The sequence below is a fragment of the Gopherus evgoodei genome, chromosome 3, assembly GCF_007399415.2.
Source record: "Gopherus evgoodei ecotype Sinaloan lineage chromosome 3, rGopEvg1_v1.p, whole genome shotgun sequence".
Lineage (NCBI taxonomy): Eukaryota > Metazoa > Chordata > Testudines > Testudinidae > Gopherus > Gopherus evgoodei.
In genome coordinates, this window is record NC_044324.1 from 172,761,404 (window position 1) to 172,819,699 (window position 58,296).

At 45.0% G+C, this 58,296-nt stretch overlaps 1 protein-coding gene across 3 annotated transcripts; it reads left to right on the plus strand.

Annotated features, from left to right (window-relative positions):
- The first annotated feature begins 924 nt into the window (after window positions 1–924).
- On the plus strand, window positions 925–41,084 carry TLR5 (toll like receptor 5). 3 transcript variants are annotated; one of them, XM_030557440.1, is made up of 3 exons: window positions 925–1,012; window positions 33,804–33,885; window positions 38,068–41,084. In XM_030557440.1, the coding sequence occupies exon 3, from the start codon at window positions 38,075–38,077 to the stop codon at window positions 40,652–40,654; it is 2,580 nt and encodes an 859-aa protein (XP_030413300.1). In that variant the 5' UTR covers window positions 925–1,012; window positions 33,804–33,885; window positions 38,068–38,074; the 3' UTR covers window positions 40,655–41,084. The 3 variants fall into 3 exon arrangements, with proteins under 3 accessions (XP_030413300.1, XP_030413298.1, XP_030413297.1); XM_030557438.1 differs by lacking the exon at window positions 33,804–33,885 and having other exon boundaries at window positions 930–1,012; XM_030557437.1 differs by lacking the exon at window positions 925–1,012 and having other exon boundaries at window positions 33,808–33,889.
- Window positions 41,085–58,296: the final 17,212 nt, after the last annotated feature.

Here is a 58,296-nt window from a genome sequence, read left to right on the forward strand (position 1 = left end):
GTTGGTCCAATAAAAGATATTACTGCTCGGTCCACACACCCACCTTGTCTCCTTTTAATATCCTGGGCCCAACAACACTGCACACAGGCAGTATGGTATCTGCTTGTGTACATTGACACGGCTGAGTTACCAAACCTTTGGCTTGTAACCAAGACTGAAATAGCTACAAAGTGGCCAAACTTTTCCAAAGTGGCCACTAATATTGTGTGCCCTTGTTCAAATGGCCAGATGGCCCCATTTTGGGGGTCTTTTTCTTAGATAGGAACCTATTACCGCCCACCTCCCTCCCCCCCATTTTTCACATTTGCGGTCTGGTTACTCTACTGACACCTCCGCCCCCCCCCCCCCCCCGCAAAAAGGAGACCCCTAAAATGAAGGGCCCCTGGAAAGGCAGGGGTTAAATGGCAGGGGTGAAGGGGGATGCAAGGGCCTCGTAGGCCTGTCAGCCCCAGGATCTTAGCCAGCCAAGGTCGGTGAGGCACTACCCTGTAGCGGCCCAGCTTCCGCTGGGGAGCGAGACAGCTCTGGAGCCACACGGAGCCTCTTCCTCGCTGGAAGCGTGTCTCGCACCCGCCGCCGCCGGGCCCGTACAGGCTTGTATCGCTCCTAGCACTGGGTTAAGGGCGCGCGGGGTGGGGCTGCCCTGAGCTTCGCTTGATGGACGTGACTTCGTAACTGGGTTTTCTTTGGTACCGGCCCAGCCCCCGCCGGCTGATGGCCGCGGTGCTTTCCCGCCGCAGGCACCAGCGAGGCAGGTGGCACAGGGCTCAGGCTGGGCTAGGCGAGCCCGGCGGAATGTGCTCCCCTCCCTCCTCCCGTGCCAGTCGGGGCGGAGCAGGCCCGGGGAGGCGCGGGGAACCCGGGCATGGAGGTTCCAGGCGGGGTCGGGGGTGGAGCCATGGCCGGGGGTGGGGGCGGCACGGAGCTGCGGGGACATGCCGCCGTCTGCAGCGCAGCCCTTTTCCAGGGGCTGCATTGGCTGAGCTGCCCGCGGAGCAGGACCCGGGCGGAGGTAAGAGGCGCTGGCAGGGGGCAGGCTGGGCGCGGGGATGCCTGGGCTCTGTGCCAGCCCCGCCACGGACCCCCCGGCGGCAGGCAAGCGGCTCCACCCACGCGAATGGGGGCTGGGACGGGGCGGCTCTGCGCCCACAGGGGAGCTGGGGGCTCCCCGCGCTCTTGCAGCACCGCTGCTCCCCTGCCAGGTGTTGGCCCCGCGGGGGGACACTACACCGCGCCTGGCAGGCGGGCAGCGGGAGCCGCATGCGGTTGGTCTGGGCGCCAGCTCTGCTCGCTTGGCAGGGACAAGTGCAGCTTGGCTCTGGCTGAAGCTGACAGGTCCTGGGAAGTCAGCGGAACGTATTTTGGCACCTTCCAGCCACAGCACCTTTAAATGGGGCAGCCTGGGGTTTTCAAACATGCTCTGTCTGGACAGATTGTTCACCTGATCTCAAGGGTCAGCCCCATTCCTTGCCAGGGGAGCAGAGGGACTCTAACACTACTTGCTTTTGGAAATCCCAGCAGAATTATTTAGTCCTTACAATACCCCTGTGAAGTAGTTTAGTCCCATGTTATAAATGGAAAAACCGAGGCACACAAGGCTCATTGGAGGCGGGGGACTTAAAGTGATTTGCCAAGGTCACACAGCCAGTCATGAATAGAGCCTAGGATTCCGGAGTCTACATTGTAATTAAAAACTCTGACCTGTGCCAGCTGACACAGGGCTTGGGCGAACAGGCTGTTTAATTGCACTGTAAACCTTCTAAAAGTCTATCCCACAAGTAAACAACCACATAGCCGGAGCTCCATGAGTCCAAGTCAGCTGGCATAGCCCAGCTGCAGGCGTCTAATTGCAGTATAGACATATCCCCAGTTTGCTCTTTCACAACATTCACACTGCACAACACTCCGAGCAACTATAACATTTGTAAACTTCGAATTCAAGCTGTGAGCTGTGTTGTTCATAATATATGGATTTAGCACTGATTTTAGTTGCAAATTGTCACATGGTGATTAATAGATATCAGATGGCATGAGAGTCCATAAAAACCCACTGAGGTAGCTGTCCACATTGCACAAAGCAATTGTTTTAGAATGACATTGTCTAAGATTTCTGGACATTGGCCTGCCTGGCACAAAATCAATCAAAGCAAATATGGAATGAGTGATTTTGAGTTGTTTTAAGACCCTGCTGCAGGGGAGATAACACAGATCCCATGTCACTACTGTCCTATCTCAGTTCAGCAACAAGCAGTGACTAAGACCTGTGTGCTGAGCACCATAGTGGATACAGAGGGAGATCAGCAGCCTGAATTTCAAAGAGGTGGAGCATTGACCTTGGGGAAGTGAGGATGTTCAGCCCTTCTAAAAACCAGGCCAAATCAGTGCTGTAACAAGGGCAAGGCAAGTGAGGCACTTGCATGGAGCACAGAAAAAAGCCTTCCCTGCCAGAAGGAAAGCTGCGGCTCTCCCAGCTGCTGCCTCTATGGCAACAAGAGACATTGGCCGGCAGAGGGCTGAGGGTTTTGGACCGGTTCTGTTCAATATCTTCATCAACGATTTAGATGTTGGCATAGAAAGTACGCTTATTAAGTTTGCGGACGATACCAAACTGGGAGGGATTGCAACTGCTCTGGAGGACAGGGTCAAAATTCAAAATGATCTGGACAAATTGGAGAAATGGTCTGAGGTAAACAAGATGAAGTTCAATAAAGATAAATGTAAAGTGCTCCACTTAGGAAGGAACAATCAGTTTCACACATACAGAATGGGAAGAGACTGTCTAGGAAGGAGTATGGCAGAAAGAGATCTAGGGGTCATAGTGGACCACAAGCTTAATATGAGTCAACAGTGTGATACTGTTGCAAAAAAAGCAAACATGATTCTGGGATTCATTAACAGGTGTGTTGTAAACAAGACACGAGAAGTCATTCTTCCGCTTTACTCTGCGCTGGTTAGGCCTCAACTGGAGTACTGTGTCCAGTTCTGGGCACCGCATTTCAAGAAAGATGTGGAGAAATTGGAGAGGGTCCAGAGAAGAGCAACAAGAATGATTAAAGGTCTTGAGAACATGACCTATGAAGGAAGGCTGAAGGAATTGGGTTTGTTTAGTTTGGAAAAGAGAAGACTGAGAGGGGACATGATAGCAGTTTTCAGGTATCTAAAAGGGTGTCATCAGGAGGAGGGAGAAAACTTGTTCACCTTAGCCTCCAATGATAGAACAAGAAGCAATGGGCTTAAACTGCAGCAAGGGAGATTTAGGTTGGACATTAGGAAAAAGTTCCTAACTGTCAGGGTAGTTAAACACTGGAATAGATTGCCTAGGGAAGTTGTGGAATCTCCATCGCTGGAGATATTTAAGAGTAGGTTAGATAAATGTCTATCAGGGATGGTCTAGACAGTATTTGGTCCTGCCATAAGGGCAGGGGACTGGACTCGATGACCTCTTGAGGTCCCTTCCAGTCCTAGAGTCTATGAGTCTATGAGGGTGAGCAGCCAGCTGCAGCATGTTGGCGGGGGGGGGGGGGGGGGCCACACACGTGCTTTGCAGCCCTCCCCTCCCCCATCACCCACCTGGAGGAGACGCTGTGGGGGCTTCTGGTGGGAAACAGGATCATCAGCAGTGGGCCTCACTCACCTGAGCAGCTGCTGGGGCTTCCAGTGAGTGTTTATCCTGTGATCCACTCCTCCCCCCACCACTCCTGCAAACTGGGCAAGGGGCAGCCCCATCCCCCACTCCCAGTGAAGTTATGGCAAGGGGCAGCAGGGGAGGAAGGAAGCCACATGTGATGGCAGTCCCCTTCCCCCCTAGCATCCACCACCATCTCTCTGGCCCCCAAACTCTGTCCCAGAGCCTGCACCCAGCCCTCCACACTCCCTCCTAGAGCCTGCACCCCTCCACCCATCCTGCACTCCACCCTGTGCCCGCAGGGCTGGTGCAAGGACGTTGCACCCTAGGCGAAAGTTCCACCTTGCACTTCCCACCCCCACCCCTCCCCCTGAAGCATCGCTTATTATGAACTTTCAAAAATGAATACTGCATAATGTGGCATTGTTCATTAGAATTAATTCACGTTCGTCTTGAAGATTTATTAATTTCATTATTTAGGCTACATATTTAATGAAAATAAATGAATAACCTGACAGGGTGTGGGACAGGCTGGCTTCGGGCAGGAGGTTGCGGCAGGGGCTGGCTGGAGACAGGGGGTGTGGGGTTGGCTGTGGGCAGGACAGGGGGTGCAGCAGAGGCTAGCTGGAGACAGAGAGTGTGGGGCTGGCTTCAGGCAGGGGGGGTGCGGCAGGGGCTGGCTGGAGACAGGGGGCGTGGGGCTGGCTTCAGGCAGGGATGTGTGGCAGGGTTGGCTGGAGACGGGGTGTGGGGCTGGCCGGAGGCAGGGCGGGGGGGGGTGCGGCAGGGGTTGGCTGGAGGCAGGGCAGAAGGTACGGGGCTGGCTGGAGGCAGGGCAGGGGGTGCAGCAGAGGCTGGCTGGAGATGGGGTGTGGGGCTGGCTGGAGGCAGGGCAGGGGGTGTGGCAGGGGCTGGCTGGAGATGGGGTGTGGAGCTGACTGGAGGCGAGGCAGGGCAGGGGAGGGAGGAGGTGAAAGGAGGCAAGTGGTGAGTGGGGGACTGACTAGGAAGGGCGCAGCAAGCCAGCAGGGGGTTGGGGTGAAGAGGGCTGTGATGGTGGGGCCGAGTGGAGAGAGGGTGGGGCCTATTTTATTGCTGTGATCTGGTCACCCTATGTGTGCCGTTTCTCCCCCTCCCACCTTCCTGTTTGGCCCACATGTTTGGGGGGGGTGTCGCTGGGGAAGGAGGGTTTGTTTCTATGGGGCAGGCAGCACTGGGGGTGGGGGATAGTTTCCATGGGGCCAGGCGGGTATGTGTGTGTTTCAGGGGGACTGGGGAGGGGGCACAATTTTCTCTTCTTGTCTCAGGCGCAAAAATAGCTAGTTACGGCTCTGGGCCAAATATCTGAGAGCTTTCCTCTTTTCTGTGTATAGCTCAGCAAAGGAAGGTTACCCCTTCTTAATCTACACCCAAGCTGATAAGAGAAAAGAAGCACTGACATCTGGCATGGTGGATTTGATTTAAATCATGATTTAAATCACTAGTCAGGAAGACTCGATTTACTCATGGTTTTTCTCCATAAAAGTGCATTCTTGTTGGTTGCTATAACCTTAATACATATTCTTCACAACTCAGAGATAGATGTAGGTTTCATTTTTAGAAGGTACACACTATACATTTTTAAACCTGATTTATTTTGAAAACTTTTCAGATTAGTTTTACAGCTATATCAGAAAATGAATGCTTGTTTGGTTATTTCATTTACCAAAGGTAATTGAAGCAGATATTTATGAAGTCATTGGGAGGTGAACTAGCTCCAATTCAACAGGTTAATCATTAATATTTGGAGGATTTTCTTATCATGCTGTATTAGGAGGTGATCATCACCAGACAGACATTTAAATTGTTTTATTTAACTAAACCAACAACGTTAAGTATTCTGGATTTTTTTTCTTCAACAGCAAACATATAATATTTTAACAAAATAAGTGCATGTCCCTCACTTTTCACATTTATCTCCAAACTTCTTCTCCTTGTCCAGATTTATTCTGCCCCCAAAAATCTTCTATTCTTTAAACTTTTTGAAACTTTATACTTTTAGAGAGAGGTAAGGGATTAACTCTTTGTACACAAATTTGCAGAGGGACAATAGAGTTGAGGTCTGTTATTTCTTTCTTCTGTATATTTATTTAAAAACATTTTTGCTGTTAACAAGCATGTTACCTCTGGAGACACAATCCACAGTTTGAGACCTGCAAAACTAAGCAGCTCTGACAGTATCTTCTAGACTGAGCACTGAGTTCTTTGGGTAGATAGAAAGATTAACCTAAATAATCTATACAGAAGCCTGTGGAACCCCATAAAATTGGGCCCCTAATCCATGAACTACTGGAACTATAGAATTACAATTTATAATCCCTATTCCATGATGAGATATCTTTGAGCTATAATGTATCTTAATTAAAACTATCGTTAGATAATTTTTTCCTCAAAAAGCATTTTTTTAAATGATTTTTATCCATCCTGGCATCTGGACATGTAAGAATTCTGGACACTCTGCTAGCTCTTTACTAAATAATGCTCATACATTGCTTTGAAAAATGTAATCACTCCTTCCACCACCATTGTAAGTATTATTATTCCCCTTTTACAGAGGGGCAAACCAAAACCCAGAGTGCCAGTGCTGGAAATCAAACCCAGGTGTTCCTATGTCTTCATCTTGCTCTTAGTCTACCACTATGCCTTTTTAACTTTTTGTTTGTTTATCCCATTTTTAATCTAGTAAATAAAGCCAGTTAGACTATATGATTTAGCTAAGAAAGGCATGGCAAACAGTTATTCACATTATAAACACTTAGGGAAGCATTCTTAAAAGCACTCAGCATTGATCAACTCCTGCTTCCACTAACACTAATGCTAAATCTCTCATTATTTTAATGGGAGCGGTCAAGCCATCACTTCATGCTTTCAAAAATTCCACTCTTAATTTACTTTTTCTTTATTTACAGACTGGGAACAGTTAGGTGAACCTTTCTCCTCTCTGCCCCTACTCCCAGGAATGCTGGGGCATTATGTAAAATGGGGTCTGGTTTGGAACCAGCTCAAGTATGAGCATTATAGAGAGGGGTCCAAACTAAAATCATTCAGCCATTGATTAACCTTTAATTGGATTAAAGATGATATCTATTTGGCTCCTTTTCGTATGCAAAGCTGACTTTCATCCTGGTTATTCAACTATCATCTACAGCACCTGCCTGCTATAGTAAAAGCAAGTAAGTTACATGTACGTAAACAATTGATACTATAAATTCTGTAGATAATTGGGAGTGGGAAGATTTTAAATCTAGACAAAAGCCTCATTGTTTTAGTAAATTGATTATGATGTTTAGTGGAAGCTAGAAAGTATAATGAATACAGAATGAAACATGCAGATAATCCTGAGAAGCTTGTCCATCAACTCACTGGGGAGATAATTCAGGGGAATGCATACTTTTAATTCTAGGAGCTTAATTTTCAGTTATATATTAATTACAGCCTCTAACTGCACCTTTTTATTTGATGAAGAAACTATAATAAACTTATTTTTATAGACAGCCATTTTCCAAGCCATCATTGCTGAGGTGTAAGTGAAGGATTTCTTGTAAAAAAGATGTATTGATCCAAAGTCATCTTCAGGGTACATTGGCTATCTCTGAGGCAGAAGATGTTGAACCTGAGTTTTCTACATGCAGTCTTATTCAAGGGCTGAGAAGAGAGTTAGGGAGGTTATCTGGTGCTGGCTTTTTGCTCTAAAGCAGGGGTTCTCAAACTGGGGGTCGGGACCTCTCAGGGAGTCACGAGATTATTATGTGGGGGGTTGCAGGCTTTCAGTCTCCACCTCAAACCCCACTTTGCCTCCAGCATTTATAGTGATGTTAAATATGTAAAGAAGCATTTTTAATTTAAAAGGGGAGTTGCACACAGAGGCTTGCTGTGTGAATAGGGTGACCAGTATAATCTTTTGAAAACCACAGCTTTAGAGAGCAACTACATGAGGGACAGGCTCAAGTGGTCATAAGTGGATGATAAACAATAACAGTCTGTCTCCAGTGAATGAAGGCATGGCCTATAAAAAGGAACTTAATGTCAACATCAGTAAGTGTTCAGGCAATATTGCTCTGAAAGAGAATTAGTTGGTTTTGAGGATAGGCTCAGTTACACAATTGATATATCCCTAAATAAGATTATGAGTTAGAATGGCCTTGCACGTGTAGTCCTGGTTCTCAGTGAACTCAGGTTAAAGCAGGAACATGCATGTGAGTCTGGGCATGCCCTGTGTTGTGGCAGATGAAGAGTGCCAGATAGCTTCCAGCTGCTGGAGTGAGTACTGGGGAGCCTTCTGCGGCCACCACCACCTCCCCAGACTCAAAACATTTTGTCTTGGTCAGGGGCAGCAGTTTTGACAGAGGCTTAAGGTTTGGCCAGGGTTTTCTGTGAATTGACTGGAACCTAGTGGCCCTATTTGTAATTTGGTGTGAGACTTTGGAACCTATAGAAAATTGGCTACTCCCCAAGCCTATTGCGCGCCTTCATTTCTTTTGTTTGCATCTTCCTTATATTGGTTAGTTGACTTTCTTGCAGTGAGTCTATACTGCCACAGATATCTTTTTATACCATGTGAGTTGACTTCCCTTTGCATAGGGTGAGTAGATGCATGTTTATCTGTCTCTGTAGTTAAGATTTATAAACTGCGATTGGCTTAAAAATCATGAAATTTTTTAAAATAATACCTTTGGGGTCTTTTTATTTGAATTATAGAGTTGAACCTTTGGGTGGGGGGAAGTCCCAGTTCTTTGAGTGCTGGTCCCTATGTGTATCCCACACGTGGCGGTGCATGCTCATCATGCGCCCGAGTCTGGAAATTCTTCAGAGCAGTGTCCATTGACCTGCACATGTGCAGTAGCTTCCCTTGTGCTCTTGACCAGGGGCATACACAAAGCAGTGCAGGTCAGCACCTCTCCAGTTCCTTCTGACTGCTGCATGGCCTGAGTCGGAATTGTGTCCTTCTGTGCATAACCTGCAAACACAACTCCTTGTAAGTAGCTTTATATCTAGTTTAGTAGTTATAGTTAGTTAGTATAGGATAAGTCCTCCTTACCCCTCAAATCGGGGGACTGTGCCCAGAGTCCCAGGATTTAAGAATTATGTCTCCTGCTCTTGCTTCTTCTCCATCAGTGATGGGCATCAAGATTCAATGGTGCCTGTACTGCCTGGGTAAAGCATATATATCTGCAAAGTGCTGTATCTGCTAATCTTTTCCACCCAGAACTAGCGAGGCATGAGAGCTCTGTCTTAGGAAGTTTCTGATGGAGGAGGCTAAAAGGCCTCGCTCCAACCTGGGCCTGTGAGACATCCCTGTACGGTGGCCTCAACTGACTAACAGCTCGCCTCCAAGCATGGGCCTCAGAGCAAAGCCCAAAGATGACTCTTACTGGCCTTTGCATGAAAGGTGCATTCTCATGGGCACAAGGATAGATCCCCACAGAGGACTGTCCATAAGAAATGCATTTCCTCCCCAGTCAGTCTAGGTCAGGTGAGATTTCGTAGATGGAACCCATGGAACCCGCTCCACCAAAGACCCCCTCAGGTTGGAGAGTGAGGCGTGAAAGAAAAGGGATCCAGGTAGTTCAGGTAGTGACGGCAGGACCGAAGCAAAAAGACAGATACTTGCCAGTTCATCAATGAATGTAAATCAAGACCTATCATCAGTGCAGAGCCATTTATCCAAAGACTGAACAATAGCAACAGATGAGCCAGGTTCTTCAAGCATCCCAGCTGGAACTCCCTGGACTCTGGGCCCTACAGAGACCTTCGTAACCCCGAAGAAAATATATGTGTGTTATCCACAGTCTCCACTCTTCGTGGGCCCTGCCTTCCTGAGAGAAATCCTTAAGCCTGGTGGAGGAATCGTTACTGATGTCTCAAGAGCAGTTACATCCCCCAGGCAGGAGCACTGCAGTACCAACAGTGCCACCGCTACCAATGGAATTGGAATCGGAAGAGCTAGAGGAGATGGAGGCGCCAGTATCTCCGAGAAAGCACAGGAGTCCTGACAGGCATTCAAGAGGCTACCTACTAGCACTCTGGATGCAAACCTCTAAAGAGACTCTGTACAGATTGGGACTACCTAGGCTGATGGACCCCTCTTTCTTACCTTATTGGGGTCTTGGGACCTTATGGCAGACACCCAGACCCCTCTCACATGTCATACCACTCTTCTTCCTCTCGGCAGCTGGCTCCATTGGTGTATGAAAAGAGAGAGCTGGAACTGGTTCCGACAGTACCAACAGTTCCAGTGGGGACTTCCTTATCATCCCTGGATGATGCTGTCACTCCTTTGTTGTCCTCTCTGCTGGATAACCATCAGCAATACCAGGAGCTGTTGCAAAGGGTAGCTAATGATCTACAGATCCCATTGGAAGACTCAACACTGGCTCTTGGACATTTTACAACCACAAGGCCTGACCAGAATAGCTCTTCCAATTAATGAGCCGATATTAGATCTGACCAGCGCAGTTTGGCACATACTTGCATCTTGTGCCTCATGCCAAAAAGACGCTACTTTGTTCCTGCCAAGGGAACTGACTTTATATTTTCCCATCCTACCCCTAACCTGCTGTTGGTACAGGTGGATGTGGAAAGAACTAGGTCACAGAAATCCATTCTGGCAGAGCAGGGCCCAAAGACACTGGACCTCCTAGTAGGAAGGTCTTCTCTGCAGATCTGCAATTTCTTATAGCTAATTACCAAGCCTTATTAGCAAAATATGGTTTCAACACCTACATCTGACCTGCAGATTTCAGAAACCACCTCCCAGTGGAAGACTGAGCCCAATTCCAGTCTTTTCTGGATGAATGAAAACTAGTGACAAACTTGGCTCTCCAAGTTGTGGTGTATGCTGCAAATACTGTGGAGATTATATGAGCATCTCCCAACCATCACCCCCAAGTTCCTAGTTTAAAGCTCTTTTAATCAGTTGTGCCAACCTCCATCTCAGAAGTCTTTCCCTCCCTCCACAGGTGGAGTCCATCCCATGAGAACAGTCCTCTGCCTATGAATGCCTCCCAATGGTCAAACATCCGAAAACCCTCCTTATAGCACTGATCATCATAATCTTGTCTTGCCCTCATTCTCCTCCCCTAGGGACAGACAGAATACCACTGAAGATCACCAGAGCTTCCATTTCCTTAAGCATCTTCCCCAGTCTGGCGTAGCTTCCCATGATGTATTTTGACAAGAATCTAGCTGTGTCATTTGTTCTCACATGAATGACAATCATTGGATTCTTGCCTGCTCCTCTTAGGATCCTCTTCAGTCTCAGGGTATGTCTACAGTACGGGATTATTCCGATTTTACATAAATCGATTTTGTAAAACAGATTGTATAAAGTCGAGTGCACGCGGCCACACTAAGCACATTAATTCAGCGGTGTGCGTCCATGTACCGAGGCTAGCGTCGATTTTCAGAACGTTGCACTGTGGGTAGCTGTCCCGTAGCTATCCCATAGTTCCCGCAGTCTCCTCCACCCCTTGGAATTCTGGGTTGAGATCCCAGTGCCTGATGGGGCAAAAAACATTGTCATGGGTGGTTCTGAGTACAGCCTCACCCCTCCCTCCGTGAAAGCAGCAGACAACTGTTTTGCACCTTTTTTCCTGGGTGAACTGTGCAAACGCCATAGCACAGCAAGCATGGACCCTGCTCAGATCAAGACCGCAATCGTGGATGTTGTAAACACCTCACGCATTCTCGTGCAGTCTATGCTGAACCAGGACCTGCAAAGCCAGGCGAGGAGGAGGCGGCTACGGCAGAGCGTTAACGAGAGTGATGAGGACATGGACACAGAATTCTCTCAAACCACAGGCCCCTGCACTTTGGAGATCCTACTGGTAATGGGGCAGGTTCTAGCCATTGAACGCCGATTTTGGGCCTGGGAAACAAGCACAGACTGGTGGGACTGCATAGTTTTGCAGGTTTGGGACGATTCGCAGTGGCTGCGAAACTTTCGCATGCGTAAGGGCACTTTCATGGAACTTTGTGACTTGCTTTCCCCTGCCCTGAACCACAAGAATACCAAGATGAGAGCAGCCCTCACAGCTGAGAAGCGAGTGGCAATAGCCCTCTGGAAGCTTGCAACGCCAGACAGCTACCGGTCAGTCGGGAATCAAATTGGAGTGGGAAAATCTACTGTGGGGGCTGCTGTGATGCAAGTAGCCAAAGCAATCATTAAGCTGCTGCTACGAAAGGTTGTGACTCTGGGAAATGTGCAGGTCATAGTGGATGGCTTTGCTGCAATGGGATTCCCTAACTGGAGGGGCGATAGATGGAACCCATATCCCTATCTTGGCACCGGAGCACCAGGGCACCCAGTACGTAAACCGCAAGGGGTACTTTTCAATGGTGCTGCAAGCACTGGTGGATCACAAGGGATGTTTCACCAACATCCACGTGGGTTGGCCGGGAAGGGTTCATGACGCTCATGTTTTCAGGAACACTACTCTGTTTAAACGGCTGCAGCAAGGGAATTACTTCCCAGACCAGAAAATAACAGTTAGGGATGTTGAAATGCCTGTAGTTATCCTGGGGGACCCAGCCTACCCCTTGATGCCGTGGCTCATGAAGCCATACAAAGGCAGCCTGGACAGTAGTCAGGAGCTGTTCAACTACAGGCTGAGCAAGTGCAGAATGGTGGTAGAATGTGCATTTGGCCATTTAAAGGCGCGCTGGTGCACATTACTGACTCGCTCAGACCTCAGCCAAACCAATGTCCCCATTGTTATTGCTGCTTGCTGTGTGCTCCACAATCTCTGTGAGAGTAAGGGGGAGACCTTTATGGCGGGGTGGGAGGCTGAGGCGCAGCCAGACACCAGGGCGATTAGAAGAGCACACCACGAAGCGTTGCGCATCAGAGAAGCTTTGAAAACGAGTTTCATCATGGGCCAGAGTGCAGTGTGACTGTTGTGTTTGTTTCCCCTTGATGACCCTCATTCCCTGTAAGCAACCCACCCTCCCCTTTCGATTACAGCTTGCTTAAGGAAATAAAGTCACTATCGTTTAAAAATCATGTATTCTTTATTAAAAAGTCATTATAAAAAGAGGGAGAGAACTGACAAGGTATCCCGGGTGTGGTTTGGGAGGAGGATAGGAGGGAAGGAAAAGGCCACTAAAAATATTTCAAAGTAATGACAGCCTTTTGGTTGGGCTGTCCACGGAGGGTGGAGTGGGTGGGTGTACGAAGCCTTCCCCTGCGCGTTCTTACACATCTGGGTGAGGAAGATATGGAACATGGTGAGTGGTGAGGGTGGTTACACAGGGGCTGCAGCAGCACTCTGTGACCCTGCTGCTCTCCCTGAAGCTCCACCAGACGTTGGAGGATGTCAGTTTGATCACGCAGCAGCCCCAGCGTTGCATCCCACCCCTGCTGATCTTCCTGCCTACACCTCTGATCTTCCTGCTTCCACCTCTCATCTCGAGCATCTCTGCTCTCCTCACGTTGGTCCCTCCTGTCCTCACGGTCACTGGCATCTTTCCTGTAATTTGATACCACGTCCTTCCACTCATTCAGATGAGCTCTTTCATTGCGGGTTACTTCCATGATTTCCGAGAACGTTTTGTCTCGCGTCTTTTTTTTCCTCCGCCTTATCTGAGATAGACTTCGGGATGAAGTAGGGAGGCTTGAAAAATTTGCATCTGCATGAGGGAGGCAAAAAAGACAGGGAACTATTTAAAAAGGTACATTTTACAGAACAATGGTTATACTCTTTCACAGTGAACAACACAATTCACCTTACATAGCACATGTGATTTCAATACAAGGTCGCATTTTGCATCTTAATATTGAGTGCCTGCGGCTCTGGTGTTAGAGATCTCACAGACGCAGGTCCGGGCAGCAGAATTCAGCTTGCAAGCGTCCATGGTAAGCCATTGTCTTTGGCTTCTGCAGCCTTCATATACACAGTGCCCTCCTTTCCCAAATACCAAGCAAATCCCATTCAGTGCTGCTTCTTTCCTGTTAACATGCAGCAGCAGAAACCACCCCCCATCCAATTCTCTGGGGTGATCGCTTTACCCCTTCCCCCACCACATGGCTGGTATCTTGGAAGATCATGCTAATCACCCCCCTTCTCCCCCCCTCCCCCAACCCCGTGGCTGGTAGCAGGGAAGATCCCTGCTAGCCAGACGCGAAAAAGCTCGGCACCATTACCCCCTCTCCACTCCCCCTGCTTGGCTACCTTCAAGGAAGGATTTCTTTTAAGCAACAGGCAAACAGCCCAGTAGGAATGGCCATCTCTGTCCCCTTAATTAAATTCCTGAATTTCAACCAGGTTACCATGAACGATATCACTCTCCTGAGGATAACACAGTGAGATAAAGAATGGATGTTGCTTGAATGCCAGCAATCACCGGGACCATACGCAGCTAGGCTTTGTCATGCAATGATACCAGATTACTTGCTACATGCATGGCGTGGTTAAGTGTCCTACCATGGTGGACGGAATAAGGCTGCCTTGCCCAGAAACCTTCTGCAAAGGCTTTTGGAGTACCTCCAGGAGAGCTTCATGGAGATGTCTCTGGAGGATTTCCGCTCCATCCCCAGGCATGTTAACAAACTTTTCCAATAACTGTACTGGCCGCGAATGCATCCCAAGTCCTCAGGGCAAATCAATCATTTAAAAAAAGCTTGCTTTTAAACCATGTTTTATATTTACAAAGGTACACTCACCAGAGGTCACTTCCATGGCTTCCTTGTCTGGGCTACTGGCTTGGGAGGGCTGGGAGGGTAATTCCATCTGGGTGAGAAAAAGTTCCTGGCTGTTGGGGAGAATGGAGTGCTGTGTGCTCTCTGCAAGCTCGTCCTCCTCTTCCTCCTCCTCCTCTTCCCCGTCCGCAGAATCCTCAGCCATGGCTGAGATTACCACCGCCACCTCGGAATCCATGGACGGGGGTGGGGTAGTGGTGGCGGACCCCCCTAGAATTGCATGCAGCTCAGCGTAGAAGCGGCATGTTTTCGGTCCTGCCCCGGACCTTCCGTTTGCTTCTTTGGTTTTCTGGTAGGCTTGTCTGAGCTCCCTAACTTTCACTCGGTACTGCACTGAGTCCCTGGTGTGGCCTTTCTCCATCATAGCCTTGGAAATTTTTTCAAATGTTTTTTCATTTTGTCTTTTGGAATGGAGTTCTGTTAGCACAGAATCCTCACCCCATATAGTGATCAGATCCAGTACCTCCCGTGCGGTCCATGCTGGAGCTCTTTTTCAATTCTCAGGAGACTGCATTGTTACCTGTGCTGATGAGCTCTGTGTGGTCACCTGTGCTGGTGAGCTCTCCACGCTGGCCAGACAGGAAATGAAATTCAAAAGTTCAAGGGGCTTTTCCTGTCTACCTGGCCAGTGCATCCAAGTTCAGATTGCTGTCCAGAGCAGTCACAGTGCTGCACTGTGGGATACCGCCTGGAGGCCAATACCATCGATTTGCGGCCACACTAACCCTCATCCGATATGGTAATACTGATTTCAGCGCTACTCCTCTCATCGGGAAGGAGTACAGAAACCAGTTTAAAGAGCCCTTTATATCGATATAAAGGGACTCGTTGTGTGGACGGGTGCAGCGTTAAATCGGTTTAACTCTGCTAAAATCGGTATAAACGCGTTGTGTAGACCAGGCCTCAGGTCCACATCCCCTATCTTAGCTCCTGTCAGACAGCACATTCTTCTGTTCTCCAGATCAGCTCTGGTGACTGGCCTGTCTGTTCTTCTTAGTAGGAAGTCACCAGTCATGTAGACCTACCTCTTCCTGGTGCATTTCTACAGGTTTCCTCCTGTTCTTTCTGACTGCAAGTCCTCTTGTCTTTCATTCTCATTTTCAATCTCTGCAAGTCATCCTGCATCCCTCTGGGGCTTCGAACTTTCCCTTTTCTTATAAGACTAGACATTCTTCTCTTCTTCCCTGTCCTCCCACCTTCTGTTACGGCCTGCTATGCCCCTTCTTCATTTTCCAGCTCCGCAAACCTATTCCTGAGCTCTATTTCTCCTTCCGTAGCTGGTCTTTTCCTCGACCTGGTTCTTATAGTCATATGCTTCCACTGGCCACTTCCTCACCCAGTAGTCTGTCTCCCTGTGGAGTTCTTCAGTCTCCTCTCGCCTTCCCTCCGTCATCTGTTCAAATCCCCTTTGAAACTCAACCAGAATTTCCACCTGCATCTCCAGACCTCGGATCTTCTCTTCCATCAGCTCTATCAGGCACTTCATACAAACGAAGCTATCACAAGGTAAAAATACAGCTAGTTTTGTCAGTGAAGACCAGACACTGCTTTGAAGAATTTTCGCACTTGGGCACGTGGTATGCATGTGTACCATGTGTGGAATACAGATAGGGATCACACATCTTGAAGAATCTTCAGTTACACTAAGTCACCTCTCATTTCAAGTTTTTCTCTGTAAGCATAAGAGAGCAAAATTTAGTGTGGTGGGGTTTTCCCCCTTATACTCACATGAATTCAGGCTTTAAGAAAAAGAACACTTATTGCAAGGGGTGACCACACTATCGCTTAATGTATAGCAAGACACAAAAGCACTGCTTTTCCGCCAATGGGTGAAGTGATTCTTAGCTTCTGAGATCTCATCTTTAGTTGCCCCCTCTGCGTGTCCCAAGCTCTACCACTTGGTGTTTCTTATCTCTCCTTCTGACAAGTAACTCCTTCCATTTTCTCATGCCTAGAACAGCCTTCCTGGCCCAGTACATCCTGTACCTCCACATAGCTCCTCAGAACTCACCAGTCAGCTTTCTATGGGTCACTGCTTCCTCACCCCCCTTTGGACAGTGCACCTAACTGCTACTCCGTTTTTTTTAAATTCAGAGGAACTAATGAGATGCTCTACACAATAATAGACCTCTCATGAGCTTTCTCACTCCCTCTATTTCTGCTTTTCACCCTATATTCCTTATGTTTCAACAGAAAGTTCTGTAGTGCAACAACATGAACAGAAAGTTCTGTAGTGCAACAACATGTCACTTGTAGATGTCTGTACAATTCCAGTCCCATTTATGATGCTGTATGAACAAGATACAGCGAGTTTCAAGTGTGTTCTGTTCTAGGACTTACTTCAGAAGAAAGCCAGTGTCTCTCAAAATCTGACTTTTCTCTATCTTTTCTCTATCTTCTCTATCTCTATCTTCGTTCCAGGAGAAAATGGAGCTATGCACATGGCTTTGCCACAGACACTCTTTTGTAAGTTGTAAATTGTAAGTTCCTACACAGTTGCTCCCAAACGTAGTTCTAGCCAGAATTCCAGAGATACCATACCCCAAACACAGGTCTGTCTGCTCTTTGACCCTACCAGAGAAACAGAACCTTTTAATTTTCTGAGGTAGGAAGAGGAGCATGCACATCTTTAGTCTTTGTGGATGGTGTAGATCCCATGACATGATTTTTTTTAATGTGAGTAAGAGATTACATCAATGGGCTGTGCCAAAATGTTCCCTCTTCTTCTCTCCTTCTTCTGTGTGCTGTGCGTCTAGGCCAAAATGTTCAAACTTGGGCATCTAAAGTTAGAGACCTAAATAAATTACCCGATTTTTCCAATAGCAACTCCCATTGGTTACATCATAAGGTTTTGTCAGCTGGATCCAAGGACAATAGGGTCTTTGAGAAGCTAAGAAGGCATCAGAGATGGTTTGGGATTGTGAGGTAAGCCTATTTAGCTGGATATTTCTTAAAACAATCAGCAGTGAAATGGTTAACAATGTTAACATTTAAATGCAGCAAAGAATCCTGTGGCACCTTATAGACTAACACACATTTTGGAGCATGAGCTTTCGTGGGTGCAAACCCACTTCGTCACATGCATCTGAGATCTCATCTTTAGTTGCCCCCTCTGCGTGTCCCAAGCTCTACCACTTGGTGTTTCTTATCTCTCCTTCTGACAAGTAACTCCTTCCATTTTCTCATGCCTAGAACAGTCTTCCTGGCCCAGTTCATGCTCCAAAATGTGTGTTAGTCTATAAGGTGCCACAGGATTCTTTGCTGCTTTTACAGATCCAGACTAACACGGCTATCCCTCTGATACTTAACATTTAAATGGTCATCTTTAGGTTTCAGAGTTAAAACTCCATTGAGCTGTTCGTAGCTCTCAAAGCTAGTGTTTCAGGCTGGCTGCAGACTCAGGCAAACTTCACTGCATTGTTTTACACTCAGTTCATGTTTTTAAAGATCTCTTAACATGATATCTAGCGCCCTGGAGAGCTTTTTTCACCTTTGTTACCCTTTTCTGTACTCTCAGTATTTCTTAGCCTCACAATTGAACACCATATTCCAGGGGTCATTGTATCAGCTTCTTGTGCTCTTTTTCTGCGAGTGATACAAACCTCTGTTCTCTTTGCACTCTTAACTCCTCCCAGACATTGAGAATATGGGGTTTTAGCATCTCTTCTCATCAGTCCCCTGCCTTTTTTTCATCAGGGTCTTGCAATCTCTTATCACCTTGAATATGTTCTTTTGTTGTTTGTCCAGTCTTCTCCTAGTTGCTTCGCATTAAGTTGCATGAGCCTCCTCAACCCCATTTTTCCTAATTACCTGTAGAAGTAGATATCAGCTGTCACTCTTAGTTCTAGTAGGCCTGCCTATTCCTTTTGCCAGTTCCTTGATGTATAGCATAAACAAGTTAAGCATAAAGGAGTGAGTGTTGGTCCTAACATGTCACTCACCGCCTACCTGATCTGTAGCCATTCAGTGCTGGTCTTCCCTGACAAAACGACGTGTGTTTTTGTGGTAGCTAATGCACATTAGCTATCCTACTGTAAAAACACAGAGGAGACCGGTCACTTTCATTTTATTGAGGTAAACTAGGCAAGGTCATCCATGGTTCAGATGGATGCCTTGTTTCCATTTAGGCTTTTACAGCAAATTAGCTGTTGCGTTTGTTAGCTTGCTGTAAAACATCACTTTGTTAAGTAGTGAAGACAAAGCCTTAGCCAATGTTCTCAGCCTTCTGTTACAAAGCCAAGTTGGTTAGGGTATTTTTTTTTTTTTTAGTCAACTCATTTCACCATTATACTTGTGCTTGTTAACTTTATACAAACTTTAACCTTGAAGACAGTACTCTATTGAAATTCTGCTTGAAGCTCTAGAGGACATTCTGTACATTACTCACCATCTACTCTTCATTGCCATTCCCTCAAAGATTTTAATCAGTTTTGTCAACCCTGACCTCCCTTTTGTAAATAAGGGCTGTCTCTAGCCAGCCTATAACTGCCCAAGTTCTTTCCTGTTACCTTTCTGATCCTTCCAGGTCAGAGTTTTGGTCTTGGCTGCATTTCTAATTAACTTGTGAGAGTACCTAAGGATCCCTCATCTCTATTCTAAATGCTACTTTGTTTGAGACATGGTTCAGCGTAACTACTAATCTTCTTGGTTGCTCAATGACTAGATAAGAAAACATATTTAAAAACACATAGACTCTTCCCTGTGGCACTTCCTATTCTAATCAGAGCAATTAAAATTCTTCTCGTGGGAGTTTTCAAGGAATATTGATGTAACCCTTCTGCCCCTTTGAGTTGGCAGCAACAAGGGCCGGGTTCAGTATCCAGGGGTTCCTTTTCAGTAACACAATGCATAACTGGCTCGAGCCCCCACCCAGTGACCTGGGACACTTACATACCACACCCCCCTGGGCGCCTCTAGGAGGCAATACTTCCCCTCTCACAAGCACGGAGTCTGAGTGTAGCAAAATCTTTTTAATAAAAGAAGGAATTAATGCGGCATCCCATTGGAGAAACACCACAAACAGGGTTATAACACAAACCATAAGCAAAAACCCACCTTCAAGTACGTTTGGCACTGTCCTTTTTCCCCTTAGGGTTTTAAGTCCAATTACCCCAAAGGCCAACAACCCAAAAGTCTTTGGTCAATACCACCCCAGAGTTCGAGAGTTTATCTGTAGAGGTCCCTCCCCCCAGCCTGGGTAGAAAGGGGCACCTTATGTGGTCCAGGGTCAACTGCCCTGCCTCTCCGGGGGTTCTGCTTCCTCCTTCTCCACGAACTGCTCCGCTTCACCAGCCGCTCCACGCTGCTCCTCCAGCCGTCCTCAGAAACTGCTCCGCTCCACCAGCTGCTCTGCTCCATGAGCTGCTCCAGTTCTCCCTGCAAACTGCTCAGGTCTGCTCACTTTGCAAGCCACTCCACCCGTCCCACAGCCATGCCGCTCTGCCAGCTGCTCTGCTGCCACCAGCTATCCCGTGATCCGCTCCAGCCGTCCCCACAACTGCTCCACTCCGCCAGCTGCTCTGTTCCACAGTATATCTTCAGGCTCCCCCACTAGTTAGCACAGTACTCAGTGCTCTCAGCTCAGTAATTTCAGCTCTTTAGTGATTTCAACTCTTAGTGATCTCAGCTCTTAGTAGGGGAGCCCCAGTGCTAGTGCACCATTAGCCCAAAGTGAGTTCAGCTCAGTCACCTGTATTTAGATTCATGAGGGAATAAAAAAAATCAACTCTGACATTCCACAGTGCAGAGAGGAGGGAGTAGAACTGGTGCTTCTGGCTCCCCAAGGCAACTGCACCACCAGGCACAGATACCTGTCCCCAACCTCTCTCAATTCACTGGGTTTTGGAACCCATGTCCCTTGTCTAGCAAGTACCACCCAACTGAGGGTGAGTCATTTGTCACCAAGCAGTCCCACAGCTCGGCAGTCTGGGATAGGGTAGGCGTGCCTATGCAAATACACTCTCTGAAATTCTTTCCACCAGATGTCAGGGTAGAGCTTATCCTGACTCTGCTTACATTGAGAGTCAACACAGACTAAGTTTGGGTTTGTGAGGCAGGAGCAACTGAGCTCTAATCCTGGTTCTGTGGCTCTGGGAAACTCCTTTAACATCTCTTCCTCAGTTTCTCCAGAGGTAAAATGAGGGTAATACTTGTCCCCACAGGAGTGTTGTAGAGATCAATTAGTTGTCTTAATTGTTTGTCTTAAAGTGTTTCAAATGAATCGCATTGATACTATTAGCCCTTTTCAAAAAGGCCAGAGTCTCTCCAACTTCACTGCTGCTTTGAGAGACACTAACCACGCAAAGGGACGGAAACTGACCCATCTGGCCTGCTGAGAAATTTCCCCACTGTGGCAGAATCTTCAGCTGGAATAACCAGCAGAACCAGCTCCTTTGTCCAGTAGAGGGGACATGCCAGTGAGGGGGAAGGGATGGTTAGTGGTTGGAACACTCAGACTATGTTCAGATAGCGGATAGCTCATCGGGAGCTGTAAACATGGCTTAGGGCAGTAGTTCTCAACCTTTTTGGGCTCAGGACACAAATGTTTATGACATGTTGTGACCCAGTAAATAGTCAGGGGGTTGAGGCCCTGGGGTGGTTTCAAGCAGGTCCTGCCCCACCTGGAGGGGTTGGGGCCTGCCCAGAGGTGAAAGTAAGCTGGTACGGTCCAGTATGGCATACCAGCAAGAGCCAGTATGCCATTCCGGACCGCACCGGCTTCCGCGGTGGGGATTTAAAGGGCTCTGGGCTCCCCAACGCAGTGGGCAACCCAGAACCCTTTGAATCCTGCCCGTAGCTCCGGTGGCTGGGCTAGGGATGGATTTAAAGGGCTCAGAGATTCCCGCAGCGGCAGGAGCTCCAGGCCCTTTAAACCCTGGCCCCAGCCTGGCAAGGCTCGAGGCTCCCCACCGCCGCGGGAGCTCTGGGCCCTTTAATTTGCCCCATAGCCCTGGGGGCTCCCAGCCACCTCTGCAGCTGAGAGCCCCAGATTGATTTAAAGGCCCTGGGGCTCCCAGCCACAGCCGGTGCACCAGGGCCTTTAAATCTTGAGAGGCCCCGCCTCTTCCAGATGAGGCCCCGCCTCTTCTGGATGAGGCTATGCCCCCCTCAGGACTCCAGCAGTACCGGTAAGTCCTGTAAGTTACTTTCACCCCTGGGCCTGCCCTGCACTCACCCCACAGTGGCAGCTCTGGGGCTGGCTGGGGTTGACTCTCCACTCTCCCGGTTTCCAGCACTGCTCAAATTTGGCCTCACCCCCACCCACCCCTCAGACTGGACCAAATTTGTGTGAGTGGAGTTGTGACTTGGCTCATGGGGTTTCAGTGCCACTCACTCAAATTTGGCCTACTTAGACTCACATCATGAAAGCTGGGCCAAACCTGAGTGGCGCTGGGACCCCAGACGTTGCAGTATCTGGAGCAGGGAGGCAAGCCCAACTGGCTGCGTGGGACAGGAGACACAGGAGCTGCCATGGAACTGTTTGAAACATTCTGATGACCCAATTTTGGGTGACCCAACAGTTGAGAAACCCTGGTTTAGACCATCCACCAGTCTGGGGCAAGCCTGAGAATCAGGGATCCAGGACCAGCTGTCTTATGCCCATTCCCAGCGGAAACTGGGCACAGCAGAGCCTTAGTGCCATTGTGCCTGTGTTGGGTCACCCCCATTCAAGATACCACCTGGTGTGCTGAGATACCACTGACCTTGCCTGTTCTGCCTGCATGGGCCCCCTTAAACCTGTTTTGCTTACCCAGGCTCTTAAGCCTCCTGTAGCACACACATAGGCAAGGTCACACCCCGCTGCAGAATGACACAGACTGAGATCGGCTCTAGGAAGAATCAGCACTCTGGTGTCCACCTCCCTTGAAGTGCAGGCCCAAAAGTATGCTGTCTTGGGCTGTAGAGAAATCTACACAACTTAAGCTCATAAATTCTTCCACCCCCTCACTGTGGAGGAAGATACGCACAACTTCTTGCCCTCCCCCTAGTTAGAAATTACATAAACTGGGTTTAATAATAAACAAAACAAATATTAACTATAAAAGGCAGAGTTTAAGTGGTTACAGTGATAGCAAACCGATTGCGTGTTTTGTTTTATTTGCTTAGTAATCTGTTTTGTTCTAAGTTTTATTCATTAAAGAAATTGTCTACAAATAGTAATTTCTCACTCTAAATATGGTCACAGGTAGATTACAGGAAGTCTTGAAAGGCAGCTGCAGTTGACTGCAGTTTGAGTTCAACCCTTCTCCGCTCAGTTCAGTTCTTGCTTCCAGGTGGTCTTCAGTGCCCCTTGGGTGGGGAGGCAGAGGAGAACCTTGGTGATGTCATTCCCCTGCCTTATATAGCTTTTGTATATGGCGGGAACCCTTTGTCTTCCAGTGGTAAAACACTGGCATTCCAAAGGGTGGGTCCAGTACCACATGACTCAGACGCATATCTCTGCAGGGCTGTGGCAGCCATTACTCGTAGGCTGTCTGGACGGTCCACAGAAAGGCTAAGCTCTTTCACAGTCCATTGTCTTTGTTAATGGGGCATTAGCTCTGTCTGGCTTTTCCATTGCTGTATCTGAAGGACTAGTTGTGGGTGACATCCAGAGTAGCATATTTGAAATACAGATACATGGTCAAGATTCTTAACTTCAGATACAGAAATGATACAGGGATTCAGATTTGATAATTACATTCAGTAAATCATAACCTTTCCAATGATATATTACATGAGCCATCTAGCATAAAGTAGATCTGTTATGTCATCTCCATATTATAAACATATTTTCATACAGAATATGGAGTGAAACATCACACCTTTTCCCTGAGTTTACTGCCAAAGGGTTGTCACTGACCAATGCGGAGGCAGTATATCTAAAATCCCTTTTTGGCTTTGGCTATGCAACCTCCAAGTGTTACCAAACATGGTAATGTTATCCATAGGCATTTTTGCAAAGTTCTGGGTATCTGTTCCCAGGTTGCCTGGAAACATTGTGGTCTATAGCATTGTGTACATAATGCAGTTATCAATATCTTTTAAAATGTAGGTGTAAAATGTAGCCATTAATGCCATGAGGTGATGTGCCTCAGTTTCCCCTTCCACCCAGCAGTCAAGATTGGTTATACTTTCTCTGCTGTTCCAGGCTGTAAGCCCATTTACAGATGCTAGCTGAGAAGCAGTGTTCTTATAGGACTTTTTTGTTACCACTCCTAGTTTGTACCAAAGCTTTTCCCAAAAATCATGCATAAAGAATATGGAGTAAAATGTCACAGTGCCCTTGTAAGTAACCCAGTAATAGAATTAGACTTTGAAAATACACTTTAAACTTTATTTCTCCTACCTGGGACCACTGCTTTATTTTAAATAGCTGTAGGGGTATAGAAAAGGGTGATGGAGAACTTTGGCTGCCTTTGAAGCATGTATGCATCTCATTATACAGAGGGATCCAGGGAATTAGAATGGAAGGTTGTCATGAACTTTTTAAAAAGTGCTAATAATGTAGACAGAAGAAAATAGACAACCTACGTGACTTCTTTTCACTCCAGTTCATTGTGCTGTGTATCTGCTATGTGATCTAGGTGAAGTAACTGCTCTGTGCCTCAGTTTTCCCAGCTATAGAATGCGGATCACGTTGCCTACGTAGCTGTATAAAGTGCTTTGCGAGCTCTGCATTGCAAATGCTACAGTAGAACCTCAGAGTTATGAACACTTTAGGAAAGGAGGTTGTTCGGAACTCTGAAATGTTCGGAACTCTGAACAAAACGTTACTGTTCCTTCAAAAGTTTACACCTGAATGTCAACTTAATACAGCTTTGAAACTTTACTATGCAGAAGAAAAATGCTGCTTTTAACTATCTTAATTTAAATGAAACAAACACAGAAACCATTTCCTTATCTTGACTGAGTTTTTTTTTAATTTTAATGTTTTGTAGTTCACGTTTAACACAGTACAGTACTGTATTTACTTCCCCCCAACCCCTGCCGTTGCCTGATTGTGTACTTCCAGTTCCAAATGAGGTGTGTGATTGTCCGATCAGTTCATAACTCTGGTGTTTATAGGGTTCTACTGTATATTAGCGCTAAACTCAGTATTATGAAGCCCATTTAAGGAGAGAGTAAGGAATCACATTCAGTACATAGCCCAAAACACTGTTAACGCCAATATTTTTTTTCAGATTGTAATTACTGGGATGAAATTCAGCTCCAGAATATTCAAAGCAATTTAACAATATTAATGCACAGGTGACAGCTCAGAGGCGGGGGGAAAATCTTAGCACTTTATTTTTGTTAATAAATAATTGAATCTGGTCTAATCAGAGGAGAGCAGCAATGCAATTAGTCATGAGGGCAAAGATGTTGACAACCAGGCTTTTCTTATCAGGCCAGTATAACAACCACGTAAAAGCAATTTTACTGTACATTGTACCTTATTTTCAAGAGATTTACTGTGGCTTAGGTCAACATAATAAACAAGCCCCTTGTTAATAGCCTTACTAACTAGTTAAAAAAGAGAGATTAGGTTGGTCTCGCATGGTCTGTTCTCTTAGAAGCGTTGCAGAGTTCCCTATTACATATAATGCCTTTATCAGCTTCTGTCATCAATATTTTATCATGTTCTCTAGAATTTTATTTGGGAGTGGAGTTAGATTAATTATATTATAATTTCCTGCTTCTCCATTTTCTCTCTCTTTTCCAGTCCCATACCTAACAGCAAGACGAGGTTGACTATATAATGGTAGCAGAAGGGGGAGAGCCTTTAATATTCTGGGAAATAAAGCGGAGAGGATTAGGGACTGAGTCAGATTCAAGTTTTATGAGCACAGTGGTGGTGAGGATGCTATCACCACCTTCTCCCGGTACATTTGTGACACTGATTTGGAGACATTCACCATCTGGTCACTGCATCACAGAATTTGAGAACTTTATTTAATTCCCCTCAGTTTTCCCTCCTTCCAAAGTCCACTCTTGATTTGCCTCATAGCTTCTTTGATTCACTAGCCTCAGAGGTTGCATGACTTGGTCTCACCAGAGCTGTTCAGTTCTCAAAGTAACTCACCAGCACGGCAATGAATCTGTCCCTCTGTTTTAGGTACTTTTAGGGTGATCATCATGGTAGTATTAAGTAACTCAGTTTTGCATAGGGTTGTCCAGTGTGAACTCAGCTCTTCAACTCTTCTAGCTTTTGCAGCTCTGCTTCAATGTTTTTGGGTTTGTCCACTTGGACTCAATGGAGAGAGAAGAGGGAGCAGGAGTGGTTTGAGAAGTAAGCATGGGATGGGGTGGGGGCTGACAGGGAGGAAGAACAATGCAGACTGAGTTTATTTATCTTCCATCTCAGTCTCAGTTTAGGAGCTCAAAGGTGAGAATACATGGCCTAAGATGTGTATGAACTCATGCAACATATTCCTGGATCACTTCTGAGTTTGTCTGTCAGCATTCGTTGCCCGTCACAGCTTAGCAGTATGGGAATTTTTTATTTCAAAAGGGCTAACTTTAAAAATTAAGGAAATTAGTTAGGGGAGTGGATTGAACTGAAGAACTTGTGGATCTAAAGGCAAAGGAGGCCTGGAATTACTTCAAGTCAAAGCTGCAGAAACTATCAGAAACCTGCATCCCAAGAAAGAGGAAAAAATTAATAGGCAGGAGTTGTAGACCAAGCATCTCAGAGAGGTGATTAAGAAAAAACAGAAAGCCTACAAGGAGTGGAAGATGGGAGGGATCAGCAAGAAAAGCTACCTTATTGAGGTCAGAACATGTACGGATAAAGTGAGAAAGGCCAAAAGCCACGTAGAGTTGGACCTTGCAAAGGGAATTAAAACCAATAGTAAAAAGTTCTATAACCATATAAAACAAAGGGCTTGTCTACATCACAAAGTTGCAGCGCTGGTGAGGGGGTTACAGCGCTGCAACTTAGGAGGTGTACACATCTGCAGGGCATCACCAGCGCTGCAACTCCCTGTTTGCAGCGCTGGCCGTACTCCCGTTTTGTCTCGGGTGTAGAGGATCCAGCGCTGGTGATCCAGCGCTGGTAATCAAGTGTAGACACTTACCAGCGCTTTTCTTGACCTCCGTGGAATAAGCAGGTATCCCAGGATACCTGAGGAAGCCTCTGGTAATCAAGCAGGTCTCCTTCCCCGGTTTGCTCTCGCGTTCCCCGAACCCCCGAGCAAGCAGGTCTCCTTCCCTGCGGTTTGCAGGGGGGTTCGGGGAACGCGAGAGCAAACCGCGGCGAAGCTGGTTTCCTTCCCCGGTTTGCTCTCGCGTTCCCCGAACCCCCGTGCAAGCAGGTCTCCTTCCCTGCGGTTTGCTCTCGCGTTCCCCGAATCCCCGAGCAAGCAGGTCTCCTTCCCTGCGGTTTGCTCTCGCGTTCCCCGAATCCCCGAGCAAGCAGGTCTCCTTCCCTGCGGTTTGCAGGGGGGTTCGGGGAACGCGAGAGCAAACCGCGGCGAAGCTGGTCTCCTTCCCCGGTTTGCTCTCGCATTCTCCGAACCCCCCTTGAAGCTGCCCAACAGCGCTGCAGTGTGGCCACATCTAACACCACTTGCAGTGCTGGTTGCTGTAAGTATGGCCACTCTGCAGCGCTGGCCCTATACAGCTGTACTAATACAGCTGTAACAACCAGCGCTGCAAAATTGTAGATGTAGACATACCCAAAGAAAGAAGAAGTGGGACCACTAAACACAGGATGGAGTGGAGGTTAAGGATAATCTAGGCATGGCCCAATATCTAAACAATACTATACTTTCCCTCAGTCTTTAATGAGGCTAATGAGGAGCTTAGGGATAATGGTGGAATGACCAATGGGAATGAGGATTATGTACGTAGATATTACCACATCAAAGGTAGAAGCCAAAATCAAACAGCTTAATGGGACTAAATCAGGGGGCCTAGATATTCTTCATCCAAGAATATTAAAGGAACTGGCATATGAAATTGCAAGTCCATTAGCAAGAATTTTTAATGAATCAGTAAACTCAGAGGTTGTACCGTACAACTGGAGAATTGCTAACATAGTTCCTATTTTTTTTAAGGAAGGGAAAAAAAGTGATCTGGGTAACTAAAGGCCTGTTAGTTTGACATCTGTAGTATGCGAGGTCTTGGAAAAAATGTTGAAGGAGAAAGTAGTTAAGGACATTGAGGTCAATGGTAATTGGGACAAAATACAACGTGGTTTTACAAAAGGTAGATCGTGCCAAACTAACCTGATCTCCTTCTTTGAGACGGTAACAGATTTTTTAGACAAAGGAAACACAGTGGATCTAATTTACCTTGATTTCAGTAAGGCATTTGACGCGGTTCCACATGGGGAATTATTAGCTAAATTGGAAAAGATGGGACTCAATATGCAAATTGAAAGCTGGATAAGGAACTTGTTAAAGGGGAGACTACAACGGGTCATACTGAAAGGTGAACTGTCAGGCTGAAGGGAGGTTACTAGTGGAGTTCCTCAGGGATCGGTTTTGGGACCAATCTTATTTAATCTTTTTATTACTGACCTTGGCACAAAAAGAGGGAATGTGCTAATAAAGTCTGCGGATGACACAAAGCAGGGAGGCATTGCCAATACAGAGAAGGCCCAGGAGATGATACAGGAAGAGCTGGATGGCCTTGTAAACTGGAGTAAAAGTAGTAGGATTAAATTTAATAGTGAAAAGTGCAGTGTCATGCATTTAGGGATTAATAACAAGAATTTTTGTTATAAGCTGGGGACGCATCAGTTGGAAGTAACAGAGGAGGAGAAGGACCTTGGAGCATTGGTTGATCACAGGATGACTATGAGTCGCCAGTGTGATATGGCTGTTAAAAAAGCTAATGTGGTCTTGGGATGCATCAGGTGAGGTATTTCCAGTAGAGATAAGAAGGTATTAGTACCGTTATACAAGGCACTAGTGAGACCTCATCTGGACTACTGTGTGCAGTCCTGGTCTCCCATGTTTAAGAAGGATGAATTCAAGCTGGAACAGATTCAGAGAAGGGCTACTAGGATGATCCGAGGAATGGAAAATCTGTCATATGAAAGGAGGCTCAAAGAGCTTGGCTTGTTTAGCCTAACCAAAAGAAGTCTAAGGGGAGATATGCTTGCTCTGTATAAATATATCAGAGGGCTAAATACCAGGGAGGCAGAGGAATTATTTAATCTCAGTACCAATGTGGACACAAGAACAAATGAATATAAACTGTCCATCAGGAATTTTAGACTTGAAATTAGACAAAGTTTTCTAACCATCAGAGGAGTGAAATTCTGGAACAGCCTTCCAAGGGGAGCAGTGGAGGCAAAAGACATATCTGGCTTCAAGACTAAACTTTGTAAGTTTATAGAGGGAATGGTATGATGTGATAGCCTAATTTTGGCAATTAATTGATCTTTGACTATTAGTGGTAAATATGCCTAATGGCCTGTGATGGGATGTTAGATGGGGGTGGGATCTGAGTTACTACAGAGAATTCTTTCCTGGGTGAGTCTTGCCCACATGTTCAGGATTTAGCTGATCGCCATATTTGGGGTCAGGAAGGAATTTTCCTCCAGGGCAAATTGGCAGAGGCCCTGGGGAGGGTTTGACTTCCTCTCTAGGATGGGGCACGGGTCACTTGCTGGAGGATTCTCTGCACCTTGAAGTCTTTAAACTATGATTTGAGGACTTCAATAGCTCAGACATAGGCTAGGGCAGAGGTGGGCAAACTATGGCAGCCCTTGGGACTGTCCTGCCTGGTCCCTGAGCTCCTGGCCTGGGAGGCTCACCCCCAGCCCATCCCCTGCTGTCCCCCCTCCCCCACAGCCTCAGTTTGCTCACTCTGCCGCGGGCGCAATGCTCTGGGTGGTGGGGCTGTGAGCTCCTGGGGCAATGCAGCTGCAGAGCCCAGCCTGAGCCAGTGCTCTGTGCTGCACGGTGATAGCGGCAGCGTGGCTTGGCTCCAGCCGGGCGGCGTGGCTGTAGTGCCGCCAGCCACCAGTGCTCCAGGCAGCACGATAAGGGGGCAGCAGGCAGGAGGGTTGGAGAGAGAGCAGGAGCATTTGGGGTGGTGATCGGGGGTAGAGGTGTAGATAGGGGTTGGGGTGGTTGGGGTGGAATAGGGGGTTGAATGGTGGCAGCGGTCCTGGGGGGTGGCAGTCAGGCAGGAGGTGGGGTTGGATGGGGTTGCAGGGCACAGTCAGGGGCAGAGGTTCTGGGGGCAGTCAGGGGACAGGGAGAAGAGGTAGTTGGATGGGGCATGGGTCCCAGGGGGGCAGTCAGGAATGAGAGGAGAGGTTTGATGGGGCAGCAGGGGTCCAGGGGCTGTCAAGGGACAGGGAGCCAGGGGTAGTGGATGGGATAGGGGTCCCAGAGGGGCCTTCAGGGAAGGGGGGTTGGATGGAGCAGGAGTCCCGGGGGGGGGAGATAGGAGGTGGGGGCTGGACCACGACCTGCTCCCCTAACCGGCCCTCCATATAATTTATGAAACTTGATGCGGCCCTCAGGCCAAAAAGTTTGCCCGCCCCTGGGTTAGAGGTTTGTTACAGGAGTGGGTGGGTGAGATTCTGTGGCCTACGTTGTACAGGTGGTCAGACTAGGCCATCATAATGATCCCTTCTGACCTTAAAGTCTATAATTCTATGATTTTTAACCATTTCTAATGTACAGCACAATGCCAGTCATTGTTACTGATCTAGCACAGTGCATGAATTGTTTCTTACTTCATGTGTTATTGTCCAAGTGTTGCAAGTTACCACAGCCCCTGCCAGTCCGCTGCATCTGACCTTCCTTCCTTCAGCTCGTACATCCTCCTAGCAATTTTAAGTTCCTTATACCCAAGTTAGCCAAATATGTTAAAGATGAAAAAAACACCTGAAACACCTTCCCCTGTCTTCCCCTTTACCTATAAAAATCTGGGATCTTTTTCATACACATGCCCCAGTTACATCAGCATTCATACAGCCCCAGGGCAAACTCACAATGTGTCTATCTTTGGAACTAAAGAAAAATCTTCCAAGCTGACAGTAGGGCGAGGGAATATCTTTTATTGGACCTACTGGTGTTGGTGATGTTTTTTGATGTACACAGAGCTCTTCTTCAGGTCTGCGAAAGGTACTGAGAGTGTCGCAACTAAATACAAGATTGAACAGATAGTTTAGCATAAGTAGTTAGGGACCATTCAAGGCAAAGGGGCCCATTAACAACCCCTACATAGGACAAAAAAGGGGGTTAGAGGGTTACAGATTGTTATAGTAAGTTAGGGGTCAGCAACCTTTCAGAAGTGCCGAGTTTTCATTTATTCACTCTAATTAAGGTTTCGCGTGCCAGTAATACATTTTAATGTTTTTAGGTCTCTTTCTATAAGTCTATAATATATAACTAAACTATTGTTGTATGTAAAGTAAATAAGGTTTTTAAAATGTTAAAATTCAATTAAAATGCAGCGCCCCCCCAGGCTGGTGGCCAGGACCTGGGCAATGTGAGTGCCCCTGAAAATCAGCTCGTATGCCGCCTTCGGCATGCGTGCCATAGGTTGCCTACTCCTGTAGTAAGCCATAACACCAGTGGCTTTATTAAGACCATGCTATTTAGTGTTTAGCAAAATTACAGATTTCAGCTCCCAGGCTTGTCTTTTGAAAGTGTTGTGATAAGTCTGACCTGTCGGTTCTCATCCTCAGAGAAAACCTGCCCAATATGCAGAGAATAAACATGCTGATGAATGCTGAAGCTGCACAAAAGACTTGCCAGTATTTGCAGGCTCTGGGAGATATGCAAAATTTACCCGACACTTCAGACAGCAAATGTGTTTCTCTTCCTGTCTAAAAAAGTGAGCAAACATTCTCAAGTATTGGCAGGGACAATATGAATCCAAACAGGATGACAACATCCTTCCCTGATCTAATTAGCTTTATTGGCAACACTTGGCAAAAGCCGTCAGGTCTGCACTGCTTAAAAAACAAAACAAACTGTTGAACAAATGCTTTGGTTATAAATAAGCTGCTTTTTTAAAAGAGGGGAATGGTGAGTGCTTTGCTTCAATGGATCTAAATGGTTCTTTAGATTAGCTAGTGCTCCTTTCAGTGTCCCTCCCCTTCTCCCACCAATGGGATTTCTTCATTCACCAGATGTTCTTAGGAGAACACTGAGGTTCCACAAAGGCAGGGCTGTCCTTAGGATTTATGGGGCCCTACGCAGTATTATTAAGCTGGTGCCCCTATGCCGGATGGCAGCCCAAGCTCACAGCCTGGTGGGGGAGGGGAAGGAGGGACTTGACAGCAAAGGTTAATGAGATGCCCAGCCTGCCTCATGGTGGCGGAGAGTCACAGTTCCCCGCAGAGACTTCCATGCACTCTCCCTCATGCAGAATGGACATGAAGAAAGTACCTAATTAAAAGCACTAAAATTTGGGAATAAAAAATGTCAGTCACAGGTTTTTTGATATGCCCTGAAGTTTGTCAGAGATTTATTTGCAAAAACTTCATAGTAAGGGTGAGTCAGCTGTCCATGATGCAGCTCTTCTCTGTTTTACATTTTCTTCATCAGTATTTCTAAGTTGAATTTATATTTTAAATGTACTCAAATCTTAAGCCAGCATTCCAGATTACTACATATTTAACTCACTGAAACAAAGACATTCTTTTAAATTAATCAGAGAGGTTTAGTGTATTCATAACAATGTTCATTGCTTTTAGAAAAAAGGAACAGTAATTTACTTTGTGTGATCTCCATAACAAGAGACATGGTTATGAAATTTCACCAACTTTAAAAAAATATGTTTCCAAAGATTTTAGCTATAACAAGGATTTTGTCTTACTAAGGTACTGATTTTGCTGGAGGGTTCTTTTAAAACTAGTTTGTCGGATAGTCAGAAGTAAAGAAAGGGAACTCTTTGTCCAGCTATCTGGAAGGGAAGGACTGTTGTCCCTTTAAGGGCTCTCTTCAGTGGGGAGTTGGGGGAGAGGTGGTGAAGGGATGGACAGAAAGGACAGGAAGACTTGGAAGCACTTTTTTTTTAACTATAGTAATTAAAATGTGTATTTTAGATAAGGGAGGTCTTTTGAAGGATTTATTTAAAAAACTATGTCTGAAGATCCACACATTTAAGGCTAAAGATGATTGTGCATCTAAAACTCTATGCAAGCATTTTTTAGAAATGTGATTTTATAATCTTCACCAGCTCACTAATGAAATATTTTTAAAGCAAATTTTAAACTAAGGTCCTGTAGACTGACATGTTCTGTGTAAATATTACATTAATGCACAACTGTTTTTGTCAGTAAAGTCAGAAACTGACAGTATAAAAATTTATTTGGGCATAAGCTTTCGTGGACATCTGATGAAATGGGTTCTAGTCCACAAAAGCTTATGCCCAAATAATTTGTTAGTCTTTGAGGAGACGCAAGGACTCGTCCTTGTTTTTGCTGATACAGACTAACAGGACTACCACTCTGAAACCTGTCAGTATGTACCTTGGAGTTGGCAAATGCCTGTTAAATGGCTTTATTACCCCTTGAATGTCTCTTTAACAGTTTCAATGTTGTGCTAATAGGTCTGGCAGGCTGGAGGTTTTTTTCACTTTTAACTACTAGATTCCCTCCTAAGGAAGACTCACCAGGCTAGAGCAGCCATCTGTGGGAGCCTGCAGGGTCAGAACAGGGATAGGAAAACAAGCGGTGCCCCAAATTTTCAGGTGCCCTACGCAGCTGTCTATGTTGCCTATGCCTAAGGACGGCCCTGCACAAAGGGCCCGGCCTACTGCAAAATTCACCCTAAAACTACAGTCAGCAAGAGTGCTTCCTTCCATCTACACTGGGAAATCTTTTAACCAGTTCACCTCAAAGGAGTTCTAAAAACTGCTTAGAGCTGTAGAGTAGGCCAGTTTTAGGCTAAGGAAACCTGATCTGTTTTTACTGAGACAGTTTAACCCCTGCTGAGAGGGAATTCAGAGCCTGGAACTGGAATACTGAGATGGAGTCTCAACATACACACTAACTGGTTGGTCATAGGGGCAGATGAAGCTCCACTTCTCATTATAGACATTCCCTTCCTGCTACACTGAGAGCTGTATGGTGGGAGGATCCATCTGTTATAATTAAGGGTACATTACTCACTAGAGCAAGGCCTGGGAGTCTTGTGAGCCTTCCCAACTCCCTCGGTCACTGGTTTTTTGTTTTTTTTGTTTGTTTGTTTATTTTTTAATTTCCTTCTGATGCCTAGGCAGGAAAATTCTAAATCCTACAGCCATGAATCTGGAACTTTCAAATGCCATGGTTCTCAATAACATTTTAACCAGTTACCTAATCCCCCTTCTCAACAAGGCTGGTGTGGATACAGTCCAAGTGACTGGGTAGTGTAGTTAGGATTTCTGCAAGATTATTTTGGCACAGGAATGTGTTTGCCCAAAACATCTTAGGTGCTCAGCTGCTACCCTAATGCGGCCATATAAGTGCCCAAACAGATTTTTTTAGGTTAAAATGCCATCTGTTTTCATATCTCACTCTAGAGACACGATGGGTCCCTGGCTGCCTTCTCGCTCTACACGTCTGTGTACCCAGAAGAGAAATCCTGATTATATGCATTGGTCTGTCAGTAAGTTCTGCATACACTAAATCTTTGGTCAGATCACATTGCACCAGTAAAGGGCAAAGAATAGATTCTTGTTTATGCTTCAACAAGAGAAAGGGTAGCCTGGTCTACATTAGGAAGTTGGACCAGTATAACTAGCTCAGTTAAAGGTGAGATTTTTTTTTTTTTTACAGAAGTAGTTATACTGGCATATCCCATAGTCTGGATACAGTCATTCTGGTATAAAGGTCCTTTACACTGGTAGAACTTATTCCCCATCCACCATGGGATATGCTAGATCAGGGTATGTCTATACTGTAAGTGCTGTAGCATAGACACTAGCTACAGCAATGGAAGGGTTTTCCATCGCTGTAATAAATCCACTCCCTTGAAAGGCTGGAGCTAGGATAATGGACAAATTCTTTCGTCAACCTAGTGGTGTCTTAGGTTGGCCTAACTGCGTCTCTCAGGATGTGAATTTTTCGCACCCTTGAAGAGAATAACTAAGTTGATCTGTGTTTTAGGTGTAGATCAGGCCTTAGCATATGCACATACATGCTAGGGTGTTGTACCAATTTAACTATCACAGTATAGGTAAAGCAATCCAAGTTTTAATCTGTAGACAAGACCATTCCACACAAAGGCGTAAGTTCTCAGGAGGACACTGGTGCCACGAAAACATTGGAGGAGAAAACAGTTTATCCATTAGCCTGATGGCTACCTCCTTAACATCTGATAGCAGCCAAACACCTAACTATAAAGGGTTGGAAAATTTTTCAACAAAACGTTTTTCTGATATAAAAATGAGATTTCTTTTTCCATCAAAAATTGCCCCAGTTCCCCTCCATTTTCTGAGATCCTCAATCTGAACCTGTTGCAGTTCACCTAGTGCTAGGTTTATATTGCTTGCCTGCACCAAGGCCGTTATTTTACTTGCTGCTTTGTTTTGTTCTGTAATTTTGCTTAAACTTAAAAAACAAAAATGTTGGGACAAATAGCAGGCATAGAAGTGTTCATCCTGAAAGTGAAAGACGAATGTTTAATAAAATAATAGCATGTGATACTTGGAGATCATTAGAGACATTCTATTTGCAGCATCAAATATAGTGGTGAATATAAGCACCACCACTGTAATAAATAAAAGTGAAACTCACTAGTCTATTTTAGGGCCCAACCAAGTGAAGTGGAAAACGTAAACAAGGAGTCTAAATGGTGAAATGTATAATTTTTTTTAATAATCTAAGGAGTTTTTAGTAAAAAAAAAAGTTTTTTTAAAATATATATATTCTCTGTTGACAGTGTCTCTCTTAAAAGGCAGGTTTGACCAAACCTCTGGGATAGAAAAGAGAAATAGTAAAAGAACCCTTTGCAGATTAAATTATTGAGGATAATTCCCTATAGATTTTGTCAAAATCTCCATTAGATTTCTTTCAGAGTAGCAGCTGTGTTAGTCTATATCAGCAAAAACAACAGGACACTTGTGGCACCTTAGAGACTAACAAATGTATTTGAGCATAAGCTTTCCTGGGCTACAACCCATTTCATCAGATGCATGCAGTGGAAAATACAGTAGGAAGCCACACACACACACACACACACACACACACACACACACACACACACACACACACACACACACACACACACACACACACACACACACACACACACACACCATGAAAAAATGGCTGTTGCCATACCAACTGTAATGAGAGTAATCAATTAAGGTGGGCTATTACCAGCAAGAGAAGAAATCTTTTGTAGTGATAATCAGCATGGCCCATTAGATTTCGGTTGTCCCTGCCTGCAATTTACTTTCTTTATCCCAAATCCGGAATTCCTTACTCAAGCACACTATGCATTAATCTTAGTGGGTATTTTGCTTGAGTAAAGACAATGTGTAGGGCAAGGGTAGGCAACCTATGGCACGGGAGCCGAAGGCGGCATGCGAGCTGATTTTCAGTGCCACTCACACTGCCCAGGTCCTGGCCACCAGTCCAGGGGGCTCTGCATTTTAATTTAATTTTAAATGAAGCTTCTTAAACCTTTAAAAGCCTTATTTACTTTACATACAACAATAGTTTAGTTATATATTATAGACTTATAGAAAGAGACCTTCTAAAAATGTTAAAATGTATTACTGGCATGCGAAACCTTAAATTGGAGTGAATAAATGAAGATTTGGCACACCATTTCTGAAAGGTTGCCGATCCCTGGTGTAGGGTCTTCAGGATGTGGCCTCTTCTCCAGAATTGCCAACATCAGTCCTTTTCAAGAATTATTGGTGGATTATTTTTATGTGCTGTCTAGTGTTTGAGCATTTAGGGTACATATTTTCAAACTTTTCTCTGCAGCCATGACAGCTAGAAACTTTAAAATAAATAAATAGGAAAGCTGAGATTCTCATGTAATCATATGACTGGAGGAATATGGGGCTTTAACAGAAAAACTACCAAATATTGTGAGATTCACGATAAAATTGCGAGACTTGACAGTGCTGCAATATCACTGGAATCCCTGTTGTCCAGTCTGTGAATTAAACTGGGTAAGTGTGTAATTTACTGTTTGCAATGTGCATTTTTTTTATTTTACTGCCTCAAAAGTCTGCAAAACTTGTGAGTACTAAACAAACGGTATACATGGTTTCAATACTACAGAGCTGAGTCTTGAAATCATTTACTCTCACTGTGATGCTTCTGGGCAATCTGTGCCATTAGTGAAACAGTACAGTCAATCGATAACAATTAATGGGATTGACCTACTTGTTAATTACTGGCTCAGGGCCTATCTTTTTCTCTATGAAGTAAATTTATTTAACAACCACTATATGGCCAGCAGGGATTTGGTTTGACAAAAACTTATGCTTATTAAGTTTGAACACACTGGGGTACAAAAATTCTTGCTCTGGTTGTCAGCCAAGTAAACATTTTAGTGAATGCTTTTTAGAAAGGAGAGGCGGGTAGTTGCAATCTAGTAAATACATATTGAACAAAAGCATGCAAGTAGTCCTTTTAGTGCTGACAACTTGCTCTGTGTTATGCAGTAGGCAACAATAAGGACAGTGATTGCTCTGAAGAGATTACAGTTTAAAAGAGAGATGTTTAGATGACAGGATGCATGAAGAAATCCAGAGTGGGGAAAACCCGGAAGTATACATCAGTTAGATGCATTCATTACATTCACGCATTGCTATGCAAAATCTAACTGTCTACCAATACATCAGATGTAACCTTTTAATAAGCAGTAGGCTGTAAACGGTATATTTGTCTCACACAATAGATCAGTGACATTAATACCATGTGCTAGATCTCTTGTGTACTGAAGAATATTTTAAGATGACTAATAGCAATAAGAATGATTACTAAGGACTATTTATTTACTATATCCTCCTCATCAACCTTTTTCCTGTGTATGCTTTTAAAGCATTGCTCTCACCCTAAAAAACAACTTCACATTACTGGAATAGTCCCAGAGATTCTGAAACTTCAAATGAGCATTTTCCTTTTAAACCTATAGCTGAGTCAAACTCTGCTTTGTTAAATTCAGAGTTACTCTGCTGATGACCAGAAATCTCATGGGTGCTCCAAGAAGAAAGCATGCCATTTTTTGAAATACTATTTTTGGAAGTGCCTTGTCTGTGAGACTATTGTGACATGTCATTGTTAGCCATTGGGATTGTCTTACCTAGTCCCATTAGCAATGAGGAGTGGGGAGGAACATGGCAGCGGTTACACTGTTCAGAAGCATAGGTGATTATCTCAATACTTGTGTTAACCTAAAGCCTCTGACCATACTATCCAAACTTTTTAAAAAAAAAGTCTGGCTAACTTTGAATAAGGAATGAGTTTGAGGGTAATGTACCAGTGTTGTCACACCAGGGGTGCAACTGTTAAATATTTGGACCAAGATTTTCAAAAGTGACCAATGATTTTTGGGTGCCCATCTTAAAATACTTTGCATGGAACTTGATATTTAGAGTGGGTTGCTCACCATTTTCTGGAGCCCATTCACTGAACATCAGGTCCCTTTAAGGTGTTTCAGATTATATACTCAAAAACACATGCACCCAAAATCCCTCATGATTTGAAAATCTTGGCCTTGGTTTTTTATTCTGTTGCATTAAAACTTTGCTACAAAACTTTATTGTTCAGACAGCCAATTTCATATTTTGTTCTTACAACTTTTTCTCTCTTTTCATGCAGCATCACAATGTTACATCATCTAGTATTTCTCTTAGGAATGTCGCTGGTAGCCAGAGAAATATTTGCATTTACAAGCTGCTATTCCAATGGCCAAATTGCCAATTATTATTTTTGTAACCTCACTGAGGTTCCACCTGTGCCCAGTAATACAGTTATACTCTGGCTAAGTTACAACAAAATCAGGCAAGTGAATGCATCCTCCTTCCCTCTGCTGGAACAGTTGCAGATTTTGGAAATTGGAACCCAGTTTGTCTTTACTGTTACCATAGGGAAAGCAGCTTTTAGGAACCTGCCAAACCTTCGAAACTTAGATTTAGGAGACAATAAGATTCTTCATCTGGATCCGGATGCTTTTGTGGAGTTGTCAAATGTACATACACTCCAGCTATATCACAACAGTCTTGAGGAGTCCATTCTGGAAGAAGACTATCTTCGAGATATGATCTCCTTAGAATATTTGGATCTTTCTGGAAACAAGATCAAACGCCTTCGCCCTCATCGCTTATTTTACCGTCTAAAATCCTTGCAAATTGTGAACCTGAAAAACAACGAGATACCCATCTTATGTGAAGGAAACCTTGCTAGCTTCCAGGGAAAATTCTTCACATTGTTTATTCTCAATTCTAATAAATTATACTACCCTATTTCTATGGACTGGGCCAAGTGTGGAAATCCTTTCAAAAACATAGCCCTGGACACCCTGGATCTTGGTGGTAATGGCTGGGGTGTAGATATAATGCAACATTTCTGTACAGCTGTGAATGGGACTTCAATTATTTTTTTGAAGCTTAGCTATCACATAATGGGTCCAGGATTTGGCTTTAAGAACCTCAAAGATCCAGACCAAGATACATTTGCAGGGCTAGCAAGAAGTGGCATTCGCTTACTGGATATTTCACATGGTTCCATTTTCTCTCTCAATCCTTATGTATTTCAGAGCCTTGGTGACCTGGAGTTGCTGAACCTTCACAACAACAAGATAAATCAGATCCAAAAACAAGCATTTTTTGGCCTGGGAAACCTAGGAACTCTCAACCTGTCATATAACATTCTGGGGGAGCTGTACGATTACACTTTTGAGGGGCTTCAGAATGTGATGCATATTGATTTGAAACAAAATCATATTGGAGTAATTGCTGGGAATTCGTTCAGGGATTTAAGAAGGTTAAAGTTGGTGGATCTCCGGGACAATGCCATTAAAACTCTCCCTTCTTTCCCAGCCATGATTACTCTTCATTTAAGTGACAATAAGCTAGCATCTGTAGGTAACCAGAGAATAAATGCAACATTCCTTGTCTTGGAAAGAAACAGATTGGACAATCTAGGTGATCTTTATATTCTTTTACAAGTTCCAAATGTGAAGTATATCTTGTTAAGACAAAATCGCTTATCTTATTGTGTTAAAACTGTTAATGTTATAGAAAATAACCAGTTAGTCTACTTGGATCTAGGAGAAAACATGTTAAAGCTTGTGTGGGACAGAGGTTTATGTTTGGATGTGTTCTGGGCACTTTCCAAACTAGAGGTGCTCCACCTGAATAACAACTACCTTACTACCCTTCCACAGGGTATTTTTAGTGGTCTAACATCATTAAACAGACTTAATTTAGCCTCCAACCTGTTGTCTTATCTTTCTCCTGGTGTTTTCCCTGAAAGCCTAAAGACACTTAATATGTCTGAAAACCAACTTCTTTCACCTGCCCTTGAGCTCTTCATGACTTTGAGTATCCTGGATATAACAAATAACAGGTTTTTCTGTGATTGCACTTTAAACACCTGGACAGCACAGTTAAATCAAACTAATGTGACCTTAGCTGGCTCAGAAAATGACACATACTGTGTCCTCCCACCTTTTTTCACAAGGGTTCCACTCTCTTCAGTGGCACTTGATGGCTGTAATGAAGACGAACTCCAGAAACCTCTACAGTTCTCACTGTTCATCTTCACTTCAGTCACTCTGATAATGTTCCTAACAGCAGTCATCATTTTTAGTCACTTTCGAGGGACTTGTTTTGTCTGGTATAAAACCATCAAAGGTGCTCTGCTAAAAGAACGTAAGCAAGCAATAGATACAAGTACCTATAAATATGATGCATATTTATGCTACAGCAGCAAAGACTTTGAGTGGGTCCAAAATTCATTGATAAAGCACCTGGACTCTCAGTATTCTGAGAAAAACAGATTTACTTTGTGCTTTGAAGAGAGAGATTTCCTGCCTGGGGAGGAACAGATCACCAACATCCGTGATGCCATTTGGAATAGCAGGAAGACCATTTGCATTGTGACAAGGCAGTTCCTCAAGGATGGTTGGTGTGTGGAAGCCTTTAATTTTGCCCAGAGCAGATACTTTTGTGACCTGAAAGATGTCCTCATTATGGTTCTTGTTGGGTCACTTTCTCAGTATCAGTTGATGAAATACAAACCAATTAGAGTCTTTGTGCAAAGAAGTCAGTACATGCAGTGGCCTGAAGACCATCAAGATGTAGACTGGTTTTTAAATAACCTTTCTCACCAAATTCTGAAAGAAAAAAAAGTGAAAAAGAAATCCAGTGTTATAGAAATGCAAACTGTAAGGACAATCTCATAAGTAGGAGGGTTGCTCATGGTTCATATTATTAGTGCTATAAAACAGACTTTTGTAATTACATTTTTGCTTGTGGCTTGACAGTTACTTAAATATTCTAAATCCTTTTCCACCTGTGGCATGGCAGGAAAGAAGCACAGGCCATGCTTCAGCTTTCCCTGACAAATGGGTAGAATATAACTTCCTTGGTTTAAGTTTTAATAAATATGGCATCAGCTTTAAAGTCACCAGCAAATGGAATTAACAAAATTCAATCACTCTAGGAACTATGGCCCATATTTTCAAAAGAAGTCACCAAATATGAGTGTCTCAAATTTGAGTGTTCAGATTAGGACACCCTGGGTCTGATTTCCAGAGATGCTGAGTGCTCACAGGTCCCCATGACAATGAGAGGAGTGGGTACTCAGCAACTACAAAAAACAGGTGCATGTTTTTGCAAGTTAAGCACCAAATTTATAAGATACTTGAAAATGTGGGTCCATGTGCTGAAAGCCCCCACTAAACAAAGCGAATGGGCACATTAACTGATGGCAGTGCCGCATTAAGGTCTCGCAATGTCTGATCCTACCATTCACCACCAGGTCCCCTACTCAGAATATTTTAGTGGTCATCATCCTTGCTTGTAATGTTGCATGATCTAGATAGTGTAGGTGTGGGGGAAGTCATGTACATGTTGCTCACACACACACACTCTCTCTCGGGTACCATTTTTCACAGAAGTTCATAATTTTGTAAAGCCACACCACATCGTATTCTTTTTTTTTTTTTTTTTTTAAGGCGAGGATTTACCTCTTCCTTAAAGACAGGCTTGGAAGGATCACATTTTTATCAGTAAATGTCACTAAACATCAATTTCACTGTACCTGTACAAACCAACCCAACATTTCCATTAATAATAAACAACATTTAGAAATAGGCCAAGAAAGAAAAATGCTGCTTCAGAACTTAATAGAGTTTGATTTAAGGATATTTACTTTGTATATTTTGATATATGATGTTGACAATTTGTGTTTGATCAGTTATAAAGCTTTAATTTTTTGAGATCAGTGTCTACTGTCATTAAATAATTACTGTCTGCCCCACCCTGTTGTCTGATATTCCCCGCCCCAATTTCCCACTATTGTAAAATTTAAATGGATCAAAATAGAAAAAATGCTTAAAAATAAACATTGATATTGTCCATTGAAATTATAAAAACAAATTCTGCCAAGCCTACTTATAGCAGACACTGAACAAATAATATATATTGGTAATTAAAAGCTTAGACACTACATGAAGGTCATAGTCTAACCTTGATCTTTGGACACATATTCCACTGCCATCACTGGGAGAGCCTCTGTGGATTGAGGGTAGCGTGTATAACCCTACATTTATAGCCCCACTTGGCTATGCACTCATTGAATGAACTGTTCCTGGACCTTGTGCTTTCTCAGCTCAATGACCTTTTAGCACTAATTTCAAAGAAAAGTATAAATGCTTTGAAATGTGTCACTTTTTGCCACTGTAATTGCTGTAGTGTAGTTCATGTTTACTTTTACCTGTGTGTTAAAACAACAAGCACAGTTTGCATAGGACTCTTAGATTTAGCTGGCACACATAGAGCCCTGGATTTTTACATACCTTAGACTTTTCATCCCCTAATACCTATTCCTGTAACTGCCCTAAGTTACAACTGCTGCTGTTTTAATGTGACGATTCTTCAGCTTAGCTGCATCAAGGACTGAGGTGGATAAAGAGAGATTTGAACACCCAAATCACTGAACAAACTTGAAGCCAGTCTTCTGTGCAGTCTACGGCCTGGTCTACAGTGTGTGTGGGGGGGCGGGGAATTGATCTAAGATAGGCAACTTAAGCTACAAGAATAGCATAGCTGAAGTCAACGTATCTTAGATCGAATTAAAATTACTTCGCGTCCTCGAGGCGCACCCCGGCTTCCCTGTCGACTTTGCTTCTGCCTCTCGCCAAGCTGCAGTTCAGCAGTCAACAGGAGAGCGATCGGAGATCAATTTATTGCGTCTACACTACACGTGATAAATCGATCCCCGATAGATAGATCGTTACCTGCCAATCCGTCGGGTAGTGTAGACATACCCTACCTGACTCTGCAGGCAACTCTAAGGGAATGCCTTGCATGAGATGGAATGTGGAGCACCTTACTTTATCACAACACCTACTTTACTATATTTCAAACAGCAAACTACCTTGTTGACATGAGTGTTGTCAACAGGCATTCTACAGGTTTCCCTGAAGCAGGCGTTCCCAGCCTGCACCCACCTTCTGAGAAGGGGAAATAAAGATCATTTCAGTATTTTTATACTTTATCTTTATACATATCAGTACTTTACAAAGCTGTGCACAAGCGACCAGGGAGCTTAGCGAACAGGAGCTGCTAACAGGGAGTTTTGCAAGGGAGTTCTCCAGGTGAAGGAGGAGCACATACAGCACCTGTGGGGTAAGTGACTGTCTGCAGTGTTTGGGTTTGTGTGTGTATTTGGGGGTTACTTGCTGTGTGCTGAGCTTGTGTTTGTCAGTCTGTTTGGTTTGTTTGTTTGAAGGACCGTGTGCTGTAGCTGGCAGTTGGAGGTGGAGCTACTAGGAAAGTTTGAAAGCTAGAAGCCTCTGGTAATTGGCTGAGCCTTAACCAGTGGGCGGGGCATTCACTCAGGCCAGGGCTTTATAAAGCTGCGCACAAGCGACCAGAGAGCTTAGCGAACAGGAGCTGCTAACAGGGAGTTTTGCAAGGGAGTTTGGAAGGGGAGTAGGAAGGGAGGGGGGGTCCCTTGTCGGTCTCATCTGCGACCCATTGGTCCCCTGAACCCATAACCTGAGGCACATCGAAAACCTTTCTGTTTACAGCAGAGAGGAGCGGACAGGGAGCTGTAGATGGGAATTTGAGAGAGTTTGACAGAGGGAGGCTTACAATGGTGAGGAGGACCCGCAACACCTGTGCCAGCACTGCTTCTGTCGTCTCCACCTGCGCCTGTAGCCAGACAGAGCACCAAAGCATGGATGCTTTTACCCAGATTCTGGTGTGGGCTTGCAAAGACTGTAATTTGCAATTTCCACTTACTGATATCCAGGCTGGGGGTGGCATCCAATGTGAAAGGTGCCTACTGGTGGAATCTCTCAGGCAGCAGGTGGGAGAGCTACAGGAGGAGGTGGCCAGGCTGAGGAACATCCATGTCCATGAGCAATTCCTGGACAGTATCCATGTGGAGACAGCTGACGGTGCTGTCCCAGTTGACAGGACTACTGACACTCCAGTGGAGGAGGAGATGCCTCAGGGTGTATCTGACATACCAGTGGAGGAGGAGGCTCAGGGTGGACGCAGCCAGCTGGTTACTTCTAGCAGCAGGCAGTGCTCCACCGCTGCTGCGAACCCTCCTGTTGTGGTAAAAGATAACCATTATGCTCTTCTTGATACAGGAGAGAAGAAATCACCCCCAACAGTTAACGGGGTGAAGCCTCGTACCCCTAAGGCTGGGAAGTCTGCTACCACCACTGATAAGAAACGTAGGGTAGTGGTGGTTGGAGACTCTCTGCTGATGGGGACGGAGACACCCATCTGTCGCCCTGACCGTTCATCCCGGGAGGTATGCTGCCTGCCAGGGGCCCGTATCCGAGATGTTACAGAGGCTTTGTCGAGGATTATCTGGCCTTCTGACTACTATCCCATGCCACTCATCCATGTGGGCACAAATGATACTGCAAGGTGTGACACTGAGCAGATCAAGAGTGACTACAGGGCTCTGGGAGTATGGGTTAAGGAGTTTGGAGCGCAAGTGGTATTCTCTTCGATTTTTCCTGTTGAAGGTAGGGGTCCGGGCAGAGACAGATGCATCGTGGAGGTGAATGCCTGGCTGCGAAGATGGTGTCGCCAGGAGGGCTTGGGCTTTGGCTTCCTCGACCACGGGATGCTATTTGAGGAAGGATTGCTAGGAACAGATGGCGTTCACCTTTCGAAGAGGGGAAAGGCCTTATTTGCGCACAGACTGGCTAACCTAGTAAGGAGGGCTTTAAACTAGGTTCGATGGGGACAGGTGAGCAAAGCCCACAGGTAAGTGGGGAACAAGACCTGGGAGATGGGTTGGAAACAGGAGGGAGCACGGGCTATAATGGCAGAGAGGAAGGAGGGTCAGGGCAAAGCTGGGAGGCAAGATCAAAACAGTATCTTAGATGCCTTTATACAAATGCAAGAAGTATGGGTAATAAGCAGGAAGAACTGGAAGTGCTAATAAATAAATACAACTATGACATTATTGGCATTACTGAAACTTGGTGGGATAATACACACGACTGGAATGTTGGTGTGGATGGGTATAGTTTGCTCAGGAAGGATAGACGGGAAAAAGGGAGGAGGTGTTGTCTTATATATTAAAAATGTACACACTTGGACTGAGGTGGAGATGGACATAGGAGACGGAAGGGTGGAGAGTCTCTGGGTTAGGCTAAAAGGGGTAAAAAACACAGGTGATGTCGTGCTGGGAGTCTACCACAGGCCACCTAATCAGGCGGAAGAGGTGGATGAGGCTTTTTTCAAACAACTAACAAAATCATCCAAAGCCCAAGATTTGGTGGTGATGGGGGACTTCAACTATCCAGATATATGTTGGGAAAATAACACCGTGGGGCACAGACTATCCAATAAGTTCCTGGACTGCATTGCAGACAACTTTTTATTTCAGAAAGTTGAAAAAGCTACTGGGGGGAAGCTGTTCTAGACTTGATTTTAACCAATAGGGAGGAACTTGTTGAGAATTTGAAAGTAGAAGGAAGCTTGGGTGAAAGTGATCATGAAATCATAGAATTTGCAATTCTAAGGAAGTGTAGAAGGGAGTACAGCAGAATAGAGACAATGGATTTCAGGAAGGCGGATTTTGGTAAGCTCAGAGAGCTGATAGGTAAGGTCCCATGGGAATTAAGACTGAGGGGAAAAACAACTGACGAAAGTTGGCAGTTTTTCAAAGGGACGCTATTAAGGGCCCAAAAGCAAGTTATTCCGATGGTTAGGAAAGATAGAAAATGTGGCAAAAGACCACCTTGGCTTACCCTTGAGATCTTGCGTGACCTACAAAATAAAAAGGCGTCATATAAAAAATGGAAACTAGGTCAGATCACGAAGGATGAATATAGGCAAATAACACAGGAATGCAGAGGCAAGATTAGAAAGGCAAAGGCACAAAATGAACTCAAACTAGCTATGGGAATAAAGGGAAACAAGAAGACTTTTTATCAATACATTAGAAGCAAGAGGAAGACTAAGGACAGGGTAGGGCCACTGCTCAGTGAGGAGGGGGTAACAGTAACGGGAGACTTGGAAATGGCAGAGATGCTTAATGACTTCTTTGTTTCGGTCTTCACTGAGAAGTCTGAAGGAATGTCTAGTATAGTGAATGCTTACGGGAAGAGGGTAGGTTTAGAAGAGAAAATAAGGAAAGAGCAAGTAAAAAATCACTTAGAAAAGTTAGATGCCTGCAAGTCACCAGGGCCTGATGAAATGCATTCTAGAATACTCAAGGAGTTAATGGAAGAGGTATCTGAGCCTCTAGCTATTATCTTTGGGAAATCATGGGAGACGGGGGAGATTCCAGAAGACTGGAAGGGGGCAAATATAGTGCCCATCTATAAAAAGGGAAATAAAAACAACCCAGGAAACTACAGACCAGTTAGTTTAACTTCTGTGCCAGGGAAGATAATGGAGCAGGTAATCAAAGAAATAATCTGCAAACACTTGGAAGGTGGTAAGGTGATAGGGAATAGCCAGCATGGATTTGTAAAGAACAAATCGTGTCAAACTAATCTGATAGCGTTCTTTGATAGGATAACGAGCCTTGTGGATAAGGGAGAAGCGGTGGATGTGATATACCTAGACTTTAGTAAGGCATTTGATACAGTCTCGCATGATATTCTTATAGATAAGCTAGGAAAGTACAATTTAGATGGGGCTACTATAAGGTGGGTGCATAACTGGCTGGATAACCGTACTCAGAGAGTAGTTGTTAATGGCTCCCAATCCTGCTGGAAAGGTATAACAAGTGGGGTTCCGCAGGGTTCTGTTTTGGGACCGGTTCTGTTCAATATCTTCATCAACGATTTAGATGTTGACATAGAAAGTACGCTTATTAAGTTTGCGGACGATACCAAACTGATCTGGACAAATTGGAGAAATGGTCTGAGGTAAACAGGATGAAGTTCAATAAAGATAAATGCAAAGTGCTCCACTTAGGAAGGAACAATCAGTTTCACACATACAGAATGGGAAGAGACTGTCTAGGAAGGAGTATGGCAGAAAGAGATCTAGGGGTCATAGTGGACCACAAGCTTAATATGAGTCAACAGTGTGATACTGTTGCAAAAAAAAGCAAACATGATTCTGGGATGCATTAACAGGTGTGTTGTAAACAAGACACGAGAAGTTATTCTTCCGCTTTACTCTGCGCTGGTTAGGCCTCAACTGGAGTATTGTGTCCAGTTCTGGGCACCGCATTTCAAGAAAGATGTGGAGAAATTGGAGAGGGTCCAGAGAAGAGCAACAAGAATGATTAAAGGTCTTGAGAACATGACCTATGAAGGAAGGCTAAAGGAATTGGATTTGTTTAGTCTGGAAAAGAGAAGACTGAGAGGGGACATGATAGCAGTTTTCAGGTATCTAAAAGGGTGTCATCAGGAGGAGGGAGAAAACTTGTTCACCTTAGCCTCCAATGATAGAACAAGAAGCAATGGGCTTAAACTGCAGCAAGGGAGATTTAGGTTGGACGTTAGGAAAAAGTTCCTAACTGTCAGGGTAGTTAAACACTGGAATAGATTGCCTAGGTAAGTTGTGGAATCTCCATCTCTGGAGATATTTAAGAGTAGGTTAGATAAATGTCTTTTAGGGATGGTCTAGACAGTATTTGGTCCTGCCATGAGGGCAGGGGACTGGACTTGATGACCTCTCGAGGTCCCTTCCAGTCCTAGAGTCTATAAGTCTATGAGTCTATCAGCTGAGTAACTGTCTGCACATCTTTTTCCTGATTTAGCTCTGAGGCTGCCTCTGCTCCTGTTGAAATAGCTTCACTCATAAGGGCCTGGAACTGACAGCATGCATCTAGAAAACCAAATTTTAGAAGTGATCAGTTTGCATGATATCAGCATCGTAAGAATTAAGGCTGCGGTTCTCAGATGTGTCAGAGATTTAAGAAGTCCAAATCCTGTTCAAATTTGGGAGGGCTAGAACTGCCTTTCCCATAAGAGCCTTTGAAAAATCCCAGTCTAAGGGTACGTCTACACTACAGGATTCCGATTTTACATAAACCGGTTTTGTAAAACAGATTGTATAAAGTCGCGTGCATGCGGCCACACAAAGCACAATAATTCAGCAGTGTGTGCCCATGTACCGAGGCTAGCGTCGATTTCTGGAGCATTGCACTGTGGGTAGCTATCCCATAGCTATCCCATAATTCCTGCAGTCTCCCCCACCCATTGGAATTCTGGGTTGAGATCCCAGTGCATGATGGTGCAAAAACAGTGTCGCGGGTGATTCTGGGTAAATGTTGTCACTCATTCCTTCCTCTGTGAAAGCAACAGCAGATAATCATTTCATGCCCTTTTTCCCTGGATTGCCCTGGCAGACGCCATAGCATGGCAACCATGGAGCCTGTTTAGTCTTTTGTCACTGTCACCATATGTGTACTGGATGCTGCTGACAGAGGCGGTACTGCAGTGCTACACAGCAGTATTCATTTGCCTTTGCACGGTAGCAGAGATGGTTACCATCTCTATTGTACTGTCTGCCATGCCATTGTAAATTGGCGATGAGATGACAGTTATCAGTCATTCTGCACCATCTGCTGCTGTCATGGGTGCGCCTGGCTGGCCTTCGCTGAGGTCGGCCGGGGGTGCAAAGACAAAAATGGGAATGACTCCCTGCGTCATTCCCTCCTTTATGTTTTATCTAAAAATAGTCAATCCTGCCTAGCATATGGGGTAAGTGTACTAGAGAACCAGAGAGCACAGCCGCTCCGGGTCAGATCCCACAGAAATGATGAGCTGCATGCCATTCTAGGGGGTGCCCCTGCAACAACCCCACCCGTTGCTTCCCTCCTCCCCCAACCCTCCTGGGCTACTGTTGCAGTGTCCCCCCATTTGTGTGATGAAGTAATAAAGAATGCAGGAATAAGAAACGCTGACTTTTTAGTGAGATAAAATGAGGGGGAGGCTGATAGTCCAGGCAGGACATTAAACGGTGGGGTGGAGAGGAGCCCAGCCTCCCACTGCTATGATAGTCCAGGCAGTACAGAATCTTTTCTTTAGACATGAAGGGGGGGGCTGATGGAGCTCAGCCCCCAGTTGCTATGATGAAGATGGTTATCAGCCGTTCTGTACCATCTCCCAGGAATGACCAGGAGTCATTCCTATTTTTACCCAGGCGCCCCTGGCCGACCTCACTGAGGCCAGCCAGGAGCACTCACAGGATGATGACAGCTATCAGTCATTTTGTACCATACCGTCTACCACCGGGGAGGGGAGGGGAGAGGATGCTGCTGTTCACTGCCGCAGCATTGTGTCTACCAGCAGCATGCAGTAGACATATGGTGACACTGAAAAAAGTAAAGAAACGATTTTTTCCCCTTTTTCTGTCACGGGGTGGGTTGGGGGGGGCGCAGGGAGGATAAATTGACAAGATATACCCTGAACCACCCTGGACAATGTGTTTGACCCTACAGGCATTGGGTGCTCAGCCAAGAATGCAAATGCTTTTCAGAGACTGCGGGGACTGTGGGATAGCTGGAGTCCTCAGTACCCCCTCCCTCCCTCCATGAGCATCCATTTGATTCTTTGGTTTTCCATTATGCTTGTCACACCGCACTGTGCTGTGGCCTGTCTGTCTGTCATAGCCTGGAGTTTTTTTCAAATCCTTTGTCATTTCGTCTTCTCTAACGGAGCTGTGATAGAACAGATTTGTCTCCCCATACAGTGATCAGATCCAGTATCTCCCACACGGTCCATGCTGGAGCTCTTTTTGGATTTGGGACTGCATCACCACCCGTGCTGATCAGAGCTGCACGCTGGGAAAACAGGAAATGAAATTCAAAAGTTTGTGGGGCTTTTCGTGTCTCCTTAGCCAGTGCATCCGAGTTCAGATTTCTTTCCAGAGCGGTCACAATGGTGCACTGTGGGATACCGCCTGGAGGTCACTACCATCGATTTGCGGCCACACTAACCCTAATCCGACATGGCAATACCGATTTCATCGCTACTCCTCTTGTCGGGGAGAAGTACAGAAACCGGTTTAAAGAGCCCTTTATAACGATATAAAGGGCCTCGTTGTGTGGACGGGTGCAGGGTTAAATTGGTTTAATGCTGCTAAATTTGGTTTAAATGCGTAGTGTAGACCAGGCCTCTAATTTTTATTTTTCAAAAATTATAACATTTTGCAACAAAATTTTGTGCTTAAATGAACAGCAGCTAACCCAAGGAAAATCTAATGGTACCTTTCGTCTGAACTGTTTACCAATATTTTATGTTGAAGTGAGACCAAAGCATTAAAAGGAAGCTTTGGTCTTTGTGGCATGGTTATGCTTACTGTCTTCTGTAGTAAATATTTCTAAGCGCTTGATTTGATCGGCCAGTCTGCAGGGTACATTACAATGGTAGTGTGAGCCTGGGTGGCATTGTTATGAAAACTAAGCCTTTCTTTTGAGTGTGAAGCATTTCAAAGAGCGTGTGTATGTGTTTTTGTACATTAATTCAGTTACAATGAACAAAATGAAAAATATCAGTATGGGCTGGGGAGAAACAAACCTTCCATTATTGGGTTATGAGGAGGCAGGGGATGGACTTTGATTGATTAGTTGGACCTCATCTGTACTCAGCAGTTGTGCCACTTGAATTACATTGCTAAAGTTAATGCAGTACAATCCCCTCCTGTGGATGTGTGGTATAAAGGTGCTTGTTTCAGCTTACTCCTATATGGGAATCACTTTTATACCAGTATAACTATGTACACACTAGGGGTCATACTGATATAAAAGCTTTGATTTAAAAAAAAATAAAAAAATCACACCCCTCACTGACAGTTATACTAGAACAAAACCCGTGTATGGACCAGATGGTAGAGGATTTTTGTCAGTGAGAAAAAAGCTGGTGAAAGTAGATCGTGAATTAGGCTCATCATCCTCTAGGGGGCATGATTGGACTGGATAACATCTAGGATTGAGGTAAATTGTTCTTAGTTAAAAGCATTGCACAGTAGCTGTTTACATGTAGGTTTGAAGACTTTCCATAATGAATGTGCCACATAAAAAGACTTGAAAAGGAGCTTGCTGCTCTGCCCATCCCAAAACCCTTTGTACTTTCTACAGAGCCTGTGCTTGCACTTAATTTTGTTAGTTATACCATTCTTGCAGTGTCCTAAACACATCTGACCATTTTTTTAGTGAAATATTTACAGGTGTCCCTGTGAGGTAGACATTATGCCAAGAAACGTCTCACATCGAACTTTGACTACAGTGATCTCACACGCTCAGGCCATTCCCCTTTCTCTCCCTTATCCCACAGCTTTTCACTTCCAGCTCAAGTATTAGGAGCAAGTTTGAGTCTGTATCACCAAATTCATATCCAGATCTGGTTTGTGAACTCCCGCAGATGGTGGGTAAGTAGAAGGGTTGGATCTGGGAATTTGGATCAGCCCATTGTAGAGATCTGAGAAATTCATATGTAGATTTCTGTTCTGACACCCTGTCAAATTTGAGGGTTGGATTTTGGTTCAAAGCTATCTCCAGTTAGGCCACTGTTACGTATTTGTAAAAAGTATTTTTCCATAAGAATATCCCAGCACTTTAGAGACCTGCCCGTTGCAGCCATCTCACCATTCACTAGGCTTGTGGGTTCTACCCCTTCGCCCATCCTCTGCCTATCTTATCTGTTCTGATTAGAAGCTCTTTGAGACAGGGAGTGTCTTTGTGGTCTGTGCCATGGGGGCCTGGGCCCGATCGAGTTTTCTAGGTGCACTAGTAATACAGATAACAATTGGCAGGTGCGGACATGACATGGATGGGACCTACCAGAGCCCTTCCACCTCTTTTCTCAGCTTCTCTGAAGTGCAAGATTCTTGATTGTCTCATCTCTGTGCACGGCCCGCAGGTCAGAGGTGGATACACAGCACATGGATTTACTTACCACTCTGGCTTTAGAAAGAGAAGATTTTTTACATTTCTCAGAACTGCCTGAGAAGATAAAAGCCCTTGGGGTAGAGTCTGTCTCCCACTCCAGCAGCACACAGGCATCTGAAATGCATTACTAGGAGCTGGAAGAGAAGTTCTTCCACCACAGGCATAGCAAAGGGCTAGCATAAGCAGCCCTACTTTGGCCAATCCTAAGCCCCAGTGCAAGGGCTGTGCTTGGGGGTGGAGAGGGTAGCTGTAGCACATGCTGCTTTGGAGATTCTGAGCTGTTCCAAACAGTGGTGCATTCCATAAGCAGCCCTCAGGAGGGTGCTGTGAATTAGAGCACAGCCATCTTTGCCCTGCCCTTCCCCTGGACTGTAATTCCGTGCTGCACCTCCCCAACGTCAGTACGGGGCAGTTCTCTTTGGCCTCTGCCACCCCCTTTGAATTGTATACTATACCCCAAGCAGAAATGTTTTCCTGACAAAGTCTTTGTGGCCCTGAGTGCTTGGAGTTCCCTTTGCACCTTGAGGTGTTCCAAAAATGAAGTTGCTGATGCCAGGATATTTTAAGCAATTCCTTTAAAGTTTCTCTTTTTTCAGTCAGTCAGTCATGCTAATACTTATTTCCTCACTAGTTTGTTACGAGAAAGTTGCACGTGAGTTCTGGACTATCAGCATCGCTCCATCTGCACTGGAAGCCAACCACTCCCCTTTCCTATCCACTCAAACTACTGCAGGCTTTAGCCCCTCATGTCTCTCTATGAACAAATACATCTTCCCAAGCTGATCGATCTGCAGCCATTACAATGAGAGGATTCTAAGGGAAGACCACATCAGCCTGCTCACAGGGGCCCCGATCAACTCCTGTACACAGCCTCCTCCTCCTCCTCCTCCCAAAGTCATGGAGGATTGCCAAGAAAGAGCCATCCATGCACACTTTATATTACTCTTCTAGCAGGAACCACCAAAAACATCCTGTGCAAAAAAAGGGGAATGACTATGTTTGATGAATTAAGCCCATAAATTGAGCTGGGGCCTGCAACTATTGACTGGAGTCCCTTTAGGCTTGCTCGGAACATTACTGGTCTATTAGAATTTTATGGCTCTTTCGTTAAAGATACACTCATCAGTTTTACTCACGTCGCTTGATGAAAGACATTAAGTCATTGGAGAGCATCCAGAGCAGGGTAGTAAAGTGTGACACAGGTTCTAAAACTGACTATTATGGCGGAAGCCACTGAATTTATTTGCAGCAGCAGTCAGAGAAGATTCAGAGGACAATGATTCACCTCCATAAACTACAAGTGGAGGCAGATAGAGACATGCTACACAAACTCAGAGCATCACCCATGCAAAGTGCTTTATAAACATTAATCCTTGCCAGGGGAAGTATTTTTCCGGTATTATGAATTGACACCGAGAGGCTAAGTCACTTGCCCAAGGTTGTTCAAGGAGTGTTTAGCAAGGCTGGGATTGGAATCCAGGAGTCCTGGCTCCAGGTCCTGTCCCAGGGCCAGGCAGAGTCTCTGAGGCCATTGAAGGAAATCAGCAAAATATATGTATAATGTACAGGTATAATATGGTGAAGCTAGGGATCCTCATCCACCAATATGCATAATGTATAGGGCAAGGTATCACAAGGCCACATACTGCTCTCAGATGCACTGGTACCACCCCATTGAAGTCACTGGGATTGCTGAGGTGCATCAGAAAGTATTTGTCCCCCAGGTACTAGAGATGGCAAAGACCTATCGCTGTAAAGTCATACAGTCCATCATTTGGCTGGGACAGAACTGTCCTCTACTGTATTTTCTCCCATCTCAATTTAAATGTCCCAAGTGATGGAGGTTTCTGCCACTTTCCCATGTGTGACTGTTCCACGTTTTAATAGATCCACCATTAGGAAGTACACCTCTAGCCCGATATAACACGACCCGATATAACATGAATTCGGATATAATACGGTAAAGCAGCGCTCCAGGGGTGGTGGGGCTGTGCACTCCGGCGAATCAAAGCAAGTTCGATATAACGCAGTTTCACCTATAACGCGGTAAGATTTTTTGGCTTCCAAGGACAGTGTTATATCAGGGTAGAGGTGTATTCTCCTTGTTCAGCCTAAACCATGGTTTCTATTATTGCTACCACCAGGGGAGCTGCACTGGTGCGAGGCCACTGATAGGAAAAAATACAAGCACAGACAAGACCATAAAGAGGGACAATACCTTGCCTGCACTCTGAGACCTCTGTGTTTGCTGCCCAGACCCATATTTCCTTTTTTGCCATTGTGTCACATTGCAAACTCATCTCCTTTGTTGACAACTGGGTTTCTTTCAGCATTACTGCTCTGCTGAGTCTCCCTGCCAGTGCCTGTGTTTCAGATTACATTTCCCATCATCTTTTCATGCCACTTGGATAATTTTACAGTGGCTTTAACATGCTCTCTCATTTTGGAACTGTGAATTCATGCAGCCCAGTTTAATCATCAAAACAGGAACTGTATCTGGCAAAATACCATTTTGCACAAAGAGAAAAACACAGAAGAGTGGTAAGAGATTTGCAGGAACAGGAGGGAAATGCACTGCAAGTGGGAGAGAAACAACTCCAAGGAGCAAACTCAGAAGCTGGGGGCTCACTATAAGGCAGGGAGGGTACGCATAGCTCTCGAAACACCATGTCACACTAAATGGGACTTTCTCAACCAGGAGTGGGTTCTGTGCCAAGCAAAAAGGAATGGAGACACAATACCTTCTTAGGGCCTGATCCTGCGCACACTGCCAAGCATAGTGCATTAATATGGTGAGCAACTGGCCTGAGGTCAATAGGATAATGATAATTCATGGTAGTAAGCACTATGCTTGGTAGCAAGTGTTTGCAATTGTTGCCAACCCCAAGCATTCAAAAATCATGAGTCAGGCCTCTGAAAACCATGAGACTGACTTAAAAATCGTGAGGGTTTTTTTTTTATTGGTCTTGTTGTATTTACCTTCTGGTTTCTGAGCCTTTAGATTGCATTCAGGTTACATTTTTCAAGGTTTTCTATGCAACCTGAGGGCTTGAAGTTGAAACCAACTGTTTTTTAAAACAACAATGGAGATTCTCACATAAATACAGAAAGCCAGGAGTTGGGGCTTTCAGAAGCATACCAACTATCACAAGACTCACAGTGAAACACTCCCTGTGTATTGAATAAAGAGGGGGTATTTGGAGGGGGGGCGCTTTCAGAATGTGTTTAGACTCCTCACATTTGTTTCATACTGTTTATTTGATGTTAAGTAAAACAGCAAAGTCTCCTTCAGCAGAGCCATTTTCAATTGACAGCCTCTACCAGGTCTACTATGGCTGTTCCAGAGGGCTAGACTTGTAAATCTCAATGCCTCAGTCACCTCCTATATTCAAACACACCTCAGAGTGCGCAAAAGAGCCTGTCCATGTGTGCACAAGAGCTTTTTGCATATGCAGTTACTAACCCTTGCTTACCTGCACAAAAAGATGTTTTGCCCCTTGTAAGGATGCCCTGAACAGCTGGGTTTTCAAAGTTGTGTCTCTACTGCCCCCTAGTGTGATCCTACAGGAATCTGAAGAAGTGGTTTTTTTACCCACAAAAGTTTATGCCCAAAGAAATCTGTTAGTCTTTAAGGTGCCACCGGACTCCTCGGTGTTCTTGTGGATACAGACTAACACAGCTACCCCCGATACTTGACAGCAAGGGTAGAACTCTGCTCATTCTAATCCACAAGCATGGGCCCACTGAGCTAAAACAGAATGACTTGTAGCTGTTGAGTATTAAGAAATATCAGCGGAGATATTCTGATACATCTCAGCTGTGCGGTGATGCACAAAAACAACAGTCCATAAAGTACATTGCGTTAAATTTCGCAGGCACACCTTAGGCACCACAGTTTTAACATATAGCATAAAGTCATACTTTTACCAAAGTTAAGAGCTGGCACCAGGACATGGTCAAGCCTTTCCCTTTGTACAGAAATTGACAAAAGGGGCATTTCCCCATCTTACAATCCCTTTGTTTTTTGTATTGCACATGCCTAGTGTGTTGCATGCTAAAAATAAGTCTTTCCTGTCCCAATATGCAGAAGTCACTGCAGGTATGACATGAGTTATTTTATAGTGCAAAGTTTGACTAGCTAGTCATAGCAAAGCCCATTTGTTTTAGAGGTAGTCTTTTCCTTCCTTCCAGCTAGCCTATTGTTTGCCTTTTCCATTTGTATTAAAAATAAAATCTTTGAAAACTGCAAGTAAGAAAAAAATGTATTCCTTCTGAAACTAGCAATTCTCCAAACAGGATGGTTAGCTCTTTCCTGTTGAGACATTATGTCCAAAGAAAGGAAATTGGGATTTTAAATTGTAATAACAATTACATAAAGCAGTGGTATATAAACACTAATAAGAGGGTTGCACTGTTTATTTAGTGCGTGCTGAATGGTATTGCTTTGTTTCGAGCTTTGGTCTGTTGGCCAGTTCATGGGTGTTACACACAGATGTAAATTCATGAGCAATCATTCCTCTAGTTTGATCACCTGTATGCCTCACCCAGGCTTTCACAGTATGAGGGGGGCAATATGAGGTTGCCTCAGATCTGTGTGAATTACAGCATAGAGGGCAAATGTATGTCCTCTGCAATGGAGCCAATAGGGAATATTGTTAGAAAATGACACTGATGCGGCAGTGGCTTTCAGAACACAGAAGAATGCGTCTGGGGTTCACAAAATTTGAATGCTGGCAAAAGGCTGAGTTTTTCAGTCCACATTTGTCATCATTGTTCATAACAATGCGCTGGCAACTGAATTTTAATACTGAGATATGGTGTGATATTAGTCAAATATTTAGCACCAATGTGGCACTTCTCATCAATAGAAATACATCATGATACATTTTAAAGGTGAGTGCATTTTATTATCCTCTATTTTACAGATGGGGGAACTCAGGCACAGGGAAGGGAGGTGACCTGTCTGAGGTTACACCCAGCGAATTGCTGGCAAAGGTGGGACTAGAACTCAGCTTTCATTTCCCAGTCCACTCCCCTATTCAGAGGATCATGCTGCCTCCCTTAGACAGTGGGAGAGAGAGAGAGAGAGAGTCAACCACCAAGGGGAAGAAACAGAAACTCCCCTGAGATGCTAGTACTATTTATTCTATCTTGTAAGATTTTTTTCAAAGTGCATTTTGATCACCAGGGAGACCGCAGTCCTCTACTTATCCACAGAATTAAAGCACTTCAGCAACAGAGTGAATTCTCCACACACTGCCTCACCAATTTGCCTTAGCCTGGCTTGCAAAGACAATTTTCTAGGGATGAGAAGGTAGTTAAGGCTTGGTGCTTATTAAAACTGGCACCTGGGATGCCAGTAGCTTTGGCATGATGTGAGCACCCATCCACTAGGCACTTGATTGGGACTACCAGTACCAACTCACTTCATGCAGCCATTAAACACTCAAGAGCTGGTTGGGTCACTATCCGTTTGAATGAGATTTGAACCAGTGACAAATATTCACTGGGTATGGCTTCCAGCTGACGCTGCCAGCTTTCCTGAGGCAATCCGGTGTGAGAAAGGGCTTTGAAGAGAGAAACTGAAAGGGGTGAAGGCCTTGCTGATGGAAGCATCTCAGAGCACCCAGCTTATAAACTGTGACAAGAATCTTCATCATTGCCTACCTCCCAGCTGATTGCAGGGTTTGGAAATGTTTCCTTGTGGATGCCTGGGACTGGGAGGTTAAGCTGCAAGGGAGTAAAAAGAGGAGTAGTGAAAATGAGGAGAAGGACCTAGGACCTAATTCAAAGCAGCAGATCCTAGGCCTGTTTGAGGCTCAATCCTGCTTGAGAGCTCCTTTTGAAGAGTTGAGGGTAGGGGAGTGTCAGTCTTATTCCCCTCCAAAGTCTCACTGGAGAGCTCAAGGATGTTAAGAATGCATCAGCAATCAAAGAGCTACTTTGAAATGAGGCCATTTTTTCCAAAACAATAAAAATACCAATCAGGGAATTAAATGAAGAGTGAGTGAGAGCGACAGCATAATGAGGAAGTCATATCAAACTACAGAAAAGAGAAAATAAGAGGACAGGCAAATATCTGGAACAAAGCTGAGCCTTCTTATAGTATCTTTTATCTCAAGGTTCATTAATTAGCTCTCACAGTGACCCTTCTGAAAGCCAAACTTTGGGGCCCGCACTGCCACAGCTGCTGTGACATACCAGGGCACAAACCAGACTAGTGAGGGGCTGTGTTACCCTTGCTGTGTGACCTTGGGTGTCTTACAGTGCTTTGCTGTAGTAGCTCCCACCTGGGCCACTCACAAACAGCCTTCCAGCACCCAAGCCACACCCTGAATGTCTGTGTGTAACCACAGTCTGCCAGCTATCAGGGGCAGCTCCAGGCACCAGCACGCCAAGCGCGTGCCTGAGGCAGCAAGCCACAGGGAGTGCTCTGCTGGTCTCTGCAAGGGCAGCAGGCAGATTGCCTTTGGTGGCATACCTGTGGAGGGT

Excerpts from the sequence above, each read along its gene's own strand:
- TLR5 (XM_030557440.1), top strand. The coding sequence starts at position 38,075 with ATGTTACATCATCTAGTATTTCTCTTAGGAATGTCGCTGGTAGCCAGA.